This window comes from Dasypus novemcinctus, chromosome 6 (assembly GCF_030445035.2).
Source record: "Dasypus novemcinctus isolate mDasNov1 chromosome 6, mDasNov1.1.hap2, whole genome shotgun sequence".
NCBI classification, from domain to species: Eukaryota; Metazoa; Chordata; class Mammalia; order Cingulata; family Dasypodidae; genus Dasypus; species Dasypus novemcinctus.
In genome coordinates, this window is record NC_080678.1 from 88,520,125 (window position 1) to 88,590,507 (window position 70,383).

At 55.3% G+C, this 70,383-nt stretch overlaps 1 protein-coding gene and 1 long non-coding RNA gene across 2 annotated transcripts; one reads left to right on the forward strand and one right to left on the reverse strand.

Moving 5' to 3' along the window:
* Nucleotides 1-23,977: 23,977 nt before the first annotated feature.
* Nucleotides 23,978-28,381, reverse strand: LOC131278757 (uncharacterized). The gene is made up of 2 exons (XR_009186190.1): nucleotides 27,824-28,381; nucleotides 23,978-26,264 (listed from the first exon to the last, which is right to left on the reverse strand). It is a non-coding gene; the product is annotated as an uncharacterized lncRNA (long non-coding RNA).
* C6H10orf71 (chromosome 6 C10orf71 homolog) lies at nucleotides 27,917-52,630 on the forward strand. The gene is given in 4 exon segments (XM_004453591.4): nucleotides 27,917-28,210; nucleotides 44,142-44,242; nucleotides 45,884-47,401; nucleotides 47,403-52,630. Coding segments are annotated over 2 exon segments (4,098 nt in total). The 5' UTR covers nucleotides 27,917-28,210; nucleotides 44,142-44,242; nucleotides 45,884-46,027; the 3' UTR covers nucleotides 50,127-52,630.
* The last annotated feature ends 17,753 nt before the right edge of the window (nucleotides 52,631-70,383 follow it).

Here is a 70,383-nt window from a genome sequence, read left to right on the forward strand (position 1 = left end):
GGACAGCTGTGCCCGCCGCGCCCCGGCTGCCTCGAGAGGGGACGCCGCGACGGTGAGTCGACCCCGGGGCTCGCCCCTGCTTGTGGAAGACCACGCCCTCTCGGCAGGGCCAGGCGGGAGGGACCCATGGGTGGCACCTTGGCCCCTGCCGACCCGCAGGGGGTGGACAGCTGCAGGGCAGGGCCTGCTTCGGGGTGGCGCGGGCTCCATTCCCAGCCTGTCCGGAGCTGGGCACGGCTGGTCCAGCCCAGTGTCCCTCCGACTCAGAGGCAGTCCTGGTGCACGGCACCCAGGGAGACCCCCGGCTCCCCTGCAGCAGGGTCCTGGCACCAGCAGGGGCTTTATTCCACAGGGCAGCCAGCCTCTGCCCCGGCTAGGAGGCCTGGACTGGTGCCCACCTCCGAGCTAAGTCAGCAAGCGCGTGGTGAGCCCTGAGCCCTTCTATCAGGGCCGGTCAAGGTCTGACTGGGTGGCGGCCGGCGGGAAGAACACGGGCGGGCTTTTTCCTGCTCAGTTTCAGAAGGACGTGTTTAGGAAGCCTGGAAAGCCAGCTCCAGCTCCTTCTCAGCTGTGTGACCCTGGGCAGATAGCTCAGCCTCTCTGAGTCTCCCTTCCCAGGGGAGCATAAGAGCTGCTTGGCAGAGCTACTGGGGAGGTTCAATGGGACAAATGTGAATGCTGCTCCCGGCCCCACCCAGAAAACCTGGGCTCACTGCCCAGGCCCTTGGAAATCTTCTCTTTGTCTTCGTGTTTCTGAGAATGTCGGCCAGAGCATCCCGGTCACGCGTGGGCTCCCCAGGACAGGACCGGGTGTGCTGGCGGGCTCCGCCTTCTCATGCACGGGGCTCTCTGCGGGCAGGGGCTGGGGGAGTTCTTGGGGAGCTCCAAAGCAGCCATCATGCCCCCGGGCCGTGCAACTTCACCCAAGGGTCTCGAGGCTCGGCCTGCAAAGGGGAGCGTGCCACATTCCACCAGGGGGGCGGCCAGAGGGGGCCTTGCAGGCTTGCAGGCAGCTCTGCCTGCTGTAGCCCACGCGGGACCCACGAGCCAGGCAGCACAGCCCCCCCCCCACCTCCCACCGACTTGGGGTCCAGATGATCTCCGCCGGGGTACCCGGGCTCAGAGCCGGAAACCAAAGCCTGTCCTTGTCCCTCCATCCTCAGGCTCTGCCTTCCCTGCCTGCCAGCCTCTGGTTCTGACCTCGTGGCAGGTAAGCTCAGAGGATCTCCACACGGCAAGAATTCCCTCGGGGAAAGGGCCCACCAGCTCCAGGATGGGCCGCCTGGCTCTGTCCCGCGCTCAGACAAGCCGTCTGCCCTCTTGGTTTCTTCATCTGTGAAATGGGTGTCACCATAGCTACATCTCAGTGCCACCGTGGGTAGTAGTGCTCGTTGAACATTACCCTGCCCGCACAGTGTGACTGAGACCCCAGACCCAGGAGCAAGCTGTCAGTGAGGGCCTCAAGCCCCCCAGAGACCCAAGGGAGCACGGCGGGGCGTGGGGGGGCTACCGTCCTTTCTGGAGTCACCCCAGGGAGGAAGAGGAGGGAAATCACATGGGGGCAGGGGTCTGGGCCAGGGCCTAAGGGAGACGTCGCCACTTGGCCTGAACTTCGCTCCTTCTGCTGTCTACCTCCCCCCCATGCACACACCCCCTAACCCCAACTCTCTGTGGGGTCATGCAGACACCTTCTGCCCCGCGTTTGCTGGGTGGTCAAGACCTTCCATGTGACCTGCTGCCCGCCCCCGATCCGGCTTGTGCCTGCGGCCTCTGCTCAGGCCCTCCACCCACCCCGGCTCCCGCCCCACTCGCCCGAGCGCTGCTCCTCCTCTGCACCCCGGCCACCAGGGTCCTTCAAAGGGCGCTCAGAGCTTCTGCAACAGGGCTGCTGTGCACCTGGCAGGCCTGGGGGGCTGCGGGGGCTCCAAGGAGCTTTCAGGGGGAGGGCGGTATTCACCCCCCCAGGCTGCGACTGAAGCCACACCTGCGTTCACGCTCCAGACCTCATGTCCACACCCAGCCCCCAAGGTGCAGGGCGAGCATGCACTCCCCCACGAGAAGAGTACACACTCCCCAGGACACACTCCCACACACCCACTAATGCACATTCACACCTGAACATACGCTCAGCACCTGTGCACATTCACACACTCACACCCTAACACACTCAACACACACATTCACACTCACCCCTAACATACACTCAGCACCTGTGCACACTCACACTCACACCCTAACACCCAACACCCACACACACTCACACACACCCTAACATACACTCAACACACATGCACACTCACACACTCACACCCTAACACACTCAACACCCATGCACACTCACCCGTAACATACACTCAGCACCCATGCACACTCACACTCACACTAACATACACTCAGCGCCCATGCACACTCACACACTCACACCCTAACACACTCAACACACACACCCCTAACATACACTCAGCACCCACGCACACTCACACCCTAACATACACTCAGCACCCATGCACACTCACACTCACACCCTAACAGTCAACACACACACACTAACATACACTCAGCACCCATGCACACACACACTAACATACTCATACACATGCACTCAAACACCCACTCACAGATGCACATTCACACACACTCAGACACACTCACACTCCAACACACACATACATTCATGTACTCAGACACTGATGCATGCCAACATCTACCCACACTCACAAGGGCTCACACACGTGCACAGCCACACACACTCATGCTCAGACGCACATCCACACCCGCACACTCAGACACACACATTCACACGCACGCATTCACCCGCCCTCTGCAGTGGCTAAAGAGGATGCCCAGGCCCCTGAGCCCAGCTGGAACGAGCCCTCCTCGGGCCTGACGGCCAACGCAGTGTCCCACACAGCACAGGGTGTCCGCCGCCTTCCGCGTCGCCTCCATCACAGGGCACCGCTGGGGAGAAAAGCTTTCCGGGAGGGCACACTCTGGTCCTAAATGAGCAGTGGAGGCGGGGCTGGGGCCTCCTCCCAGCCAGCCCCCGGGTCCCAGCAAAGCAGGAGAAGCTCTCCCAGCCCCCGGCCTGCCAGCAGCCCAGGAGAATGGGGGTGAGCACGTGCGTGTGCCTGCAGGCGGGGGACCCCAGCATTTACCAAGCACCCACGCCGAGCCGGTTCTCGTGCAGGACCTCAGAGGGCCACAGGGCCGCTGGACCTGGAGAGAAAAAGGCAGCGGCAGGCTGGGCCAGGCCAGGCTCTGTGCCAGGACAAGCTCCTGGGACTTGCATGTACGACGAGAGCCCCTCCGAGCCTTGAGGCCACGGGCTGCCCGGCCCCTGACCTTAGCCCTGCTCGCTGTTCACTAGAGGACATGATCCTTAACCGCCAGCCTAAGGACCTTGGCTCCAGTAGGAGGCCTGCGCCACCTTCAAAGGCTTCACAGAGGACCATCTCTGTTCACATGTTCTCCCCGTCCATTTCTCCTTTTCTTGTCCATATTTCTCTTTCCTACCTCCTCACTGCTATTTTTTTTTAAACAACTTTATTTCAAATTCACAAAAACTAAAGAACAGAAAAGGCAGTTCAGTAAATTAAGGAAATATTACTCCTAAAAGGTCTTTTTCAGACACAATTCCAACTGCTAACTCAGTTGTTCCTCTAATGTTGAGAAAGATACACGGATGAATACAGATGGGTTAAATGACGTAGTCAGGGTCTCATTAATGAAAAAAAGACGAAGAAGGGGAAAACTGCTTAATCGTATTCGTATCCCACAAAACCAACCCCCCATTCTTTCTTTATCTTTAGTGTTAATATAGTATCAACTTTACTTTTGCAAGAAAACATTACAATGTTGTTGTTAACTCTAGTCCATAAATTACATCAGTTTTATTTTTCCCATGTGTCACCACATTCTTAACATCTTGTAGTAAAAGAACACACCTGTATTTGTGCCATCAACCACAATCCTCATCTAGTCCCAAAATCATTGCTACGCCTTCCCAATGTTATCCTCTATCTGTCCTCACATGAACATTAGTCTCCCTAGACTACTCATTTCAGCCACAACCACATCCATAAATAACAATGTTACATTGTTACATTCACTATACTAGCGACCATCAAGTCCAACCATGGCCACATAGTTACACTCTCCCTTATTCAACATTCCGCGTACATCTACGCGCATCCTGCGGCTATCCAGGGGCCCTGGCAGGGATGTGGCCAGAGAAGCACAGTCCATCCTGCGGCTGAGTTTGAGCCCCATCTGCCTGGCCTGTTGTAGGAAGTTGCCAAGAGGGTAGAGGCAGGATTTGAACCCAGACCTGGTTGCAGAAGTGCACAGCCCTAAGTCGAAGCAGTTTGAGAATAGCCCAGGGCGGGGACACCAGGGAGAACCCCCAGGCCCACACTCGGGCACTGGGGGATGGGGCAGCCAGACGCTCTCGGAGGCTCTGCGTTCTCAGGCGTTAATCAGACTTGCAGGACGGTGGGCAGGGTGCCCCCACTCTGGGAAAGGAACCTCCGCGCCCCCCGGCCCTCCCGTGAGCGTCTCAGGAGCCCGGGCTCTGCAGGGAGGTCCCGTGCTGGGGGACAGTGTACTCCTGGGACCCCAGCAAGGAGGCAGGGCAGCCCCGGGGAAGGAGGGAAGCCCAACGCAGGCAGGACCATGCTGGGGAGGCGGTCGGGACTCAAGACATCGGATGAGGGGCAGGGAGGCGGGCCGGGGCAGCGGGAACCCTGGGGACTCCCGCCTGCCACTCCGCTAGGGGTGACACCGCGGGAGGAGTGAGGGCGCAGCTCCGGTGCTCGTGGCACGGCAAGGAGATTGCCGAAGGGTGGATGGTGGCCCGGCCAGCCCTGCGTGTCTGTCGGGATGGAGAAGAGAGTGGGGACTTCAGGACAGGCAGGAGAGACCCAGTGCCAGGGACAAATAATTCATTAATGCCAAAGTGTTAAAAGGTGACTCTCCTTCACGTCAAAAGATGTGCAACGCGCCAAACTTCCTCAAGGCTGGTTTGCTGCCCTATGAAGTGGGCTGATAATATTTACTTCTTACAGGTGTCGGGGAGGGTTTGTAAATGTTCGTAAAAGAAAGGACCCACTGAACCAACACCAGGGGGTCAGTATAGATTATGGGCATTGACAGAAAGAAATATTATGCTGCCGTAAAAAAGAAGTCCGTGAACAATATTTAGCAATGGGGCAAATGCTCATATTATGGTATCAAGGGGAAAATCGAATATCATAATATAAAATTGCCGATGGATCTGTGCCAAAAGTATACCCCAAAAGAAGGGGAAAAAATATCAATTCTAGGCAATCTGATTACTGTGTACTCAGTTTTCTTCTGCGCTGTTTTTTCTCTTTTCCAAATTTTTCTCAGGGAGGGTGCATTAGTATTATTAGAAGGAAAACGAGTTGCTCTGAAATTAATTTTTTCTTGCAACTGTCAAACTTGTGCAGATGGTCCTGCAGGCTCACTTTCCAACAATAATCTCGTTAGAGCCCCCTCCTCCAAAAAATACATTGTCCTGCAGCTAGTACATGGGCAGGTAAGGAAGCGGCTCAGCCAGCCAGCTTTCCCATCCACAGAGCCAGCACGAGGGCGAGCTGTCACGGAGAGCCCGTCTGCCTTCTGAGAGGGCGGCAGTGGCTGGCTGGTGCCCCCGCCATCCTGGCCACCTCCCGGCTCTTCTCTGGGCCATGCCCAGGGCTCAGCTGTGTCCTCCAAGTCAGAGGGCCAGGTGAAATTCTCAAGTGGCCTGCAGGCAGACCTCGACGGCAAAGCCCTGGAGTGCCGGGTTCCTGTTTTTAGGCAGAAGGAAGGATAAATCATTTCTGCTAACTGTTTTGTACCTGGCTGCAGGAAATGATGCATCGCCATCTTTTAAAAGAAAATTAAGCCTTTAATTCCATGGCACGTGTAATAAAATGGCACTTCAGCTCGCTGTGCTGAATATATGGCCCTTCGTGCCCTGATTTACTATTTCGATGCTTGCTCAAGTTATTAATGGGGCAATATATTCCAGCAGAAAGTCAGGGAAGTGCTCGCTGAACACAATGGGTGGCCACACGGGGGCCAAAGAGCGTGGCGGCCTGGACGAGAGGCAGGACACCGGAGGGGGAGTCCAGGGGTCGCTGGGGGCACGCGCAGCCCTGCATGGGGTGGTGGAGAGAGGGACACCTAATTCCCGGGGGTCCTGAGGATGGAATGACTATGCTGGCGGCATGCAGGGGTCAGAGCAGCCCCGGGAACCCCATTCTCCTCCCTTTACCCCCAACACAGGGCGCACCCTCGGGTCATTTGATTTACCAAAAATGCCTCAAATGCCATCCTCTCTGTTTGGATCCTTCTGCCGTCTGCAAGGAGAGCTGCAAATGCTTGCATGCATTTGTAGACGCTTGGATGCGTGTGGCCCCCACGGGGCCCCAGAGACCGCGTGTCTCCCTGTATTCTGAAGAATAGGCCTCTATCAAATGACCAGGGAGGTCTCCCGATGATCACCCAAAGACTTGCCAGGGAGAAGTGTCAAGGTCAGGTAAGGGAGAGGGCCTGGAGGATTGTCTACCGCAGTCCCCTCCTCCCCGGCCTGCTTGCAGCGCCAGCACTGGGACAACCACTGCGCCAGTACCTCCGGCTGGGACTTTTAAGGGAAAGCCATCCTGTTTTGCAGAAACTTCCAAACAGGCTCAGTGATACTGCTGGGGTCTCCAGGGCCAGGGTCCCCAGCACTGCAAGGCCCCCCTGCCAGGTGGTACTTCCTGCAGGGGAAGGCCCATCTCCTGCTTAAGCGACAGCTGGGAGGGACGGTCCGTGTCGCTTCCGGTAAACTCCGAAGGGGAGCTGCAAACCTGGGTTTGCAGGGGAAGGTCTACGGCAAATACTTGAACATGCATCTGCTCTCAGAGCAATGGGCCCAGAGCAAAGTTCCCTCTGATTTCTGGAGCTTGTGGCCCCAGGGGAAGGTGAAAGCCCCTGCGGACACGAGTTTTATGAGAGAAGCAGGATGCTTGCGCTCAAACCCCAGCACCCGCTCTGGGAGCTGAGTGACCACCAACAAACTCCTTAGGTAAGGATCGCAGCTCTCGCAGGTGAGGGTGGTGATTATCAGAATGAACCCCTGCCCAGAGCATAGAGGCAGCCAGTGCATATTAGCTTTGGAAGTTCGCTGCGTCTCACCGTGCTGCCCCCACCCCCCACACGTACCCAGAGTGTGGGTGGCTTCCCCCAAATTCCGCGGTGAATAGGGGTCTTGCCTGCCTCTTCTTTCCCTCATCCTTCACAGCCATTACTCAAGAGCCACATGCTATCCTGCCTGACCCCTCTTTTACCCCCAAGCCCAGGTACCCCCAGACACCCCTTCCTTTAGCTGACAACTGCCAGGGCCTTCGTGGCGGTTCCATTTTCCATTCAGCATCCAGAGAAGTCTCTTTAAAAATGTTCCTCAAATTCTCCAAGCCCCCTAATTAAATCCACTGTTGGCTTCCACAAATTCCACGCCGCGGCCTTCAAGGCTCAATGTGGGCTGGCCCCGTCTGCTCTCTGCACTCTGCCCCATCTGGAAGACCCCACCCCAGGCCCCAAATGTAAGTTCCATGAAAGCAGGAGCCCCTTCTATCTTGTTCACTGCTGTGACCCCAGGGACTGGCCCATGGCGGTTGCAAAACAGATGCTTTCAGAACAAATGAATGATCTGAATCCCCACTACCTATACTGCACTGCTCTGCTGGGTGGGGGAGAAGGTAACAAAACATAAACCACGTGCACTGAGCTTATTTCATGGCCCTTCCTAACCTCGGAGCCCGGGGGCGTCTAGAAGAAGGGCTAGGAAGCAGCTTCTGTGCACACCGCAGCTGTGTCTCCAAGGCGCGTTCAGCTGCACAGACCACGGGCGCACAACTCCAGGGGCAGCGTTCACATGCCAGGCTGCCGCTGGAGCTGTCTGAGTGGGGGTGCAGCAGCCGTGGCCCCCAGCCTGCTCCATCCGAGGCGAGCCCCCTCCTAGCCCTGCCCGGATCCCGCTGTGCCCCACTGCCCTCCACTGCCTTCCTCAGTGGGAACCCTCGGGCCAATACATCAGAAAAACACAAAGATCATCAGCTGTGAGGGCGGAATTCAGATGGGGAACAGGAGATGTGGGCACCGTCGAACGAGGCTCTTGGCCCGTCTGCTGCCCGCCAGCTGGGCCGGCGACCCTGGGCTCTGGGTTAGTCTGAGCCTGGATGCTCCAGCGCGTGGAGTGGCTCGAAGCATCCCGGCTGGACCAAGCGAGTGGGCATGCCTGGGGATGCGGCGGGCTCGTCCCTAGCCCACCACAGTAAGGTGAGCCGCATGGCTTTTTCTGTTTCCCAGTGCGCGTACAAGTCGTGTTTACACCATTCTGCAGTCTCCTCGGTGTGCAGTGTACACACCTTCGTGAAAACAGGATGTAGGGGTGCGCAGTCAGCCGATGGAGAAAAGACACCAGGAGACTTGCTCAGCAGAGGCCGCAGACGTCAACGTGTGACAAACACCGCGTCTGTAAAGCGCAGTGAAGGACAGCGCGACACAAGGAGATCGGGTGGACAGAGAGGAGACTCAGTGCCCGTGAATTTGCTCCAGCGAGGGACCTCACAGCCGCTCTCGTTTATTCACCAAAGCCGTGAACCAAAGCCGCGAGGAGACGCCAGCCCTGCTCTGCCCGCCTTACTTGGTCCGTTTGGTCCAGTGTTGTCCCTGGAGACCTGGCGGCAGCACAGCCAGGATCTCGGATTGTCGAGATTCAGCTCCGTCCGTGCACAATTGCCAGGTGCTGACCGCGCTGCAAGGCCAGCCCTCACCCAGCAATCCCACCCCCACCCCCATTCCCCACCTGCCTGCAGCCTCTGGGTGGTCTGCCAGGTGCAGTCTTCTTGCCTAGACTCAGAGGGGGCAGAGGGTGGGGTTCCTCCTCAAAGCCAAATCCCCACCTTGCCCCCGGGCCAGGCTGGCACCGACTTCCAGCCCAGGACGCCGATGACAGCCCGGCGCGGAGAGAGGCTATATTTAGCCACATTCTTGACCTAAGATGTTATCGGGAGCAGAAGAGCAGGGCTGGGGAGCAGGGGAAGGTGGAGAGGAGAGAGGAGAGCCCACCCCGACCCTGCCAGGGCCGGATGCGAACCTGGAGGACCTGCTCTGGGAAAGCTTCTGCTCTCAGCACACGTTTTTGCTTCCCACGTGAGGAGGGGTTGGTGATTTACCGAGTGCTTCTTGCCGGAGAGGAGGAGTCAACCTGACAACCTCGGGGAAGGGCAAAGCTCAAAGTCCTCAGTCCCATTTTTCAGCAGGGGTCACAAACCCAGGATCACAAACCCAGCTCGCCCTCGGCGCCCCGTGGAGCCCGCGTGGCAGGGGTCACGCACGGGGCATCGGGCACGGAGCCCTTGTTTGGGAAGTGAACTTGGGCTGTTTCGACCGGGCCGATGCTCGTCCTAGGTGACGGTGCTCTCTCCCTCATCTGGGTTGTAAAAGATCAAACGACATATCATGTGAAAAAGTTCAGTGCAATCGACACCAGGACTTTTCTCCCCTCCCTTCAATCCTTGTCACGTGATGAGGTAGGTTTCAGTCCATTTTTCTCCATTTTACAGATGAAGAAACTGAAAGCCAAACTCCGGAGAAGGCCATTTGCCCAAGGTCTCGACATCATTCTTCCCATCTCTAGGGCTGACCTGTGGTCAAAGGTCCAAAATATCAAGGGAGGTGACTGCTAACGTCTAGAAGCAATCTTACCTCGGCCCCTTGCAGTGCCTCGCAGTCTCAGGCCTGAGCTGGCTCTGTCCGCAGCACTCTTAGCACCTGGTTAAAAGCGACTGCGAGCCGGAGAGGCTGGGGGAAGCAGCCAGAGGCCACCAAAAGCCTTCGGGGATATGCTCCCCTTCCTTTCCCAAAAGGGCTTGGCCTTTTTAACTTCTCAAGGACAAAAAGAAATAGAGACTTGGAAGGTGCCCTCTGGCAGAGAAGGCATTCAAAACTCCAGCTTCCTAAACCTCTAGCCGGGCTAACCAAAACAACAAGGGAGGAGGTGGAGACGGCTGGTGTCGGATCGAGAGAGGGCTGGTCACACGCCACCCGGCCACGGTGAGGAAAATGAAGGGCTAGCACAAGCAACTCGGCGTCCACACACTTGGTGGCTTAGATGAAATGAACTGATTCCTCGAGGAGCACATCTACCAAAGCAAGGAGCGAGCGGTCCCTGAAGAGGCCTGTGTCTGTTCAAGAAGCTGAATCCATAACTAACCAGCTTTCAAAACAGAAAGCGCAGGCCCAGCGGGCTTCCCGGGTGAGCTCTCCCAGACACGTGAAGAAGAAACGGTACTGACGCTTCCAGAAAATGAGGCGGGGGCACACTGCCTGGCTCATTCTGGGGGGCCAGTATTACCCTAATACCCAAACCAGACCACGACAGGACGGGAAGGGAAAACGAGGCTTGTGCCTCTCGGAACATAAATGCAAAGGTGCCCAGCAAACCCAGGCCTCCGGTCCCAGCCAGCGGCTTCCACCACACCCCGTGGCCAGGGGCGCCCCCGTGCCCCCTCGTCAGGGAAGCGCAGGGCCCGCGGCGCTGCATTTGTTCCTCCTGGTTGTGGGGGAAGCACCAGGAATGGGGGCCTGTCCTGGGGGACCCTTCCCCAGTGCACCTGCCAAGTGCACTCTGCGTCACCTCCACATCTGGCCTCAACCGTAAGCAGGGAGGTCCCCCGTTTCCTGCAGCTCACGGCAGCCCAGGGCTGTTCAAAGAAGTTGCTCTGTGCCGCCAAAGCCATGGTAAAGCAGGGAGGCTTCCCCAGCGCTGGTAGTGGTGACGGCGATCCAGCAACACACGTGCGTTCATCGTCACACTTTGACCCAGTGACAAGGCATCTGCAAAGGCACCCGGAGGACACAAGTCTAAATAAGAATCGCTCTCGCTGATAAAAATCTTGGTTGTGGTGTTTTCTAAAAGAGCCCCCAAACATTGAACAATCAGGCCAAGTCAATCCCAAAGCATGGGATATTAAGCCATTAAAATTAATGTTTTTGGTATTCTACCATAGAACTATTATGATTAGTAATGGAAGAAACTGTAGCGTTGGTCTGGAGAAAGTGCCACGATAGTTGCTGAGGGGAGGAGAGGGGAAAAAAAGATGATATGGGGCATTATGGGGACTTGGTGTTGCCCGAATGATATTGCAGGGACAGGTGCTGGACATGATATGTCCTGCCATAATCCACTGAATGTGCTGGGGGAGAGTGTAAACTACAATGTAAACCATTATCCATGTGGTGCAGCAGGGCTCCAAAATGTACTCACCAAATGCAGTGAATGTGCCACGATGATGAGGGAGGTTGTTGATGTGGGAGGAGTGGGGTGAGGGGGTGGGGGGCATGTGGGAACCTCTTATATTTTTTAATGCAACATTTTTTTTTGTGATTTATGCATCTTTAAAAAAAAGACAATTTAATTTAAAAATATGTAAAAAATAATGTTCCTGAAGAATTCATAATAATACTGGAATACTTTTGCTATGAAGATTTAGTGAATAGAGAAAGATAGGAAATTATCCAGATGGTGTGATCACAACTATGTAAAAAAAAAAAAAAAGAAGAAAACAAGAAGTAAAAACTAGCTAGGTAGGTAGGTTGATTGATTGATAGATAAATGACATGCAAGACTGTAGAAGGTTCTTTTTCCTTCTAGTTTTCTTTTTAATTCTCCTAATTTGAGAACAAAACATTTTATTAGGAAGTGAAGAAGGGAAGAAGGGAGGGAGGGCAGGTGGCTGGAGGAGGATAGCGTGAACGCTTTCTCAACACCCCAACCCTCCGAAAGCCGGGCTTCACACCAGCCTGCAGGGAAGCCTCCACGTGCCCTCGCCCACAGGCAGGTGGGGCTTTGGTCTCCGGGCACTTCTCAGCTGCGCAGCTCCCCGGGCTCTGCCTACAGGAGAGCAGGACCTGCAAAGCTGCCACCCACCAGCTGGGTGCTGAGCTGCAGGGGTCCAGCCTGTGTCTGCTGCATCTGGAGGTCTCTGGCACCCAGAGGCAGGGGTCCCAGGGAAGGTTGGCTGAATGAGGGGATGCCCCGCCGGGCCCACTTCCTGTGCTCTTTGCAACTTTATATTGGAAAACGGGCTTCTCTGGGCAGGGATGGGGGCATTTATGTGCCCAGAAGAATGGTTAGCTGGGCCCCACGTTGGCTCTAGGAGCCCTTGCCTCCCAACCCTGCTGCCAAGCCAAGAGGACTGGCTCGTGCTGTCCACACACGCCACGGCCTTGGCTAAGGCTCCTGGTCTCCTGGGGCCTCAGTCTCCCCACGTACAGAAGGAGGAGGTGGGGGACCTCCCAGGCCTTCCCATGATGCTGCTCTGACTGAAGAACGATTGCTTGGCTATATCGAAATCTCAGTGTTGATGTCCTTCCAAAATAGGAGACGTTTTAGAGGGTGCATTTAATTTTTTTGGTTTTGTGTCATATATAATAGCATCTACAAAAAAATTCAGGGGAAGCAGACGTGGCTCGAGCAGTTGGGCTCCCATCTACCATATAGGAGGTCCAGGGTTCAGTGACCAGGGCCTCCTGGTGAAGGCAGGCTGGCCCGGGTGGCGAGCTGGCCCATGTGGAGAGTGGCCTGCACAGAGAGCTAGCCTACACAGAGTACTGCCCCACGCAGGAGTGCTGCCCCGCACAGGAGTGCCAGCCCAAGCAGAGAGCTCAAGCAGCAAGATGATGCAACAAAAAGAGATACAGGGGAGAGGTAATAAGAGACGCAGCAGATCAGGGAGCTGAGGTGGTGCAAGAGAATGCTCTCCTCTCTCCCACTCCAGAAGGTCCCAAGATGGGTTCCCAGAGTCGTCTAATGAGAATACAACAGACACAGAAGAACACAACGGCAAGTTCTGTGCGCTTCAGCAGCTCCAGGTCAAGGTACCCCAGCCTTCTCGGGAGGAAGCCTTGGCACAGAGCGAAGGCGTTCTGCCCAGAGCTCGCTCCGGCCAGGGAGCCCCCAGCCCCGCTTTCCACTCTGTCAACATCTGCCTGGGCCTCCAGAGGCAGGGTCCGTACAAGGAAGCTTCTTTCAGGGACCGCACGCAGCTGCTCCACCCCAAGCTGCCGCACCGCCGCTCCCGGAGAGCCCTCCGCGCAGCTAAGACCTTTAGAGACGCTGCCTTACCGAATCGGCAGGACTGCCGCCAGGTCGGCGCTCTCATGCCCACTTGATGGATAAGAAAACCGAGGCCGAGAGCAGATAAACAGCTGACCACGCTACGCAGCTGGGCTGGAGCTGGGAGCCAGATGCCAGCGCTTTCCTCTTCTCTGCCTCTCCAGCCCCTTCCGCGCAGTGGGCCACCTTCCTGAGAGGTGCAAACCTTCCTGCAGGACCCTGCCTTGAAGTCTTCTCCTTCACGTCCAGCCCCTCTAGGGGTCTCCTCTCCACCCTCGACTGAGCTGGCATCTCCATGGCAATTTCTTTAAAATAGTCCCTGAGAAGCGTGGCCTGCCCTGATGGTTTCCTCCAGTTCCCAATGTAAAATGTGGCCAGTGGCGGTGCTGTCTTCTCCCGCCCCTGGTGCTCACAGCCGCCCCCGGGGTGATGTCATTTTCATGTCGGATGTGCCTGTTATGCAATGCTTTGGTTTAAAGTGGTCTTCCTTTTTATTTTAACTTAGAATCCCAGGCCCTAATTTGGCCAAGAGTGGGATTTTCTTTTGAATTTTTGGGGGGTGGAGTGTCCTTTAGGTAAGGGGTTGTTTATATGCTTATTAGCCAAATACGCTCTGTTTTGCTTTTTTTTAAAACCTATAAAAACAGATCATTTTATTTGGAGCTACAAAAAGACTGACAGAGCGGCAGGTACTTGAAAATAACCATGATCGCACTCGCCACATCACGGCATAATTACCCATTTACCCCTGTTTCTGCCCCCACATGGCTGGGTGCCTCTTACGTAAAAAAAAAAATTTTTTTAATTAATTTTATTTTAAAATTTCCAAAATTTACAAACACTGTAATCAAAGATTCCTTCACCCAACCCCCATGTCCTGGTATCCTCTAATCTACTTTCCACCTTGACAGGTTTGCTCTTTCTAGGGATTTCCGGTAAGTGGAACCCTGCAGCCTGTGTCCCTTTGTGCCCGGCGTATCTCTCAACCCCATGTGTGCAAGGTCCGGCCGCGTTGTGAGTGCACCAGCGCTTCATTCCCTCTCAGGCCGAATAATATTCCGTTGATCGTATGCACCCCATTTTGCTCATCGTTCATTGTTGACAGACCCTTGGGCTGTTTCCACTTTCGGCTCTTGCGACTCAGGCGATCACTGGTGTACAAGCGTCTGCTCGTGTCCCTGCTTTCAAGTTCCTTTCCCTTCTGTGAAAGGCACATACGCGGCCTCTGTTTCATCCCTTCCCTCCTGGGGCTGCACACCCTTGCAGTGAAGTCAGGCGTGCAATACGAACGCCTTTGGCGCCTCCGACACCCGGCCGGTGTCTTCTGTGCTCTCCGGGGAAGAAGGCCCTGGGGTTCTGGGTCCCAAGTCCAGAACCCTGGGCGTGAGTTCCAGTTCTGCCCCATCCCAAGGTAACCGATCTTCAGGAGCACCCAGATGAGTCATCGGCAGAGAAATGTGGGAACACTGCAGCCTAACGACTCGCTCCGCTTCCAGTATTTTATGCAAAGCACGGTTCATGTCCCCTTCGATTTAACTTGGAGGAGCCATGAATAATCAGTGACAGGGTCTTTTCCATGAGGAAGAGCCATCCCCAAACTTAGTAATTAGATCTCGTGAGGCCTGGGAGCAGGATCCCTGGGGAGACTTTTCTAGTGGCCTCAAGGCAGGTGTTAAAAAAGCAGGAAGACCTGAGATGGACTTCCCAGGTGTGCCCTCCTCACCCAGCACAGAGGAACCTCCGTGAAGCCAAGGAGCTCGGGCCCCTCTGACCCAAAGGGACCCCTGCACGCAGGAAACAGGAGCGAGGACAGTTCCCAGCCTGGTGCACCTCGGTCCACCGGGAAGCTTAGTGACAATGCAGTGACTGAGCATCACCCCAGACCAATGGAATCAGCAATGCAAAAGAGGGACCCAGGCACCCACATTCTTTAACACCCTGCAGGTGACGGCAACGCACAGTCGAGGCTGAGAATCTAGTCACCTTTAGATGCTTCTCTAAAAACTGGCATTCCAAAACTTTAAAAACAATGGAAGAGCAGGCTAAGAAAAGCATAGCATCGCGTGTGGGTTCTCAAAACAGCATCCACTGAGGGCACCGGAGAAACTGGGGGACAGCTGTCTCTCTTCCAAAGCACAGATATAATCTGGTGGGGAAAACTGTAAGCGAAGAAAGTTGGTCTCAAAAGTTGACCATCTCTGCCCGGGACATATCTGTGGTCTACAGCCGAGCTGCAGTCACTTCCTCCTCCGCGCTTGCTTTCTCTCCTCTGTGTATTCTTTCCTTCTCCAAAGGGCTGCCAGGAGCTGGGGCAGGAGGCCTCAGAGGGTGCAGGGTAGGGGCCTACCCCGGCCTGCTCACGGGTGGCGGGTCCTTTCCACCGAGACTCAGCCCAGTGTGCGGAAGGACCGAGAAGTCGGAAGGGAGAAGCGGGAGGAGCTGAGGTTCCTGCAGGGCGGCGCGGAGCCGGGACCGAGGCCCTGCCAGGCTCGTCGGGGCGCTGGTTTACCGAGGTGTGCTGGCTCCCCGCGGAAGCCCCACTCCCGGCACAGCACGGGGAGCCCGCGAACGGAGGCTTTTGACGCACTGAGCAGGGCTCATTTAAGAGAAGGGAGGAGCGGGGGCGGGGGGGGGGGGTGCCAAGGAGCACGGCCACGCAGACCCGGGTGGGTTTAAAGTGCAGACGCAGCTGGCTGCCTCCTGCCCCGGGCGCGCCCTTGCTTCGGGCCTGGGGCGTTTCGTTGGGGCGGCCCCCCGCACCACCATCTCTCTTCTAAGCCCGCGATGGATCGTTTTCATTCCGTTCGGCTGCGCAAGAGTCGCCTCAGCCGGGCCCCCTTGTGCGCAGCGCCATTTCTCAGGCTGGCTTGGGGAAGACGAGATCCATTAAGCTCCCCCGTGAGCGGCCCCCAGCCCCCCGCGGCAGCGGCGGGGGGGAGGGGGTCTTCAGGGTAAAGAGTCATTTTACGTGGGTCAGTGGCTGGCTGATTGTGGGTGCTTAATAAATATTCAATCATAACAATCTTAATTACCGGATTACATCATGTCTGTCTCAGGGTAGGGTATAAATAAATAATGCAAGAATAATCGCGAGGCCCGCACAGAGGGCTGCTCCGTTCAGGTTGCCACCACGACACGGGCGGTTTTTTAATACCTTTGGGCGGATTTCATATTTCACGAAGACGTATCTGCTGCCGGCAGGTAAACGCTCCTGCGGATCAGCCTTGCTGAGTGTTAAAGCCACAGAACCCTTCTTCCCGCCTCGCTCTTTTACGGTCCGGCCAAGAACGACTTGAGCTCCACGTGGCAGCCAGCGCGCCCACGTGTCGCCGGTGTCCGCAGGCGGTGGAGAGGGGGGTGGCAGGGCCAGGCTGGCTGCAGGTGAGACCGGATGACGGGTCAGTTTTGCCATGGGGCAGCAGCCCTCCCCTGCTGACAGAGCTGCACACTCAGAAGTTTGGGGTCCTGGGAGGTTTTGTAAAAGAGCATGGGAGCAGGTGGTGAGCAGAAGGGGCTCACGCCTGCGAGGGCCAGCCCGGCAAAGCTCCAGCACCTGCGGTCCCGCAGAAACGCACACCCTCTGGCCGGGTCTTCCACTTTTTTTTTTTTTTTTAAAGCCAGAAAGATAGCTCTTGCCACAAAACCTCCTGATGTTTTAAGTGTTGCTAAGCAATCCACATTATTTTAGAACAAAAAACCCGCCCGGGGTTGTTGGGCTCTGTCTGGGCAGGGGATACCTCAGCGCAGGGGCGGGGACACAAGCCATCAGGGCCCTGGCGGTGGCTCCTGGAGCGGAGAGCCGGGGGCCTGCTGGTTCCTGCTGGAACGCCAGGGACCAGCAAGGAAGCTCCTGGTGCAGGGTGGGGCACGCAGGGGGTCCCGGCCCAGCTCCACAACCCGCCAGCGCCTGCGCCCCTGCTGGGTGGCAGGGGCTCAGGAGGCTGACGTCCTCCCTCTAAATAGGGGCTCTTGACCAGGGGTATGTGAACCCGAATTGAAATTTAAAAAACAAACAAACACATTATTCTTTTGGGGACATGTTGGTGCAGGTGTGATATAGTTATTAAATAACACACAGTGCAATGTGGACTTAGTTAGGGGTCCATGGTTTTTGCCTGACTGGCAAAGGTGTCCGTGGAGCAAAAAAGGGTTAAGGAGCCCTGCTCTAAAGACTCCGCTGAGAGCCAGTGCCCCGGAAAGGAGTGGGAGGGAGTGGCCCAGGAACGGGACCCTTGGAGATTGCCAGGCCTGGGGCAGGTGCACAGCCCTAGGACTCCGGCCTCTGGGAGCAGGGCTAGCCCTAGGGATTTGGAATCATCGGCCAGACGTGGAACCCAGAGGAGCCGGGGTCCAGCAGAGCCGCTCATCTCAGAGGGCACAGCCTGGCTCAGCAAACGCCCACCGCCCACGCGGCGACTGAGCCCGTCCCGTCCCGCCGTGCGTCTGGCGTGCTCCAAAACAGAGCAGGGACTCGGGGCCTGATGTCCTCTGGGGCAGCTCCAGGTGGAGGGGTGGGAGGGGGCTCCACATGCTCCACCCTCCGCGGGAAGCAGCGGGGAGGCAATGGGTACCCTGACCCGCCTGGGCCCAAGGGGCCCTGTGCAGCACGGGCTGTGCCTGAAGTCGGCCCCTGCTCCCTGGAGCACTTAGAGAAGGCAGACAGCTCAGGACTCCCTAGAGAATCGCCCCCTGCCCACAGGGAGTTCTGCAACCCCCCACCCCCACATTCATTCATTCCAGCCCGGTAAAACTGGGGGGATTAGCCACTCACCTTTACCTGCAGTAAAAGCAACTGGAGGCAGGTGGAGTGAGGGGACTCAGATTGCCTCCCAACTATGATTTCTTTCTTTTTTTTTCCCTTCTTTATTTATTATTTTTAATGCTACATTCAAAAAATATACCCCCCACCTCCCTAACCCCACTCCTCCCACATCAACAACCTCTTTCATCATTGTGGGACATTCACTGCATTTGGTGAATACATTTGGAGCACTGCTGCACCTCATGGATAGTGGTTTACACTGTAGTTTACACTCTCACCCAGTCCACACAGTGGGCCATGGCAGGACCTACAGTGTCCAGCATCTGTCCGTGCAGTACCACCCAGGACAACTCCAAGTCCTGAAAATGCCCCCACATCATATCTCTTCTTCCCTCTCCCTTTTTCCCTTTCAAAGTAAAACCTGGTTTTCTACAGTCTGCCGCAAGTCGCCTTAATGAAAACTGCAGCAAAACAAACAGGCACACGTTCTGCCTAAAACCAACAAAACATGTTAGGTCATTTTAAACCTGAGGTTTGGCGATACATTGTTTGAGGTTTGATTTTTACAAAAATGTGCATTTACGGTTGTTTCTTTACATGCATTTGCACGTTTTTGTATTGATACATAAACTCCATTTTGCTGGGTTACTTCTTCTAGCTTACATGTTTTCTCCTCCTACCTAACGTTTAGGGGTGGTATAGCCTTCCACTGCGTAGACTGACAATAATCCCTTTAACTGAGCCCTGAAGCTGGATGCTTCGTTGCTTCTGATATTTTGCGTTCTTGCCAATGTTTTTAGAGACGGTGGCTCATGAAGTCACTTTAGATCAAATAACCCTCAGTCTGGTCAGCAGTTAGCCTGGAGCCTGCGGGCCGAGCCAGGCAGGCTCTGTCCACCTCCTCGGCCACGTGGTCCGAGAGACAGCCTGAATTCCAGCTCCTGCGCAGCCTGCCTGCCGTTTTCTGACCACTCTTTCACTCTGTCTGCTTCTCTGTATGTCATCCCCTCTTCTTCCCTCCAGCTCTCATCCCCTTCATTCTGACCCTCTCTTTTCTCCTCACCCCATGAAATTTTCCCATTAAAAAAAAAAATTTACATTTCAGCTATATACAACAGTAGAGAAAATAGTAGAATAAACACCCAACTTCAAAAACCATGCTTCATCAGTAAATACCCCAACCCATGCCCTCTTTATACTGCAGTTCTCTGGAGTAAGTCCTAGAGATCATATCATCTCGTTCATACATATTAGGGTAGTTTTCCCTGAACAACAACAAAAAAAAAACTTCTTTTTTCAACACCTAAAAATACTAGCAGTATTTTCTTACTATCATCTAATAACACAGTTACTGGTTAAATTTCCTAAGTTGTCTTATGAATGTTCGTTACAGAATCCAAAGAGGGCCTATCCATGGCATTTGATGGCATGTTTCTTCAGTGTGTTTTTTATCTGTAGTCCCCACCTGCATCATTTTCAACTATTTTTTTTTATTTTTGAAAAATCTGGTCACTTGCCCTGTAGAATTTTCCACACCCTGGATTTTGCTGATAAAATTCTCAATGTCATTTAACAGTTTCCGCTGTCCCGGAAATTCTTGTAATCTGGTAGTTCATTTCAGGTTTAGAGGCTTATTCTGATTTAGGCTTGATTTTATTTTAGCAAGAATACCTCATAGGTTATATGTATTTTCACAGAGGCCTGTTATTGAGCATCATCTTGAGGTTTTATTTCATTAGAGATTTGAAAAATTATAATATTCTAATTCTCACATCCCACCTTCGGTTTTGAGAGAAACTGCATTCATCCACTATTTGGTGGTTTGGGGCTAAGTGGAGCAGTTCAGATGGGAAAGCCAGGTCCAGTACTTGACTCATACTTTTTAGAAGAAAGAAGCTGTCCCTTAGTGTCCTCCAAAGGCTACCACTGAGGTTGGTTGAGTTTTTATTTTCAGTGTCATTATGAGTTCATGGATCTAAACATATCCAATCTGTTTCAACCCGTTGCAGTTTTTATTCCTGTTGATGTACAGCCTGCTCCGTCTTTCACTAGCGAGAGCTCTTCAGGTTGTCTCCTGCAGGCTTTTGCTCGAGCCCAGTGGTTTTGGATGCCCTGCTTGCCTTCCTAGTATGACCAAGTATTCTTACATATTTCCTGCTCCAGACCTGGAGTAAGCCATTTTTCCAGAGCATGCTTATTCTTTTTAATGAGAAGCAGTATTTGGAGACAAAAATCAGGTTGCAAAGGATGTCCATTGCTATGGTGGAGGCCATTGCTTCAGGCCTTTTGAGTAGAAAAAAAAATTTTTTTTAATTTTAAGAGAAAGTATAACTAGGGTATGTACTCATATTCAAATATCAGCTATTCTGAGACTGGAAACAAGGGGTTATTTAACATTTTGATTTTGATTTTGCATCTCTTTTCTCTAACAGTAAAACATCTTGATTTCGAACAACATGAATATAACTACTAATTTGCTTTACCGGTGTCTACACTTCAGATGAGCAATGCCTGTATTATTACCGACAATGATGATTGAGAAGAGTTTGAGATTTTATTTTAGAATTAATTTTGCATTAGGGTATATCCCCATTCTGAATGTTAAGTCAAATTATTGGATTTTAAAATAATTTGAAATGACTCCCCTTCGTGAAATTATGCCGCTTACACCTTAGGCTCATTTGTTTGATTTTGTTCTCAAAATTTAGGAGCCACCTTTTTTTCTTTTTCCATTTTGATTTAATTTAGTCTTATTATTCTGTAAGAGACTTACAAGATTCCAAGTCAAATTCACAAAATAACGTACATTTAGAGAAATCTAACTTCAACACCCATCACCCCCACCCCGTTCCCTCCCTTTTCCTGTAGGTAAACTTTGTGGGTTTTTATTGATTTTTCATTTTTTTCTTTTAATATAAGCAAATGCATGTAAATGCACACACATTTGTGTGCTCTTCTTCTTAAATAAATGGCTACATGCCATACCTTTATCCTGGGCATCACTCCCTACACGCGTAGAGATGGTCCTCGTGACTCTCTACAGCTGGGTAGTACTCACCTGCGAGGAGGCGCTCAGCTTCTTGGCCCCCGCCCATCATGCCGTCATCCCGAGATCCCAGCTTTTCTTGCTCTCCACCCCAACCACGGTACAGCCAATTCCTCCATAATTTTAATCCATTAGCTCCATTTGCCGGTCGTGTCAATCTACACACACTTGTCAGTGCTAAGTACTCATTTAATCCTTGCAACCATCCCATGAGGCGGTACCAAAGCAAAGGTTTGGAAGAAGCCAGGCATGTGCCCAGCTGGCACATAGTAGCTTTGGGAGCGGAAGCCTCGTGCGCCTGAGGCTCACCGCCTTAGCAGCTCGGGTCTACAGGCCCGTGCCTCTCCAGGTCCGTGGGAGCTCTGCTGAGCATCGCGCAGAGGAGACGAGGAAATAGACACGTGCATCTAGCTAGCACCTGAGATCCACGGACAGAGGCTTCTGGGAGGCAGGCTTCCGAGAAGCAACATGGCAGGGTGGAATCCCTGAATGCAAGCCCCAGCCTCACCTTCTGCCAGTTCTGTGACCTTGGACCGTGTAGCTCGCCCTTCGGCCTCAGCTCTCTGCCTGGACTCTGCCTCAGCGACGGGGTGAGAAGGGCAATCGCTGGTGTGCGCTAAGGGCTCAATAGACACGTGTTCAGTTGAGCCCAGTAGCCGCAGCCTCTGCTGCAGCAGCAGGAGGAGGGCGGTGTGGGTGCAGCGCGTCCAGTAGGGGCCCTCGCTCTTCCGAAGCGTGTCGAGGTGTGGGCCCCGTACCAGTAGCATCGGCACCATCTGGGGACTTGCTGGATGGGCCAATTCTCAGGCCCACCCCAGACCTGCCCAATCAGGAACTCGGAGCGGGGGTCCCAGCCATCTGTTTTAACAGGCCTCGCAGGTGATTTGAGAACCACTGCTCTAAGGTTATCCCGACCCCCCAAATCCACAGCGGCAGGGAGAGGACAGGGCAGTAAGGGGCCCCCCTCAACCCCAGTGCCCCCCACTCATTCGCTCGCATGTGTTGGATGAACACCTGCTCTGGGGCAGGCGTAAGGCAGGGGAGAACTAGGCAGATGAAGCATACGTGCTCTTGGGCTTGCATTCTGGAGGCGCTAGAGAGCGAACATCTGAGAATGAATAAGCAAGGTGATTTATGTTAGTGATAAGTGCCGTGAAGTGCATAAACCGGATGGCACAGTGGGATGGGGACAAAGGTCTTCAGATGAAATGGTCAGGGAAGGTCTGTCTGAGGAGGTGACCCTTGAGCTGAGGTTTGAAAGGGGAGGAGGAAGCCACCAGGTAAAGATCAGAGTGGTGTGTGCAAAGGCCCTGCAGCAGAATCGAGCCGTCTGTGCAGCTGGAGCCAGTGCTAGGACTAGAGAGTCTTCCCATGGCCCATTTCCATGGTTAAAGCGGTCCTGCCACCCCTGTGCCGCTGGGTGCTCGTTCAGAAATAGGAGAGTTAAACGGCAGCTGTCTCCTCCCTGCTGCTGCTGGCGGAAGGGAGGAGGTGCTCCACCGGCATGGCAGCACGAGGGGCTCTTGGGCTTTGTACTCCAGTTCTGCCTCGGGAGCCGCCTCTCCCCCGAGCCAGGCTGCTCTGTGTAACCCGCTCTCACTGATCTGCCCTGGAGGGAGAAGCAAGCCTTCAGAAAGGCAGGCCAGGTCCTTCCCCAGGCAATTTAGGGAGAAGGCGCTGCGGGGGACGGGGGGCGCAGGCTGGGGAGACAGGGAGACACGAGTCTGAGACCCGCTCTGCTGCCACGACGTAACTCGGGCAGTCATTTCACCTCTCCGACCTTGCCGCGGATCTGGTAGTGGAGATAGGAATGCTTTCCTCCCCGGGAGGTGGCGAGGGTCAAAGCAGGCCCTGGTGCCTGGACAGTGGCAGCGAGCCTCCTGGATTTTTCATCTGAGACCTGAATTTCTGAAGATCCAGTCTTCTCCAGATGATGGTGGACGTCCACCGAGCAACCCTCTCTGTCAGGTGGGAACACAGCTGTTGAAGTTTCTGCTTAGTGGCTGAACTCGGGGCAGTTGCTGGTGGAGACACTGGGCTGCTTCCTGCGAGAGCATGCCCCCTGTTTTCAGGGAGGGGTTGGTCTGCCGGTCAGGGAGGGAGAGGGCCCGTGACCAGCAGATGGAGCCCAGCACCATGCAACAGGTGTTTTACCCATCGTTCTACATTTTCTAGAAGCTTCAGGAAAGACGTTACGACAGGTGACAGCAATGTTCAGCATGTATTTCATTGAACTCAAAATATCCAAAATAATGACCATGTCAACATGCCCTTAATACAGAAAGTTATTGAGACAGTTTGCATTATCTTTTTTTTCTGTTGCGGAGGGGGCGGTCCCAAGTCTTTGAAATCCGACGTGTCTTTCAGAGCACACCGCAGTTCACGGGTTCACCAGCCACATGTGGCCAGGGGCTCTGGCACTGAGCAGAGTGGCTCTAGGTGAGGGGTCAGCAAACTCTGGTCCCTGGCCAATCCCACCTGCTGCCTGTTTTTGTACAGTCCTGTGAGATAAGGATTTTTTTTTTAAGATTTATTTATTTATTTCTCTCCCCTCCCTCCCCCCGGTTGTCTGCTCTCTCTGTTTATTTTCTGCATCGTCTTCTTTGTCCACTCCTGTTGTTGTCAGCGGCTCAGGAATCTGTGTCTCTTTTTGTTGCATCATCTTGCTGTGTCAGCTCTCCATGTGTGCGACACCATTCCTGGGCAGGCTGCACTTTCTTTCACGCTGGGTGGCTCTCCTTACGGGGCGCACTCCTTGCGCGTGGGGCTCCCCTACTTGGGGGACACCCCTGCGTGGCAGGGCACTCCTTGTGTGCATCAGCACTGCGTGTGGACCAGCTCCACATGGGTCAAGGAGGCCCGGGGTTTGAACCGCAGACCTCCCATGTGGTAGACGGAGGCCAAGTCCGCTGCCCTTTTTTTAAAATGTATTTAAATAGTTAGGGGGAAAGAAACAAAGCAAGACTATTTTATACAGGAAAATTATTCAAAATTCAGATTTCTGTGTCCATCAGTAAAGTTTTATTGGGCCAGGGCCATGCCCATTCACTTTCACATTGTCTATGATGGCTTCACATTGCAATGGCCCAGCCCAATGGGTGTGACAAAGGCCATCTGGCCTGCGAACCTGAAAATATTTACTGTCCAGCCCTCCATGGAATAAGTTGGTTGGCATCGCACAGCCCAACAACTGACCATAGTTTCCAGGTCCTTCCCTGTGCAAAGGGGACTTATGGAGACCCCAGTCCCAGGGGATCCTGGACCCCCCACAATTGCCCTGTATTTGTTCACATTGGTTACCATTTTCCTAAACTGCATTTACTTCATTTCACAGAGCAGGATCTGTTTCTTTTCCTCGAAACCTTTAATAGATAAGACCTGAGCAAACAATCCAGAAAAACGAGGCTAAGGGCCGCCGGCCCCAATTGGCTGTGACAGTCGCCATCTGGGACCCCAGACTCGCCGGGCTGGGAGAACAGCGGCCCTGCAGAAGGGGCTCTGGATGTTGGCCTGGTCTGGGGTGGGGGTCTCTTTCCCGGCTGTGAGCTCCAAACAGGACCTCCCCGAGCTGGGCAGGAGGGGCGCCAACCGACGAGATCCCGTCAAATGTGCCAACGCCGTGCTCCCGATAAGGAGGTCCCAGTCCTGAGGGGGCTGCCGAGGCCCGAGGGCCCCCTGCCCGGGGCGGCCCAGCTGGCCAGCCTCAAGCCGCCCTTTCAGCGGGGCCATGCCACCTCTCCACCAGCCCTGCGGGCACACTTCCTGGTGCCACCCTGAGGCAGAGAATCCCCCTGGCGTCCCAAACACATGCATGGCTCCAGGGGGCCCTGGCCAGGCTCTTCCAGGGCAAGGCAGGGAGCACGGGGCGGGAGAGAGCTGTGCTCCTGGAGTGGGGAGAGCAGGGCGTGGGTGACAGAGCAGGGCAGGCTGAGCCCGCAGGTAGGTACCTGCCTCTGCCCCAGAGCCCGTCAGCCGCGTGGCTCCGGGTGCCCCCGGGACCTCTGCCAGCCTCGGCTCCTGCCTCTATGAGGTGGGACCATCGACCGCTTTCCTGCAGGGATGGAGAGAAGAGCTGCAGTGAAGAAAGCATGCTTTGCCAAGGGCCTAGAACACACGGGTGCCCGGGAAATACCAGTTTCCTCCTTATCTTGTCCATTCCCCGCTCCTGGACAAGGAGAGTTTCACGCGGCTCGAACAAAGTGGGGCCAGGTCACAGGTGAGAGTGCTGCAGTGAGCCGGCGGGTTCCCGGAGTAGGGATGGCACAAACCAAGCCTTCTGTGTGTGTTACCTCCACTGTCGCCCGCATCCTCACCACTAAGCCAGGCAAGTCCACCTCCCGGAGGAGGCGGGGGACATAGCTCCTGAGGAAAGCTGAGCCCTCGTGAAGCAGTTCCGTCCCAGCTCTGTGGACAGGACATCACATCCCCCCCAACCCTGGGGTGAAAGGACCGGTCAAGCCGCCTCCTACCATTTGCTGGGAGCCTCAGACACCCAGAAGCAGACACGGAAGGGCCCAGACCACGCGGCCGCCGCCGCCTGCCATTGGCAGTTCGAGTTAACGCAGGCAGGAGGGATGGAGGCCGCCGCAGGTGTCAGCCGTCGTCCCACCGCGGAGCCAGCGCGGGCCGCGGGACACGCGTGTCGGCTAAAGCCACGACGCGCGGCCCGCAGGCCGAGGACAGCATTCTTTTTATGCCCCTGCAGAAGGTACAAGCGGCCTTGTTTTCCTGGACGATAAGGGAGCAGGCCGCTCACATAGCGTCCAGGAGGCTACATTTAGAATCGTGTCTTCATTCACATTCTTTCCACGCGGCTCACGGCTCCTGGCCTGGAAGCCAGCCGTCGCCCGGCCTGGGCCAGTCCCTCCGACTGACGCCAGCTCCCACCCACGCGGGCCCCTGAGTTCCCCGGCCGGGCTCGGTGCCGGAGCCCCCACGGGTGCAGACTTGAGGTGCCCGGCGGGGGCAGGTGGAGGGGGGTCCTCAGGAAGCCGTGAGGCTCTGCGGCAGGTGGGCGGGCGGGCTGGAGCGCAGGCCAAGTGAGGCCTGCCTTCTCCCAGGCCAGGCGCCTGCTGGCTCAGCTGTGCCTTATTGTTCTCTTTCCATCCGCCGCTGACGCCTGTGCCCGAGCTTCCCGCCCCTGCCAGGCCCCCTTGGCCCGCCCTGAGTGTTCCCACATTATCCTCTTGGCTCTCTCTTCCCAGCCAGCCGCTTCAAGTCAACACTGTCGGCTCAGCAGATCTCCCCGTTTCTGGGATCCTGAAAGGCAGGAGCCTCTTCTCCACCTGCAAAGAGTTAAAAGAGATACGATGGAGGGGCATTTTCAGGACTTGGAGTTGTCCTGGGTGGTGCTGCAGGAACAGATGCTGGACATTGTGTGTCCTGCCATGGCCCACTGGGTGGAACAGGGGAGTGTAGACTACAATGTAGACCACTGTCCATGTGGTGCAGCCGTGCTCCAACATGTATTCACCAGGTGCAGTGAAGGTGCCACGAATATGGAAGAGGTTGTTCATGTGGGAGGAGTGGGGTGAGGGGGGTGGGGAGTATATGGGGACCTCATATTTTTAAAATGTAACATTTAAAAGAAAATAAAGAAGACTAAAAAAGTATGTTGGGGAAGAAATGTCTGGCACAGAGGTGGGGAAAGCAGGTTAGGAAACCAGGTCTCAGCCCCAAGGCGAACTTCGCCGGTCAATGACAGTTCATGCAACGTTTTCTAAAAGACGGGGCAAAAGGATTTGGGTCAAACACGGAGGATACCCCAAACTGGTTATAAATTTGTTTCGATGTGTATTAGGGAAAAAGGATAACCAGCACATCAAATCCGTGGTATCCCAGGCATTGGAGTTTACCGTAAAACTCTGTTTAACAAAGGTAAGTGGGCTAAAATTCCCTTTAAAGACAAACAGTGGGGAAACAGCAGCAGCGCTGGCTGAGGATGAGGCATCCGTCATGAAAATCACACAGAAAGTCCTGCTGTGCGTGTGGGGAGCTGGGCCAGGGCCCAGCCGCCCATCGGTGAGTGCTTTGACACCCACAGCCCCGCACATTGGAGGGGATTTGTCCATCTTACAGATGGGTACACTGAGGCTGAGAAGTTAAGTGAGTCGGGAATAACGGGGGACAAATGGGGCGGGCTTCCAAATCCTGTGCGTTCATCATTACTTTTATTTTTAACTCTGTTTCCTTCTAAAGCTGATCCGTTTCGTGGGGCTTGGTTTGCACAAGCAAGGGAGGTGGGTGGAGCTGGGTAAAACTGAGAGGCTCCCCCAAGCCTCCCTTGAGGCCCAAGGGGTGAGCAGGCATCCCGGAGGCTGGTCCTGGAGGCCTTAGAGACGAAGGCAAGTTGGGGGTCTCTGAGAAGGAGAGAATCTAGAACCTTCCCTGCAGCCCTGCAGGCCGACGCCTCTCTCTGGTGGGCCCGGGGAGCCGGCCCTTCCAAGGGGCTTGAGCGGCCGAGGGTTCAGAGTTAGGGTCGTACCAGACTCCGAGTGGAGCTAAGGAGAGGCTACTTGCCTGGAAGAGACCCCGGGATCGAGGGTGGGGGGAGGGAAGGGCTCTGGGAAGAGAGAAAAAGAGCCTCTTGCATGAGATCCCGGCAGCTGAGCAGACTGCCCGGACCCCCATGGGAGGGGAAGGGGGTCACCCCAGGAAGCAGCTGGCGGGTGCCAAGACGGGGAGGCCACCCGAGTCCTGGGGGCAGCGGCCACCAGGAGGCAGGGGTGCGCAGGGGCCTGTCCCCCGGGGCGGGAGCAGGGGTTCTCCTGGGCAGCCCCGGAACTGCCCAGGTTCCCGCAGGCCGCCCGGCCTGCCTCCGCCAGGCAAGAAGGAGCGCGCTTACCTGGCCGGGGCTTTTGCATCCTCCTGTCACCCTCACCCCGAAGGCCCTGCCTGGCCGTCCCCCAGGCCGCAGCTGGGCAAAGGACGGCCGCGGCGTCGGGCTCCTTCCTCGAGGAATGCGGGCCGCGGTCGTCCAGGGCCGATGACGAAATGGGCTATTTCTGATCAGGGACATCAGCAGGCCCGGGCGCCGGCCGCGGGGTCCACCCTGGGAGGCTGGGCCGTCGCCTCCAAACCCCGGCCCCCTCGGCGCCCCGGGCGATGGCTTTTCTCTGTGCGCCTGGAGGAACCGCTCTGGAGCGAGGCCGGGGGTCGCGCTTCGGGTCCAGCTGAGCAGCCAGTGATTCGCACTCCCCCAAGTTATCTGTTACCAGTGGCCGGTCTGGAGGTAAAAATAGCCGCTGGGCTGTTTGTTTAATCTGACTGTTACTTGACACCACGCGGGTGTCAGCCGCGCGCCTGCCTCTTCCACACGCACTCCATTCCGGGCCCCGGCCGGCTCTCTGTTTGGGTCCTCCAGCTTCCCGGGGCCTGGCAGCTCCTGGGCTAAGCGTTTCCCTCAGGCGCTCAGGTTGGCAGAAAACGAGAAGTCCGGGTCTCGAGTTGCCCCTCTCATCCCCAGGGCAGCCCACCCGAAGAAGGGAGAGGAGTTGGCCAGGGGCAGAGCCGGGCTGCGGTGGGGTGTCGTCCAGTTCCGGAAGGCCTGCCCGGCGGAGCGGCCGAGCGTGGAAGGGACGGTGAGCAGGTGGCGGGCCCCTTGGCCCGGGCGGTGCAGGGGGGATGTGGAGTACATGCCACGGTGCCGTGCCAGGCGCGGGTGGGAGGCTGCACGGGGCGGCGTGGCGTGGGACACGTGGCGTGCTCGGGTTCTCGGGGTCTGTGCATGGGCTGCTGGGGCGCGGGGTGGGGGGTTAGCCCCGCAGAGTGCGTGGTAGGGACGCGGGGACTGAGCCCCGGGAGCCGTCTGGAGGGCGCTCTGCTCCCCAAGGCTAGGCAGCCCGTGCCTGTGTGTGCACCCCGGCCCCGGGAAGCCGGATGGGGGTGACGGGACAGGCACGGCTTTCCGGTAGCTGGCAGGTGGAGTTGGAGAGGCCGGCCGTCTGGTCTCCCCAGCACGGGCCTGCACAGGTGTACCCCAGCTTAGAACAAAGAGAAACCTCCTGGGAAATTCTGGCACATGGACTCGGAAAGCAAGTGTGGATTCCGCCCCCCCAGGCTTCTTACACCCCCGGGGTCTCCCAACCGGGCAGGGTGGGCGTGACCAAGATCAGAAGCGTGTCTTTTCCTCACGGAGAAGAGCTAATCTCTGAAAAGAGCAGAGCCGAGTGCTGAGGGAGGCTCGGCCGCCTTGAGAAAGATTACCGTCTAAGAAGTGAAAACACCCCTGACCTCATCGGGATCCCGGAGGGAACGGGGAGTGCGCGTGCCATGCGAGGTCCGCTTTCCCAACACGTGAGTCCCCTTACAGCAGGGGTTGGCCAACGCCGGCCTGTGGGCCAGATGCCTGTTTGTGTAAATAAAGTTTTATTGGCACGCAGCCCCACGTGTTCATTGGTTGCCTACCACCGCTTTCAGACTAGCATGGCAGAGTCAAGGAATTAGGAGAAAGACCCCCCAAACCAGAAATCCTTACTACAAGGCCCTTTACAGAAGAAGTATGTTGTCCCAGAACCCACTTTGAAACGGGTCAATTAGGTACAAAAAAATAATAAAAGCAGTGCGCACGCTGGCTGTTAGAACGGCCTGTGAGCTGGGCCCTTCAGCGCCCGTGGGTGGTCCCAGGGCGTGCTGTCCCCACCCGGGACCCGCTTTCAAGAAGGGCTGGCAGAGGTGGGGCTCTGGGGCTGTTGGGGAGCAGCGACCGGGAGCACGGAGGTGGAGTCAGCGGCCGCCCGGCCCGTCGGCCTGGCCCGGGCAGGGCAGAGGACTGTGCTTTATCGGGATGACTTATAAATAGACCTCTCCTGGCGACCTGAGCCCAGAGCGCGGTAGCTCTGCGTTTCGGGGATGGGAGCGACGGTGATTCTCTGGTGCCAAGGAGGCTTGTGGGCCGAGCGGCCGTGCTTGCGCAGGGAGAAGGGAAGGCCTGGTGGGCGCCGCCAGTCTGGAGGGATCAGAGCTGCGGAGACACAAAGTCCAGGGCTCCCCGAAGAGTGACATCGTCACCTAGGGTCTCTGGGCTTTGCACTTCTCTCTCCTGCCCGAAGGAAGCCTTGGAGACCCTTCCAGAAGAGGAGAAGCCCCCCGTCCTGAAGGAGCCTGAGTCCTCCCATCAGTGCCAGAAAACTCGGTAACCCAAGCCTCGGTGGAAGCCAGGGCCAGCGTCTTCCTTATTAGCTCCTGGACTTCGCTCCTTCTGCCGCGCTGCTGGAGAGAAGGCAGTGCGAGAGGGCAGAGTGGGTCTGGGTCTTATTTCCGTTTGGGGGTTCAGACTGCATTTCAGCAAAGCCAGCCAATCTATCATCCCAGAGCAAAATCTCATTCTTCATTTAGTGAGTTGGAAAAACGCAACCCCCTCCACGTTTTCTATTTGGTCACTTGTGGCAGGAGCTGGCAGGGGTGGAGGGGAGGCGGGGGAAAGGGGGCAGGGCCAGGCGCAGGGGTCAGAACCCCAAAATGGGGTGTGGGCCGCAGGGCTGAGATGTGTCATCACTGATGGAAGGCATCGGTGTCATTCTGGAACCTTCCCCAGAACGGGCTGAGCATGCGACGCACGCCGGTGTGAATAATAGGGGGCCGCGGTGGAGGCAGAGCCGGGCTGGGAGGGGCCGCGAGGCCCGCTGACCTCTGCTCGCAGGTGGGAGCCTGAAGGTCACTTTGTGCAAAGGGCATTCCCTCCTGAGTCTGTCGGGGCAAGTGGAGAGCGGGATTGGATAGCTCGGGAAGCAGGCAGCGAGATCTTAGAAGAACCGAGACACGGCGTAGGGCTTTCTTGGGGTACTTGGAAGACCCCTCGCTTAGTAAGAAGGGCGAGGGGCTTCCTTGCTGGCCATGGCAGGGGAAGGCAGGGGGCGGGTCTGCCTGGGCGCCCTCCAGGTTCTGCTTTGCCCAGCCCCGAGGCCCCAGCCCCGCTGTTCGGACATCTGGGCCCAGCCCCAGGCCAGGCCGTCCAGCTGCTCAGGACCCCCGCTCCCTGCCTCAGTTGGCGCCTTCCTTCCCTGAGAGACCCCACCCGCCCCCCCGCCGAGCTCGACCACAGGGGCCCGGGTTGGAGGGACAGCAGGGCTGAAACACGGGCCAGGTCCCGGCCTCTCGCCGCTCCCACGGCCTTCACCGAAGCCGAAGGAAGGAAACAGGGAGAGGAAAAGCTTTGGTGTGCTTGAACGGCTCCGAAGGGATTTCCAGAGGCTCCCGCTGGTGCAGGAAGCAGGGCCGCCCTCGCCGCCCCCCCAGCAGGTGCTCTGCGTCAGAGGCGGGATTCCCACCTGATCCGGCCAATCCCAGCCTGCAAGGCCCCAGGTCACTGGCGCTGCCCCCAACAGGCCCAGGTCTGGGGCATCCCCGGCCACCTGCATCGCCTCCCTACTCATCCCCCTTCCCTGCTAGGCCCACCCCTGGCTGAGGAAGGGCAGTTCTGAAGGCCACTGCCTCCCTCTACCCAGAGCCCCCACGAGCCTCCCACAGACTCACCGGCGTCCAAATCGTCCCGAGGGACACGGGCGTGCCCGCGGGAGCCACACTGCAGCCCCCCCTTGGGCCTCCAGGAAGCCTCCGCACCTTCTCCCGGGGTGGAGAGGCTGCACAGCCCCCAGGAGGCTGTGAGGGGCCTGGCGGGGTCCCGGGGGTGGGCCGCTCCGGCAGGGCAGGCTGGCTAGCCCCTCCTCAGCAGGCCCCTGGCCTCGGGCTCCTCCTGTCGAGCGGAAGTGAGCTCTGTCCAGCCCACCTTGCGACGTTCTCTTTTCCGCCTTCCACTCTGAACCCTGGGGCTTCGGGGTCCGGCGGGTTCACTTTCCCAGCTGAGCTGCAGAACCAAGCCCTTCCGGGGCAAAACTGACCCCCCGGTGACCCTCGCCCTGTGCCACCTTTCCTCCACGCCCGGAACCATCGTTCGGGGCTTGGAGAAGCCCCTGCCACCCTCAGAGCACCCCAGTTCTGCCCACCCTTCTAACGGCAGAGAAGGAGACTTCAAGCGAGCACATTTGCCTGGCTTCTCATCCTAAGTCTCCAGGGCAGGACGCAGGGTTTAAACGAGCGCACAAGAGTTCCCTGCTCCAGTGCCTGCGCGGGACAAGTGCTTGCCGGGACGTCTGCACCTGCTGGAGGGGCCTGGAAGATGCAGCCGCCCCCCTCGAACCCGGTCCGTTGATGTGCTGCAGGGCCCAGAAGGATGGCTGACAGCTATTCTAAGCAGGGAGGGGAACAAGTGGTTCCCTTGAGCAGAGAACCCGAAACAAAGGCACAGGTGGGACCCTCCCAGGCTGTGGCCAGCCGCTTGTCCTCACTCCCTCTCAAGCTGGGGTAATGCAAAGCGACACCATGGACCGGGCAGCCACCGGCACCCTGACCCTGGCCCTGGTGGGCAGCCATGGCCAGCGAGGACTGGACAGGTACTGGGTGCCAGCCGCTGTCCCACTCCACAGGACGCCCATTTCACGGAAGTGCAAACCAAGGCACAAAGAGGTTTCGGAACTCAGGGCCTCACCCGGCAAGCACGCCTGGATCCCAGCCCGGGGAACCCGACTGTAGAACCTCCAGGGCGAGAAGTGACTGGCACCCGCGTTTCCCGAGCACCTACCACGTGCCGGGCGCTCGGCAGGCATTCGACACGCTCTCTGCTGTCACGGGGACGGGGCGTCCTTGCCCTCGCTCTTGCTGCCCGCACCAGGGTCTTGGCAGTGGAAGCCCCCACTTCCTGAAGCCGAGGGCGCCTCCTCTGCTCTCGCCGTGTTTTTGCCTCTCCTCCTCACGACCGCCCAGCAGGAGCGAACCGAGGCGCAGCGAGGCAACGTGCCAAGGTCACCCGAGGTCACCCAGGCCTGGGAAGGGGGAGCGCTGCTGGCTCTCACTCCGCCCCCAGAGCCCAGGAGCCCGCCGGGGGCCGTGACAGTGCTGCCTTCGAGCCAGTCCTGCCGTGCGCTCTCTCTCTCTCCACTTCCTGGACCCTCGACAGCCCGCACAGGCTCGGCCTGTTCTCCCCTCCCAGGCGACAGCTCCCTGGGGACGGTGGTGTCTCTAATTCACGCCCTGCCCAGAACCAGGAGCTGTGCAAACTGACCTCAGGCCCCTGTACTTGAGCAGCATCAGCCCCCCAGGAGCGGGTTGGAGCTGCTGAGTCAAAGGCTGCATTTAGCATGCCCTCCAGGTGACCCCGGGGGACCCCCACCCGCTGCCCCGGGAAAGGGGGGGGCGCGGTCTGCCACCGTCCTCAGACACCCCAGGAGATTCTCCGAGAAGCTGTTTTTACGTCCACTTGAACCCTGCAGCTTCGTTTTAAATACCCTTGACTGCTGGAGGAGCGCTTCGTTTGGTTTTCGATTTCAGGAGGACAAACGGGGCGGCCACGTCTTCCTCTTGCCTCGGGGGGGATTCTACTGGGACTAGAAGGGAGGAGGACGTGCGGGGTCCTCGAGGACCCCAGGATAGGGAGGCTCTCCCCAGTTGGCGACGCACAGCGTCTCGAGCTTCACCAAAGCGAAGGCTAGGGGGCCGTGACCATGGGGCAGAGGAAAGGCCTGCGCCCCCCGTGCTGGGACCCCCTGTGGTTCCAGGCCTGAGTCTGAGCCCGGCCCTGCACTCCCCAGCTGGGGCACCTTCTGCTGCCCTTAGCGGCCCTGTCCAATGTCCCTCTGGCCCCGGCCTAGGGGGCCGTGGCGGTCGAAGGAGGTGGCGGGCATCAGTGCCGGGCAGGCCAAAGCAGCTCCGTAAACGGGCAGCCACCTGGGATTGCCCAACGCAGGCCAGAGACGCCCTCTTACAGGTGGGGAAGTCGGAGGCCCGCCTGGACCCTCATCCCAGCGCCCAGCTGGCCCATTCTGGGGCTGCTCCACAGGGGCCTGCCACCAGCCGGGTCTCCCTTCCCCATCGCCCAGCCCCCTTCCCCGGGGTGGAGGGAGGGCACTGGCTGAGGGGCACCCCGCTCCTGACAAACCCAAGCGCCTCATCGTCCGGGCACCCCCTCTCCGGGCAAGGCTCAGGGACAGAGGCCGGACATCCCCTGCAGGCTCAGGGAACTTGCGTGGCTTGTCCAGAGGCCACGTGATTCCAAAGCCTTCACCGGGCTGTGGTTTCCAGGGCTGATGGGGCAGGGATCCGTGACCTCCCGCGGCCCGGGGGTCCTCAGCCCGGACTCCCAGGAGAACAGACCAGAGGAACTCGAACCGGCGCCTGGGGGCTGGGGGTGGCCAGGGCAAGGCCGGGCTGGCCCTCCGGGTCACGGCTTCCCAAAAGGGGGCAGTGTGCACTGAGCGCCTGGGGCAGGCATTTCTGAAGCTCCTGGGGGAGGTTTTTAAAATGCAAGTTGGGAAACGGATACGGCTCAAGCAGAGGTCCTGGGTTCAGGTCCGGGTGCCTCCTAAAAAAAAAAAACAAGCAAAACAAATGAAAATACCAACTCAGGAGAGCTCATGTGGCTTGGTGTTTGAGCACCAGCTTCCCACAGGTGAGGTGCCAGGTTCAATCCGGTCCTCAGTACATAAATAAATAAGTAAATAGAAAAAGAAATAAATTAATAAAATACAAATTGCAGGGACCCCTCCCCCACTCCAGCTATGATATCTCAGGGACCCTGCAGCCCCAGGCTGGAGCCCCAGCACCACTTCTTGGAACTTTCATGGTCCTCTCCTGTAAAGAAAGTGAGTCATTCCTGCCTCCCAAGAGGTTGTACCCAAGTAGATAGTAACAATAAATAGGAATCAATACCCCTGGATACTAGAACGTGCCTCTCTTACACCAGGTGCTCACTAAAGGGGCATTTCTTCTATTCCTTCACTCATCACTCATTTAACAACCACGCTGGGCACAGGCATCGTGCCGGGGGCGGGGGGACACTCAGAGGCAGAGGGCGACCCCACGGACCCGCCACCCCAGAGGTCTCCTCCCCACCCCCATGAGAACCTGGTCAGACCCACCAGCCTCCGTGTTCGTTCTTTGTGTCTCCGTCTCCCCTGCCAGGTGACACTTTGGTTCACTGTGGACAGGGCGGCAGCAAATTGGGCTTCCCCAGGGATGCCTGGGGTGCCTGGTCTAGCCCAGTTTAAAAAACACGGCAAGCCACGACTCGCTGGTGGGCCATGGAATCAACGGCTAAATGGCAAAGAGATTATTTGAAAATAAGGAAAGGAATGGGAAGGGAAGGGAGAAAGAGGGGAGGGGAGGGGAGGGGAGGGAAGAGGAGAGGAGAGGAGAGGAGAGGAGAGGAGAGGAGAGGAGAGGAGAGGAGAGGAGAGGAGAGAAGCGATAAATAGAGTAGTAATACAAGAAGAGTGTGTTCTTAAGTTTTGTTTCAGGAAGTTTTTCATTTTTCTCTATGATGCTGTGCCCATTCTGTGCCATGCAGTAACTGTGTTTCCTACCCTGAGCTGAGGGAAAACCAAGTTGAAAAGTTCTGCCCTGGAGAAAGGCACACTTGTAGTTGATCCTGGGCCCCCTGTTGGTCCAGGGATCCCCCCAGCTGGGTTGCACCCAGGACCCGGTGAGACGGACAGCTCTGGGCATCCAGGACACTGCCCCACATCTCCAGCAGAAGGAGGTCTGTGGGATGGGCCCAGCAGGATGATCTTTTATTGTCTCTACCTTACCGGGTTGGAGGCCTGAAACTCTACTTAGAAGCAGGACTTGAACTCAGGTCTCCAGCTCCTTCCGCTGCTCAGGCACCTGTTTGATTCCTCCTCGGGCCAGTTCGCTACCATTTCCAGAATCCAAGGCCAGGCATTCCTGGGGAAAATGGAAGGGCTGAGTAAACGAGTCCATGAATGAATAGACGAATGAACAAGTGAACTTACGATGTGCCAGGTTCTGGGCTAGCCACTGTCTCCTTGAGTCAGGGGACTTTGTCACTGCCAGCTCTAGCAGGTGCACATCTCGCTCCATTTTGCAGATGAGAAAACTGAGGCTCACAGACCTGCTGTGATTCAGCCAAGGTCAGACTCGCGGACACAGAACAGCACCAAGGAGCTGCGCCCCATTTCCCGACGGGACCCTCCTCCCCGGCGGCCCCCACCTCTGAAGGAGCGGGTGCACCCCTCCCCACGCTGGCCCGGGTGTGGGTGCGGCCCTGGGTTCTGGTGGGCTCTGCCAGCCTCCGCCCTTCCTTCCTGGCTTTTCACCTTGCAGCGGCTGCCCTGGATTCTCCTCAGGCCTCAATAGCCCTGCCTTAGCTGGCCAGGGCTGCGGTGCCGGTCCCACCGACTGGCTCAAGCAACAGGAATGTATCATCTCGTGGTTTCGGAGGCTGGACCTCCAGAACCGAGGTGTTTGCAGGGCCACGCTTTGCCGCTGTCCCTGTCATGCTCTCTCTCCTGGGATCTGCTCCTCCGGTTTCTGCTGCATTCTGGCTTCTTCCTCCGCATCCCCGTTTGCTCAGGAGGCCCACCCTGCTTCAGTGGGGACCATCTGATGGGATCTTGGGAGATCCTGTGCACAAGTGAGTCTGCACCTGAACTCCAAGTCCCAGCTTCACCTCGACAAATGGTTCCCACGCTCAGGCCGGGGGTTAAGACTGGAGCGTGTCTTTGTGGGGGATGTGGCTCCACCCCAACAGACATGTCCCCCAGCTCTGAGGGACAGCCAAGTGGCTTGGGGCTGCTTTCCTGCTCCTGCCCCCTCCCATAGCAGCAGAGCTGCTCCGGTAAATGTAAATCAGGGCGCCTGTGCGTACAGGGTGAGTCGCTGCCACCAGCTCCTGCCTCGAGGACCCCTGGTTGCCAGGGCTGGGCCCTCGGGGTCTGAAAGAGCCCCCAACAGAGCCTCCATGTGGATGAAGCATCCAGAGCCACCGCCTGACCTAGTCCAGGCCCCTGGTCACCAGGCCGTCTGAGCCGGGGTTTGCAGCACATAGCAGCAGTGGCCACGGGAGGGGCTGCTGCTCACACACGAGGAGCTCGAGGAGTGGGACTCAGACCCAGAGGCCCACACTGAAGCCCACTCAAGGGCAGCCAACGGCCTGCTGGGATCTGAGCGCTTGTGGAGCCCGCCCGGAGCAGGGGGAGAGCGGATGTGCACCCCTCTTCCCAATCGGTCGTCAGTGACCTCAGGCCGGCTGCTTGCAATCGGCCACGGACATCAGCAAATATAGCGAATCGGAGTTTTTCCCCCCGGAGACCAAGCGGTTCTGTTTCATCGAGGCCAGCCCTGGTCAGAGGCAGTCACCCGGGAAGGTCACCAGGAGGGCAGCGGTGCCCCAGGCCCCCAACTGCCGTCTGTTTCTCGCTCTCCTTCTTACACACCTGGCTTCTTTCCTCTGCCTGACCAGGGAGGCCTGTCCCCTGCCTTTGGCGCCAGGTGCCAGCCACCGTGGCATCCTCAGGACCTTCGACCAGCCAACCTGGCTTCCAGCCGCCAACAGAGCCCCCAGGGCGGGCCCTGCTCAGAAACTCCTGGGGGATCTACCTGTCTAGAGCCAGCAGCTGGCTGCACCGCATGGGCCAGAAATGGGAATCCAGCTGGGGTGGGTGCCGCGGGGAAGGCATTTCACCCTGGGCTGTCTCCCGAGGGGCGCACGTCCATGCAGCTGTGACTCCCCACTCACGGGAGGTGTTTCCAATGGTGACAACTCAGCGCTTCTGTGAGAGTCCCTCCCCAGCATCCACCACATCGGTGTCCCGGGGCTGGACAGAGATGCTGCGTCCTCTCCCAGGTCTTGGCTTGAGGGCCTTGGCTTACCCAGGCCAGCTCCTAGAAAGGGTCAGTCAAGACAGGCCAGCCCAGGTACAGGCTGAGCCCCCCGGTTTACCAGCGAGGCTGAATGACCAAACGGAGTGCGCAAATCGAAGCCGTGCCTTCTGTGCCTGAGAGACCCTGCCCCGTGGATGCAGGTTAAGGCCGTCTGAGGTCTAGACGCGGTTACAAAGCGGGCACCTCACAGCCGCGACTCGTCCCCATTCTGCCCGGACAAGGCCTGCCCATGACAGTGTCAACGAGCAGGGTGGTTGATGGATTGTCAAGCGAATGGACATGTGGAAGAGCGTTCAGCCTGGGTGATGAGTCCCCATGCTTTCTCAAGAAGAACACAATGAACTTAAAATCTGTGATTTCCTATGACTTGGGAATTCCACTTCTCGGTATATACCCCGAAGAATTGGCAGGTCCTCAGATGAATGGATAAACAAAAGGTGGTCTAACTGGAAGATCAAGCAGCCCTCGAAAGGAAAGAAGTTCAGATGCATGAGATATGGATGCATCTTGAAAACATTCAGTGAAATAAACCGGACACCAAAGGATTAGTATTTGAATAATTCCACTTACATGAAATATCTAGAATGAGCAAATTCACCAAGAGAGAAGGTAGATCAGAGGTTCCCAGGGGCTGGGGGAAGGTGGAGGAACAGGGAGTTATTGCTTCATGGATACAGAGTTTCTCTTTGGGGTGATGGAAAAATTTTGGTGATGATATTGAGAGCACAACATGGTGAATGTGATGAATACCAGTGAAAATGGAGAATTTTGTGTTGTATATATGCTACCACAATAAATTCTTTTTTTAATTCTGATCTCCCAAAGTCTAAAGGGGGTATAAGGGCAGAGCAATTGGCACATAGGGGGACAGTAGAACAGGAATCATCATGAAGCCAAAAGAGCCAGGGCACTGGGGTCAAAACCAAGGGTGCAAGTCCAGCTGTAGCCTGACAGTAGCCTCAGTTTCCCCAGCTGTAAAATGGGGCAAGGCCTGCCTGCAGAGTCTTAGTGAGGTGTGTGCAACCATGGAGTGGAACCAGCCCCTCAAGAGATGCCTGCACATGCCTGCTCCTCTCTCCTGGAGACCCCGAAAAAGGACGTTGATTTCACCAGGCCCTCGTTCACCTCGTAAGATTTAGGACATAGACAAAGAAACCACAAATTGGGAGGCTGTTGGCAATTGGCAATTGCACGGACAGGTCAAGCGCTCGACTAAAGCCTGAGCAGCAAGCCATGTTTGCAGAACGCGCTGCCTGGAGCAGGCTGGGTGGGGAGGCGTGTTAGGGTGGCTAGGCGTTCACGGGGCAGAATTTGGCCTCTCACCTGCCCACTCCATGTTCAAATGCAGGAAGCCCTCCTCCAGATCCCCCAATTCAATGTCTCAGAAAAATACCAGATGGGGGAGCCCAGGAATCGATTCCAGCTGGTTGGGGCCTTCTGGGTATGATAACGCCACCCCGCCATCTTCACCGTCTTCCTGCTTCCTCTTTCCTGAGCAGAGAAAACACCCCTCAGTTAAAGTAATTATGTCCACGCGACGTGCTGGGGCTCAAAAACCACACGCAGGCCACTGGTCAAGCCCAACAGCAGAGCAAACCCAATGGCTTCCTGTGGGGAGGGCCAGCAGGGGCAAGCGAGAGCACGAAGCTGCCTCCTTGCCCGGGCCTCCGGCTCCCCGTGTCCGCTGGTGGAAACCACCGTTCCACTCTGCTGGTTGTTGCAAACGCCGAGCTGAGCAGGTGCAGCAGGTGTCTCCACCCGGGCTCCTCATTTCTTCCATGAGCTCCATCCCAGCCAGGAAACAGAGCTGGTTACGCACCCCCTGGCAGAGATGGGTGCAGGAGCCCGTGAACCAGAGTTAGGGGTCCCATTCTAAAGAAAGCCCAGGGTGGCGAAGGGGAGAACCTGAGCAGAACCCCAGCCCCTACGTACGTGCTATGTGACGTGATGCTGAGCAAGCCCTGCACCTCTCTGAGCCGTTGTTTTCCACCTGGAAATGGGTAGCCGTAACACCTACTCGGCCCACCTCCCAGGGGTCATGAGAAGCAAAACTCAAGGATGGTGATCAGGAACTCTGCAACGTATGGGTGATTTTTCGGTAAATCTACACCTTCTGTATTTAAAAAAAAAAGATTGCAGATTTCCAAGTGTGTCATAAACTGCGGTGTGCCTTGCAAACAAAAGCCGATACCATCACAGATGTCATCCCAACACGGACACGCCATATCTGCTGCTCACACATTGTGATCCACTTGGGGCCCTAAAAGTTGGCGAGGCCCTCGGGTTGCCAGGTAAAATATGGGATGCCCCGTGAAATTTGAATTTCAGGTAAACAATGAATAAATTTTTTAAAAAAACTAAGTGGATCCCATGCAATATTTAGAATATACTTACACTAAAAAAATTATTTGAATTTCAGAAAATCAATAATGTAATAATCCAGTCAGCGGGAGAGACAGATACCAAACAACCAATCTCCTGGTTAACTATTTAAATCCAACTGTGATAAGTGCTACAAAAGACATGGAAATTGCATGCTCTGAGCACACAGCTGATGGGGACTTGAAATGGTCTGAGGAAGCTGCTTTGCTCAAAGGACATGTGAACAGGGTTCTGAAGCATAAGTAGGAGTTAACTAAGTAACAGGGAAAAGGTGGAAGTAAACAATTCCAGGCAGGGGAAACAACACGTGCAAAGGCACCAAGGCAGGGAGAAGCTGGAAAAAGGCCAGTGTGGCTGGAAAGCCAAGTGTGAGAGAGAGAAGAGTCCAAGATGAGGACAGGATAAATAGGGTCCTTGTTAGGAAGGTTGAGTTTCCTTCTATAAAACTGGGGCGTTGTTGAAGGGGTCTAAGCAAAAGCTTGACCTGAGCAGATGTGATCTTTAAAACTGCTCTACACTCAGCGTGGTGAAGGCATATGGGCTGTTGCATCACCCGAGGGAGAGGCGATGACAGCTCGGGCCACGCAGTGGCAGTGGAGATGGGCGCCAGCGCCAGAGACCTTTAAAGAGAGAGCTCGCGGGGCTCGGATGGATTGGAGGGGGCGGGAGCGTTGGGAGGAGGAAAAGGAGGCAATCTCAGATGACTCCCAGCTTTCCGGGATCCCTGGAGGGGGACAGGCCTATAGGAGGGTCATGAGTTCAGCTCTGGGCGTGTGAGTCTGAAGTGCCTGGGAAACATGAGCTCGGAGCTGTCTCCTGGGCAGCTGGGCCACAGCCCGGGCTGGACCGTTGTAGAGGTTCATTAAAACCATGATTGTGCACAGCATTTCCCCTGGGGAGATTGCAGAGTGAGGTGAAAAGAGGCCGGAGGCCTGAGAAAGGAGGAAACCAACATTCGATGGTCAAGGAGAGGAAGACAAGAGACGAGACAGAGATGGGGAGAGGTAGAGTGTGGGTCCCTGAAGTCAACATGAGAGACTGTCTCAAGAAAATAACGGCCTGGGGATGTAAAATGGTGCAGCCAGTGTGGCAAGTGGTACAGAGTCACTGGACAACCTGGCCACCCCACTGCTAGGTCTACACCCAAAGAAATTGAAACCAGGGCCACAAACAGATAATGTTCATAGCAGCATTGTTCACAATGGCCAAAAGGTCGAAACAAGCCAAGTGTCCTTCAACACATGAATGGACAGACACAAGGTGGTCTAGACACGCAATGGAACATGACTCAGCCGGAAAAAAGGAATGGAGTTCTGATACATGCTACAGCGTAGATGAAACTTGAAAAAAGCCCATAAGGACAAATACTGTATCACTTCACATATATGAAATACTGAGAAATAATGAATTTGTAGAGACACAAAGTAGATGAGATGTTACAGGAGATGGGCAGAGCAGAGAAGGGTGGGTTGTTGCTCGGTGTATATAGACTGTATGGAAATTTATAAATAAAATTGTAAAAAAGGGGCAGGGGCTGACTGTCTCAACTGCTGTTGAAGTTAAGTCAGATAAGCAGCAAAGGGATTGGAAGACGTATTAGGGAGGCATGGAGGGGACTGAAGGCAGAGTGAGAGGGGTTAGGCAGTGATGGGGGAGAGGAGGCAGTGGGCGCATTTGAGAAAAGAACCTGTCTTGGAAGGTTAGAGAGAGAAATAAGAACTTACCGTGAAATGATTAAGTCCTCGTTTTTGTTTCCGTGGATTTGTTAGAGCAGATTCCAAGACCTTCACTGTAACCTGGCAACCTGCAGTTTATCCTCATTCACATTACCTGAAGGTAACCCTACCCTTATCACTGAAAGTGAGCCAGGCTCCTCATCAATTCAAGTTGGCATCCCCAAAAGGTCCAAAGTAGCAGGCCAGGCAGTTTGGGGACTGGCCTCTGGCAGACATTTCAGTGAGGGCGACAATCAGTCCAGGCAGCAACTGGCGAGGGCAAGAGCCCAAGCACAAAGTGATCGGGTCCCTAAATGCTCGCTGAACAAATGCCACCAACTCCGTCCACACCTAGCCTCTATGTGTGACCACCAGCTTGGTTTCATCCTATGTCCTCCCATGGAACTGCAGGCAGCGGCATAGATTGACAGGTGAGCGACACGAGGGGCAGCCAAATTCTTCAGGCGGCCTTAGGCCCGAGGAGAAGGGTCTTTTCTCCATTGAATTTCTATTCCCTTGCTCCGGTTTTGCTGTGTCTCAGTTTGCCCCTCAGAAAAACCAGGATACAAACATACCTTATTCAATTCTGAGCATGGAGGTCAACGTTGATTGAGGTTCCATGTTGATGTGCTTCATGTACAAAGGTGAATAATCCCTTCTTGGATTAAGGAACTTGCTTTCTAGTTGAGGAAAGAGAGGAGCGATCACCAATCTGAGCCTTACGGGCTAGGATATGGGTAATGCTACAATATGAGCTGCCTGAAAGCTAGCCCAGCGAGTTGCAGGATGCCAAGATCTCCTAAGCCAGTGGGAGCACCCAGGACGAGCGTCCCTGTATGGTGGTAGAAACAAAGCACTACTATGATTCTCCAAAGAAACATACTCCACAAACTTGAATTCCTATGGTTATTAATATTATTAATAAACTACCTCCGGCAAGATTAATATCCAAGAGCTTCGCGCTAGGAGGGCTTTGCAGCAGCCCCACGGTTGGCATCTAAAATTTGCGTGGTGGATCTATTTTAATTAGTTCACCCTTCATTCTTTGCACTCTCAAAATCGTCCTGGGCAGCTTTTTGTTTCTTTTAGCTGTCAAAATAGCTCCTCAAGCCTCCTGGCAACCATTCATCTAATGCTATGCTCGTTTTGTGCTTGCTGAGTGGACTCAAGTTTGGCCTCACCCATTCTCTTTACTGCAGAAACCTGAGTTATTAATTCATGTGGAAAAATGGGTTTTGGTCAGATTGCACTAGCCGAAAGAAAAAAAATAAACATCATTCAAAACTGGACCGATCTTGCTTAAAACTTCTTCCAGAATAGAAATCCCAGAGGCTTGAAATAGGTTCCAGATGATTTCTTGGCCATGGAGACAGTTTTGACCATTGGAAGTGATATAAGTTGACACCATTTGGGTTTTCACCCTGAAGACGCTGTTTGGAATTTGTTGTATTTAAGTGTGGATTAAAGAAACAAATTAACCCAGGGGACCTGAATCTCTGGACTGACCATGTGATAGCCAGGCCCTGAGCCTCAACAGACTTGCAACTCCTACACTCTGGTTTATTGGACTTACCCCACTCAGCTAACATGGAGGTGAAGAAGATCAACCACCACACCAGGGAGCCAAGAGTGCCTACAACTGAAAGCAGGAGAATTGCATCCAGCATCCATGTGGAATCTAAGCCCCCTCTTGATATAGATGTGGAGTGGACACAACCAATCCAAGGTCCACAAGATGGAGTAATAGAGTATGGATTAGAGTGGACTTACTGATATTCTATTCATGAACTATTGTGATTAGTAGTAATCGAAGAAAATGTGGCATTGGTGTGGAGAAAGTGGCCATGGTGGCTGCTGGCGGTAGGGAGTGGGAGGAAAAGATGTGATGTGGGGGCATTTTCAGGACTTGGAGTTGTCCTGGGTGGTGCTGCAGGGACAGTTACTGGACATTGTATGTCCTCCCATGGCCCACTCGGTGGACTGTGGGAGAGTGTGGGCTATGATGTGGACCATTGACCATGAGGTCAATGAGCAGTGGTGCTCAGAGATGTATTCACCAAATGCAATGAATGTCTCATGATGATGGAGGAGGTTGTGGTTATTGGGGGGAGGAGTGTGGTGAGGGGGGTGGGGGGTATACGGGGACCTCGTCTTTTTTTAATGTAACATTAAAAAAACAGAAACAAAAAAAATTTTTTTTAAATAAAAAAAATAAATATAAAGGCTGCCTTAGTGATATTTGTTATTGACCCTTAACACCTCTTTCAGGCACATATTCCTTCCTTCATTTATTCATTCATTCAACAAACATCCACTCCATGCACTGAATACAGCCCTGGGATCTATTGGTCAATTGGGTTCCTCCAAAATTATTTTTCCTTTTCTTTCTAGGTGGGCAGTGATGATACCAAATATGAGACTGAAAAGAAGTTTGCAAACTACAGATCCTAAAACCCGGTGAGGAGGCCCCTGCAGTCCCCATCCTCGGACAGGTATGAAACGAGTTCAAGAGCCAGTGTCCAAAAACACGGCCTCGGGGTACAAGAGCCAGAGGGCAGGGGCTTTGGGGGAAGGGGCCGGCTTGGTGCCTGTCTTATCTACCCTCAGGTAAGCCAAATCGGAATGGGAGAAACAATCTGAAAAAGCTCGTGGAAGAGGGCTCCTTTTTTGCTGAGGCAGGAGTGTGGTTATTTTCTGAAAGTCCTGAATAATCATGAACATTCCCCAGTACTGTTTGAAATCACCAAGCGGATCCAAGGTTGATTAGGGTTCTTCAGGCACGAGCAACAGAGACGGACACTGGACAAATTAAATCAGAATGGATAATTATGAAAAGGAAACTGCAACTCCTGGAGACTCAATGGGACAGCTCCCGGAGCATAGCAAGATTCCTGCACTAGAAAGAATTCCCCAAGCACATCTGTCCGTTCTCGTACCACACCAGCCAGAAGGCAAAGTTCTGCGATCTGGCTGGGTCTCACGTCCGCCCTTGTCCAGAACCCCTGAGCTGCCACCTGGAGTCTCGGCCCCACCAAGACCAAACACCCTGAGGGGAGAGGAAATTCCCCAAAAGGTATCAAACAGTTTTACTCCAAGGAAGGGCATGGGAGCTGAGTGCTCAAAAAAATACTTAGACGTTGGCTGTTAGTAAGGGGTCTTTAATTGTCTGGGGGTGATTAACAGACTCTGAGAGTCTATGTGTACGTCTCCAACTGTCCTATTTTCATTTTAATGTGGACCTGGAGAAGCCCCCAGGACTTCTGAGTTCAGTCTTTGCCAAGATCACAATCACAGGGGTCAGGACAGTGCAGGCAAGCCTGGGGCCTCAGCAGGATCCCTGACCAGCACAGGCCACCCTTCCAGAGGGCGCGGGCCCCCCACCCACCAACGTCTCCATTAGCTGCGCCCGCTCCGGGGTCCAGGGCTGCTGTTCTGTCTGCTTCCTGGGCGGGCTGTCGGAGGGCTCCCAGTGGTAAGGGGGTCCCCCGGGAAGCAGGCTCCCGAGACAGGATGCAGAAGAGAATGCTGTGAAGGGGCCATAGCAGAATTGGGGGGACGGGAGGCACACCCGGGAGCAGGCGCCACCCCCACCGCTGCCTCGCGGCTGAGGGGAGCAGAGCGGCTGGAGCCTGGGAGGGGGCCCCTCGTCTCAGAGGACAGCCGAGTGGCCAGGACCCCGCACCCCAGAGAGGAAGGAGGGGACGGGGCAGAGGTGCCGGGCCACTCGTGCCGTCCCTCCAAACGCCTGCCCACACCTTCCCCGGGCCGAACCCAGCGGAAGCCGGAAAGCTGGGGGTTCCAGGTGACCCAGGCTACCGAGGACCTGCCCTCCTGGGGTGGACCTGGGAGGAAGGGCAGTCGAATAACCACCCCGTGGCCCTAAGCTCCTTGTGGTCTCACGAGGACACGGGCTACAGAGGAGTCCATTTTATTTTCAATTGCGCTCGGTACCCTACAGAAACTGAACGGGCTCTGTGAGAGGGGCGCGGGAGAAGGCACGCATGACACGTGGTGGCAGGGAGGCCGCGCCCACAAAGGCAAGCACGGTCACCCACCCGGGCCCCCGTGTCGTTCCCGCGTGGAGCTTCCGAGCTGCATCCCCTCTTCATACCCCCTACTCATTTATTTTGCAGAGAGAAAAAAAAAAAGCAGCAAGTTCCCACGGTGCAGCCCCCTCCCTCCGGCCCACAGCAAGCTCTCCCTCGAAAGGCGGCCCCTGCCACCGGCCAGACGCCCCCCCCTGCCGCGCTCGCCGGGCTTCCCGGAGCGGAGGGACGATGCAGGGCAACAAGAAGTGCGGGGACGGCGGGTTCAGCGACACGTCCAGCATCGGGAGCATGCTGGACGACGCGGACAGGGAGGTGAGCAGCCTCACGGACAGGGCCTTCCGCAGCCTGTGCGTCTCGGAGGACGCGTTCTTCCACGAGCCTGAGCTGGCCGGGTCCCCCGACATCACCCACCGGGTGTCCGGGAGCCTGCCCCAGGCAGCGGCGAGCCACGCCCACCGGAAGAGCGGCCTCTGGGGCCAGCTGTCGTCGCAGGGTACGGAGCACGCCGGCTGGGCGGCCACATTCCAGCAGTTTCCCAAGTACGTCCAGGGAGAGGGGAAGTACCCCAAGGGCAGCCCCCCGCCCACACCCGCCCAGAGGAAGCTGGAGGCGCGCGCGCCTGGCCCGAGGAGCGGCCCCAAGCCCGCGTCCAAAGTGTCCTCGCTGATCAGGTCCTTTGACCGGCCCGAGGGCCAGAGCTGCGACAGCGGGCCGCCCCCCGGCAAGCCCCCCGCTCTGAAGATCGCCCCCAAGTTCGCGCCTCTTCCAGAAAGCGGGGTCAACTTCTGCTTCGACTCGGCCTTCTTAACTGTCAGGAGGGTGCCGGCCGAGGTCTCCAATCCCCACGCGGCGGGCAGGACGCGCGGGGAGCGGGGGTCCCCCATGAGCCCCGACGCGGTGCGCCGCCTCTCCGGCGGCTTCACCCAGGCGCCCGAGAGGCCGCCCGGCTCCTTCGAGGCCGCCTTCCATGCCCCGGCCCCCAGGCCGGCCCCGGGCGAGCTGGGCAGAGCCCCAGAGCGGGTCCACAAAGGGACCTTCCTCCACAGCGAGAACAGCGCCTTCGAGTCGTGGACAGCGCACCAGCCGCGGCGGCCGGGAAGAAAGGACGCCGGGGAGCCGGGTGCGGGCGGCAGGGCTCCGGGGACCTACGAGGACAAGCCATCGGTCGCAGAAGCCCGCCCCGCCGAGGGTGAGGCCTCCCCGGGCCGGGCGGGGGCCGGCTGCAGCCAGGGGGAGGGCAGGCCGGCCACGGGGGCGCTGTCCACCCCCGGGCCCTGGGAGCCGAGGGACCCGGGCGCTTTGCGCTCCCAGCCGGACCCTCAGGCAAAGCCGACCCAGGCGCCGTGGAGGAAGGCGAGGGCCGGCAAAGGACGGAGGGACCCTGTCCCCGAGGCCTTGGAAGAAAAGGCGCAGGCTCAGAGGGGGGGCCTGCCTTCGTCTCGGCAGGGCCAGTGCCCGGAGGACGCCGCCCCAGCCCTGTCGGCGGGCCCCGAAGAGCAGCCTGAAGCCCCTTTTGACATCAGCAAGCTCCTGACGCCCGTCATCCGCTGCAAGGCCGGGCCCGACCTGGTGGACGGCCCACCAGCCCCCGCCACCCCCGCCGCCCCCGGGCCAGCCAAACGGCCTCCGGGAGGAGCCCGGCGGGGGCTGTGCACCGGACAGCTACAAGGCCAGGGCGCCCAGACTGCTCTTCAACCTCAAGGACGTGCGCAGGTGCGTGAAGAGCACGTACAGCCCCTCGGCCCTCTCCAAAGGCCTCGACGGGAACGCCAGAGGCAAGGTGGACGGCAGGCAGGAGCCGGCCAGCAACGGGGCCCCCCTTCCCAACGGGCTCGAGGAGAGCCCTCCCAGCGAGCCCTCTGACGAGGGGGCGGCTGGCGCCCCTGCCGGGGCCCATGCGGGCATCCAGGAGCACCCCGAAGCCGGCGCCAGCTCGGCCTCCGTGGGCCACCCAGCCGCTCCTAGCTCTCCTCCCGCCGTGGCCACCGCCCCCTTCTGCGCCAACGGGGAGGCCACGGAGACCAACGGCGATGCGAGGGACGATGCCGATGGAGACGCGGGGGTCGGCCCCGCCAGCCCCGGCTGCTGTCCCGACTCCAGCGGCCACTGTCTCCGGAAGCGTCTCTCCCTGCGCCTCTGCAGCAGGGACCCCCAGGCCGGAAAGGCCACGGAGCCTCCGCAGGCCCCGCGGCTGGAGAACGGCTTCTCCAGGTCCGTCTCTCAGGAGACGGACCCCGAGCGGGAGGCAGGGCTCCGGGACCCCAGGGTCTCCCCCGGGCCCCTCTCCCCCGAGGAGGAAGACGTGTTTTACAGCGACAGCCAGTCCGATTTCACGCCGGGCCTCAAAGCAAAGGCCAAGTTCAGCACCAGCTCTTCGGACCAATCCTTTGCTTCGTTCGATGATCAGCAGAAGACGTGGCCCGCCGAAGGCCAGAGGGGCGAGAAGGAGAAGGCGGCGGGGATTGACGGGCCGCCGACCTGCGCCCTAAGTGATGGGCGCGCCTGCGCGGAAGAGCAGGGGGAGCCGCCGCAGGGAGCAGGGGCGGGTCCGCCCGGGGGTGTCCCGAGGGCGGCATCCCCAGAGGAAGCTCGTTTCCGAGGCAGCTGGACTGGAGGAAACAAGGACCCAGGCCTTTCACAGGTTCAAGACCTTCCCACCTCACCGTCTTCCACGTCCAACAAGCGCCTTTTGTTTGCAATTAAAGACAACACCCTCAGGGCCACCCCCGTGATCAAACCCATCCTGCTGCCCCTCCTGAGGACCCTGTCCTCCGAGGACGCGCCTGGCGGAGGCCACAAAGAAGAGGGATCGCCCAGGTCGGGCGAGAACAGCCGCTTCTGTCCCCTGGAGGGCCCCGAAAAGCCCTGCGCGCCGTCCCCGGGTCCCCTGCCGCCTGCTGGCGTGCAGGGTGCACCAGCGAGGCCTGCGGGCCGCGGGGGCGCAGGAGGCACCGCCCGGCTGGAGGTCTCCCAGCCAGCCGCCAAGGGGGCTCCGCCGCCTCCCCCACCGGCAGGCGATGCCTTGGAGGACGGCCAGGGAAGGTGCCCGCGCCATGGGGAGCAGGGCGCTCCCGGGCCCATGCCCGCGATCGCGTTGCCCCAGGACGACCCGCCCGCCGTACTTCAGCCGGGGCGGGGCTGGGAAGAGCAGATGCCGGGTTTCGGGGGTCCCTTTTTGTCCACACCCAGGATGGGGCCACAGGGGAGAAGACCGTTTCCCGGTGACTCGGCGACTTCCCTGGACCCCAGCTCCCTGGAGGACAGCGGCGCCTGCTCCCCCGCCACGGGCGGCAACGTCTGGGACGAGGTCCCCCGGGTGCCTGGCGACGCGGGCTGGCTGCCGCCCCAAGAGCTGCCCCGCGCCAGCCCTTGGACCGGGCCTGCCCAGGCCACCAGGAGGGAGGCGCTCACGCACGCCCCGGTGTGGGCGGCAGGAGACCCTCAGCTCGAGGCGTCGGCGGAGGACCTGCGGGCGCTGTCGCCGGGAGGCGCGTGGCCAGAGGCAGTGACCAGCTCGGAGGGCTTCCCTGAGAGAGCCGAGGCCCCCGCCCAGGTGGAGAGGGCAGCCGGCAAGCCCCCCGCTGTCCCGCCCAAAACCGAAAAGGCCCTGCGGCGGGCCAAGAAGCTGGCGAGCAAGAGGAGGAAGACGGCACAGAGGCAGGGGGCTGCCGGCGAGCCCCCGGGGGACGTGCCGCCCCCCCGGGAGCCCAGGCCTCGCTGCCCCGCGGTCCGCTCCCTGCCCCCTCCCGCGCACCGCCACTCCGTGTCCGGCTTCTTGGAGCACGTCAGGAGGGGGCCTGGGGGTCCCCCGTCAGCCACACCCCCGCCCCCTTACCCTGCCACTCAGAAGGTCCTCCAAGACCCCCAGTCTGGCGAGTACTTCCTCTTCGATCTGCCGCTCCAGGTGAAAATCAAGACCTTCTACGACCCAGACACGGGCAGATACGTGAGGGTCTCCCTCCCGGCCGCGGAGGGGGACGCCCCGGAGCCGCCCGCCCAGGACGCCCTGGCTGCCCCCTACGTGCTATACCCTGGCTTCCAGCCCCTGCCTGTGACCTCTCTGATGCCCCTCAGGTGCTCCTCTCAGCTCTCAGCCCCCACCTACCTAAGGCAGGGCCCTCACACCCCCCTGGCGGCCGGCGAGCTCTGGGACAGCGACACCGCGCAGCGGGCCCCACGGCCCTACCGCGACGCCGCTGGGAACTCTGCAGGCCCGCTACCCAACAGGCCTCCCGGGAGCCCAGAGGAGGAGGGGGGAGAAGCTCCGAGCCTGGAAATCATCTCCACCGACGACCTAGAGGACTTCGCCACTGAAGGCATTTCTTGAAAATTAAAGCAGACCAACCGCCCCCTCGTACACCCAGAGGAGCTTACTTCCCCCGCCTCACATACACACATGCAAGCCCAGCCGCACACGTGTGCACACGTGTGCATGCATTCACAGACATGTGCGCACATGCACAGACACATGCACATGTGTGCACATGTACAAGCAGCCACACGCATGCGTGCACACTCACATGTACCTGTGCACATATGTGCATGCGGACACAGGTGCACCTGCGTCCACATGCATGCTCATACATGTGTATGCACATGTGCAGTGCATGCATGTAATGCAAGTATGCATGCACATGCGTATGCACACACAAACACACATCCATGTATAGACATCACCACATAGCCATTTGAGAACCTTATAGGGGTTTTTGAGAAAACACCCACCCAAAGGGCTCCCTTGGGCCCCACCCCCTACTCGAGAACCCCAAGTTCTCATGAGGTCGGAGGGCAGGGTGCTGCTTGCATGAAATGTCCCTCAGTGCCCCTCCCTGCACCACTCCTCTCCCCCCACTGCCTTCATCTCCTTCTCCCCACTGTCCCATCCCACTCTTCTCCTGGACATCTGCCTCTGCCACCAGCTATGGTGTGGCAGAGGATGCCATCAGACCTGTTGCCTAAAGACCCCACCCCGCTCCTCCTCAAGGTCAGGGCCTGGTAGTAAGCAAGACCCTTGCGGCACCCACAAAGGGCCATGCTGGGGGGTCCTGCTCGGCACATGGCTCACGCAGATGCATGGTGACCGCGGAATTGTCACAGACACCCCCCACCCAAACACACAGAGTCGAGGCATGGCACAGCCAAGACCCCCACCCCCACCCTAACTCACAGTCACTGAGCAACACCCAAGAAGCGCCCAGTTTCCAGGTCACCGCTGGCAAAAACCAGCTCAGAGGGAGGCAGGAGGAGGCCTCGTTGGCAAGTTTATTTGACTAGAATGGGTTTTCCGTACGTGATGAAACTGCCTCCTGAGGCTGCGTTCTGATAAAGAAGAGGCCGCTGTGTAAACAGTGAAACAGGTTTGCAGATGTGGTTCTGTCCTAGGACTCTGTCTTCCTTCCGTGAGCCATTTCAGTTTGCCAGGCTGCCGAAAGGCAAGGCCGGAAACACCAGGACGTGGGCGGCTTGCGCTGTGGCGCGCTGCTAACGTGCAGGCGTGTGGTTGTGAGGCCGTGAAAGTGTCCAGAATTGAAGTGTCCCCTGGCCATACTTTCCCCTGAAGACGAGCCGCCGCGGTCCTGGGCTGCTCAGGCACACAGCTGGGCACGTGGCAGCCCCTGCCGCTCTCCCTTCTCTCTCTCATTGCCTCTGCTTCTTGCTTCCAGCTTCTCTTTGTCTCTCTCTCCATATTCATCCCGTTCATAAAGGACTCCAGAAGATAATTAAGACACCTTTATACCTCTCTGAAATAACCTCATCTGAGGGTCCCACCTGTTCACAGCCCCAGGAACGGGCCAGCTTGAGGAACCTGATTTCCTGGGGCCCTAAAAGTCTCAAACTACCACGGGCCGCGAGGGACCAGATGTCTTCCTGGCACAGCTGACCATCGACAGAAGCTTCTGGCATCCATGGCAGCCCCAACCCCAGCAACCCCTCCTCATGCTGCAGCCCCCGTGGGGGACCTCCTGGGGGTCAGGCCCCCCGCTAGTGCAGGGGAGGTAGCAACAAAGGAAGACCCCAGCCCCGATGGCAAGGACGGCCCAGGGGAGCTGAGTCAGGCCCCCTTGGTGACCAGGACTGGGCCCTGCCCTCCAAAGGAAATGCCACTTTATGACCCTGGCCTTTGGGATTTGGAGGGCAGTGGCTGAGTCCAACCCAGGCAGCCGAAGGCAGGAATGGCCCCTGCCCCTGCGACAGCACCGAGGAGTCGCAGGAGGCAGAGCCGAGGGCAAAGGCCCGTTCCCCGACGGCTTCCACCAGGGCCTGTCACAGACGCCCCTGAATCCTTGCTGCTGGGAACCCCCTGCATGACAGGGTCCCCCTCCAAGTTTAGAGCCCCGGCCACTGAGGGGACGCTGCCCGGGGACCCAGTTCATCCCTGCTGTTTCCAAAGAGGCCGTTTTGAGGCTGGGAAGCCGGGGAGGCGCGCAGCTCTTGCATGCACGGGGCTTCTGGCATATTCCGGAGCACGGTATGGATTGGGGACTTTATGTCTATTCCTCCCGATAAGTGCAGCCACACCTGAATCTCCTCGTGCAAATCCCTCCCTGCCGGGTGCCCTCGGTCAGCCCTCCACCCGCGAGTCGGGCCGGCCGATGCCGGGGAAGCGAGGCTGGAGGTCACCCGGGGACCCGAGGCCCCCGAGGGGCTCGCTGGCGCCCATGAAGGAAACAGAGCTGGCCTCCGAATGCCGCCCAATCGCCAAGTGCCCTCCGCCTCCCTCGCTCTTACAAAAGACGAAAATTAACGTGCGTATTTTAAAATTCCTTAGGACTCCAGAGAGGAACTACCTGGCGAAACAAGTGTCCTTCAGTAAAATAACATTACCTTGGAGCGCTTGTGTTTGGGGAAGCGGCTTGAATTCGGCCTTAATTCTGGGTTAGACACAGTAGACAGGGTCGAGCTGGAAGCGTAAACATCCTCAGGGGTCAAGTTCAGCTCCTCATTCCCTTTGCCCCTGTGGAGGCAAAAGAGGACACCGGAGCGGGGCGTTTCACGTCCACTCCCATCCCAGACACCTGTTTCCCCAGAGAGTCAGCCAGAGGTCTCAGTGCCTTGGGCAAAGGGCTCTGTGTTCCCAAGAAGGAGCTCAGACCCCAGAGGACAAAAGTCGGGAGTCAGCACCCAGCGAAGACCAGCTCCCGAGCAAAATCACATTCCCCTTCCTGCCGTTTGTAACTCCTTCCTGCTTCTCTGCCTTTTCTCTTCCTTTCTCCCTCTCTTTTCTCCTCCCTCCCTCTCTCCCGCCCCCCTTATCTCACCTTCCTTCTTTCCTCTCTCCCTCCCTCTCTTTTTTCTTCTCCCTCCCTTCTCTCTTAGCTCCCTCTCTCCACTCTTTCTCTTTCTTCCTCTCTTCCTTTCCCCTTCCTTCCTCCCCATCACCTTCCTCCTTTCCTCTCTCTGTCCCTCTGTTTCTTCCTCCCACAAACATTTTCAGAGTTCCTGCTCTGTGCCAACCCCTACACAGGGTGCTGAAGATACAGTGATAATAGGCCCTGCTCTCTGCCCCCAAGGACTTAAAATCTAACAGAGCAGAAACACAGTTCCAATGTCGTGCCGTAATTAGCTTAACAGGGCGCTCCGAGGAGCTGACTCGGTGGGGGGAGAGGGAGCTTCCTACAGGACAAGGCAGCCACTTAGGGAAAAACAGAATCTCCCCAGCACACCAAGCTTTCAAAAAAGCCAACGAGCGTCAAACACTAAGGCAACTCCTTTGCCATATAAACGTGCACTGATGTAGCTAAGTGTGAGTTAGCATTTCTAACTGGCACAGAGTAAAGCCCATGCCACCTCCCAAGACAGACCTCTGTGGATACGTCCTTCCACTTCTGAATGGATAGTTCCCGCACTTGAGTTAGCCAGAAAAACCACTAGGTCTGTCACTGTGTGTGCTAGGACAGTGGTGAGAGCTAGGAAAAGGTACTGTTGGAGAGAATTGCAGGCAGAGGCCATGCCGCCCTCCTTTGTTCTGTGCCCTGGGCCTCTATTCTGAGCTACTGGCTCCTCTCGGTGTCTAAATTTAAATCGAACGAATTTAGGAAAGGCTAAAGGTCCAGGAGCTGTTCGGCCCCGAGTGTCCACGAGCTGCTGTGTACCAGCTCCCACGCTGGGAGCGGGGCCTCGCCTCAGTCTTCACAGCACACTGCTGAAAGAGGCACGCCCGTTCGCCCCACGTTTCTGAGAAGGACGCAAGGGCACTGGGTGGTGACGCGATGGCTGTGGCCACACGGCCCCTGAGTGAGAGCCAGGCCAGGAGCTGGGACCCGAGCCCCACTGCCACGGGTGCCGTGTGGCCCAGCTGCCTCCCCACCTGGGAACTGGCTGAAATCCAGATTCTCAGAATCCTTCTGCTCCATTTGAGTGTAACGCGTGGGCCAAGATCTGCATTCTCGCGAGGGGCCTAGGCAAGCGGTTTGCACGGTCAGCTTGGAGAAGCCCCTCTGGCCTCAGTGTGGCCTGGACAGGAGATTTACGGGGATGCATACCGTCTCTACAGGAGTTGCAGGGAGGCTGAGTCACACTCAATTTAATGACGATGACTTTAATGACCAGAGCTGTCGCAACGTGAAGTGAGTGACTTTGAGAAGTAGTGAGCTCCCTGTCACTGGAGGTGTTCAAGTAGAGGCTGGTGGCCACTTACCTAAGATGGAGATGGATCAGAAGTCAGAAGGGGCTTCATCGATTCCTTTGTCAAGTGTAGCTCTGAGACCCTAAGCTGCTCCTGGGGCCACAGTCGAAACAGTGGGCTGCCAGATGAGTGGACCATTTGCACTGTCCAAGAGCAGCTCTCTGACCAGACCCAAATTCACTCCATTTTAGCTCACTAAATGCTGCTAAACCAATATACCAGAAATGAGCTGGCTTTACCCACAGGATGTAGGAGGTTAAAACCTTACGGTTCTGAGGCTGTGTCCAAATCGGGGCGTCATCAGAGATGCCTTCTCTGGGAGCTGCAGCTCGGGGTGAGACTGGTGGCAGTGTCGGCTCGCCCCTGCCTGCTCCCCGGGTTCCTCTGCCTCTGCCGCCTTCGTGCATTGTCTGCGGCTTTTCATCCCTCTGTGTATAAAGGGCTCCAGGGAAGCGGACTTGCCCCAGTGGTTAGGGTGTCCATCTACCACATGGGAGGTCCGCGGTTCAAACCCTGGGCCTCCTTGACCCGTGTGAAGCTGGCCCACGTGCAGTGCTGATGCGTGCAAGGAGTGCCGTGCCACGCAGGGGTGTCCCCCGCGTAGGGGAGCCCCACACACAAGGAGTGCGCCCCGTAAGGAGAGTCGCCCAGCGCGAAAGAAAGTGCAGCCTGCCCAGGGATGGCGCCGCACACACGGAGAGCTGACACAGCAAGATGACGCAACAAAGAGAAACAGATTCCTGTGCCGCTGACAACAACAGAAGCGGACAAAGAACACACAGCGAATGGACACAGAACAGACAACTGGGTGGGGGGGAAGGGAAGGGGAGAGAAATAAATAAAAAATAAATCTTAAAAAAAAAAAGATTAAAAAAAAAAAAAGACCCACCCTGGGTCCCACAATCTAATCCAAGGCCCTTTTCAAATGGCCCCTTGACTGGCTCTAAGGAAAAGGTCCCTTCTACAGTAGGTTTACACGCACAAGAGCGGGCACTAGGCTGGCTTTAAAACAGGCTTTTCTGGGGTCCACAAAAGTCTCAAACTGCCACACTGCCTGGGGGCAGACGGTTAGGCCCAGACGGTGGATACATTAGACTCATCCCTCAAAAACGAAACCTGAGTGTGCAGAGAAAGCTCGGGCTGTGGCACTGCAGGGCCACCAGGGCTGCTTGCCGCCTGGTCAGTGGCTCTCCCTCACCTGCCACCAGCACTGTCCCGGCCTTAGAATCCCCTGGCAGTAAACAGCGCAGTTCTAGACCCCACTCCCCACTCGCTCACAGGGGGACGCTGGTGCAGCTGGATTTAGGCATACTGCTCCAGGGCAGAGCTCACATCCCGACCCAAAGAGCGTGCCACGAGCTGCCCCTGGCTAGGGTTCGGCCAGAGGAAACTTGGGGGGTTTCTCTTCCAGGTTAGGAGGAAGCTGCACGTCTTGGATCCTCTGTGGGCACCAAGATTCAAAGACCCGATCTTCCAAAAGCATGGCCAGCTCCTGAGCCACCCAGCGGGGCCGCCAGACTTGCCCAGAGTCAGGCCCTGCCCGTGGGTTGGACCCACTGGGCGGGCCATTCTGGGCCCTGCTGCCACCCACTTCCTGCCTAGGGTGTGCCGAGGACTTCTTCAGTCCTCCCCAGGGAGGAGGAGGACGGGCAGTGCCAGGGATAGCGGCTCCCAGCCCGAGGAAGCCAGGGCTGGGGCCAGGCGAGGAGGAAGGAGCTACTGCGATCCACACCCCGAGCGGAGGGCCCAAGCTGTCCACAGTCGTCTCTGCATCCAAACACAGTTTCGGGGTCTTTTCACCGTTCCCAGCACTTGGCTCAAGCCTCAGCTTACTCAGCGCTGGCCCCACGGGCCCTCCTCCTGGGTCTCGGCCCCTGCTCCCGTCCCTGCCCCCTGCTTCTCCCTCTCCGTGATAACACTCCTGGGATGACAGTTCTCCAGGAATCCTGTCCTCTTAGGCCTCCCATGGTCATTTTCAGTTTCTCCTCTGAATTTGGAAAGTCATCGACTGGTGTGTTTTTCTTTCACATTCTCAAGCTTTAGATTCTGTGGTCGATTGCATCCATCAGTCCTACGCTCTTCCCAGGCTCCTTCTCCTGACTGATCGTAATCGACTTCCCAACTTCTGAATGATGTAAGTGACCATGAGCCAAGGCGAGAACCAGCCGCAGGTTCTGCTTCCTGCCCTGCTGTCACCACGAAGCCCCGTGGCCGCTCTCCCCTGCACATGTTGCTCATCCCAGGACCTGGGTTGGGACAACAACCAGATGATTTTGGTGACCTGCACTGGGCAGGTGATTTTGGTGGCCGGCTCCATTTAACCTGAACTACACACATTTACATTTCCCCTGTCCCAGTTGCTCATTTCCCAGGAAGTGGACAAATCCTTTGGGAAAAAAACCTTTGGGGCACCCTGGAACACCCCATTCACTCTTCTGAGGCTCCAAGGCTGGCTTTTCATTTTAAAAGGCGCAGCAGCCTCTTTGAGGGGATGAGCACAGGTGAGAGCCCCTGGCCTCTCTTGCTCCACCTTCTCCTGTGGACAGAGGTGGAAGAGGCCAGAGAAGGGCGGGATTCAGAATTCTGAGCTGAACGTGGGTGAGTTAGATGTGATGTTCAGTTTCATGAGGCTGTGCTGCATCACTCTTGAGATGGAGGAGCAGCTACATCTGCCTACATCTGACTCTACAGAGGAGCACGGAGAAAAAGCTCAAGTGGAGGTTTAGTCTCTCACTGAGGGATCTTCCCCCAAGCCAGGTGCTCCTCTTACCCATTATCAATGACCACCCAGCCAGGCATCTTGTCTACCAAGCTAGAGTCCTAGGCATCACTGAACCATTCACCATCTCCTGCCCCCAATTCAGTAAGACTTCAAGACCTGTCAGCTCTACCTCTAGGTGCCCATCAACCCATCGCTCATCAGCACCCCCTCTGTCACACTTACCCAACTATTGCCATTGCCTCCTCACTGCCCACCCCTATCTTGGTTTCCCAACTGCTATGACAGATACCATGCAATGGGCTGGGATTTATTGTCTCATGGTTGGAGAGGCTCAAAAGCCTGCCTGCCCCTGGGGTTGGCAGCATTCTGGCTGGTCAGCAATCCTTGGGTTCCTTGGCTTTCCTGTCACATGGTGATCTCTTCTCCTTGTATCACTGAGTTCTGTTGACTTCCAGCTTTAGGCTCTTTCTCCCTTTGGCCTTCTCTTTATAAGATCTTCAGTAATAGGATTAAGACCCATCCCGATTCACCTGAACCAACTTTAACCAAAAACAGCACCTTCAAAAGCTCCTACTTACAATGAGTTCACACCTACAGGAATGGATTAAAATTAAGAACATTTTTCTGGGATATAGAACTCAACCTGCCATAACCCACTTCTGAGTTCTCTTCCCCCACCCGGCAGCCCAAAGCTCAAACCAGCACTCAGCCCTGATCCTGTTGTCCCTCCTGCTGAAAGAAAGGGCTTCCTGCCTACCTTAGGAGAGATCGGAGTGCAAGGCCTTGCCAGCCTCACTGCCGGACTGTGCTTAGGGCTCACCTGGACTCCAGCTCCACCAGGCCTCCTTCTGTTGGTCAAATGTGACTTTGCAATGCTGTTCTTGTTTTTAACAAGGCTGTGTTAAAAGCTGTCTGCAAAGTCTTCGATTCACTTTCCATCAGGAGGTCGGAGCTGCACCCTTCCCCTCCTCACTTGTAACCAATGGAATGGAGGAGTGTGACAACGTGGGATTCCCAGTGGGAGATCAGAGGAGAGCACACAGCTCCCTGAGCCAGGTGAGCCCATGCTCCTGAACTCCTCAGCTGCCAGGAGAGCATCCAAGCACCCTGGTCGCCAAGCCAGAGAGGAGTCGCACTGCCCATGTGGAGAGGTCGGTGGAGATGCCCAGGACTGCAGAAAGAGGGGAAGAGTCGGCGCCAGCAGTGCTCGCCCCTCTGCCCCAGCCCCAGCCACAGTCTACTGAGACAAACCCACCTCACCAAACCCTTTCCAGAATCCTGACCCACAAAACCAGGGAGAGAATAAAATGGATTATTGTTGTTGCAGGCTACTCCATTTCTGAGTGTTTTGTTTTGCAGCCACAGATAGCCAGAACGCCTCCTCTCTCCCAGCCTTCCTTCCCACCCCACCCACCCTCTCCCTGCCAGCCTTCTCTACTTCCCAAGGTATCCCTATCTCCCACACAGCATACTTCCACCATTGCAGCACGTCACAATTGCCTCCCTCACTGTCTCGCTCTCCCAGGGCATGGTGCCAGTGGAACCTTCCTTGTCCAGGGTACCACTGCATACCAGCCACTAACACAGTGCCTGGAAACCACCGGGAAACATCATTGAATTCAACAGAATCCTTAGGAGTTGGAATCAGTAAAAACAATATTTGAGAGCACACACGTGCCGTTTCAGCCTTGTCTCTTCACTTTCCTTCAGTTGTTCCTTCACTTTCCTGGTTGTTTGGCCTTGCGTGGATGAGCCCTTGACCCCAAGCTCAGCAGGGCCCTCTGTTCTCCCTACACCTATGTACCGGGCAGCTGAGGCTGTGTCCCACCAATGGGGTCTCTGGAACCCGAGGCCTGAGAACAGGTGTTCCACCCAGTCAGCACTCACGTTTAACTAATGTTCTTTGATGAGAAGCCCCATGCCTGCCAACTAAAGGAGTCCAGGGCTTGCCTGACACTTACAAATAGATCCAAAACCCAAATTACAAACAAATTAGTATTTGGTTTTGTGGTGATGAAATGATGAGGACATTAGACAAATTGCATTAGACCAAAGTGGTGAATGTGCCTGACTTTAGTGTTTATCACCAGAGGGAAGTCTCCACATCAGACCACAGGCTTTTGAAATATCTTACCGTGTCTGATTGCCAAGTGGGAAGGCCAGGGTAGTGGATGGGATGTTAACTCTTAAGTCACTTAAGAAAAATCAAGAAGGCTATTCTTCAGGATAAGGAGTATAAATTAGACTACTTATTTTCTCTCCCTTCCCATTTCCCCTCAATCCAATAAACTGTCTAATTTTTTTCTACACATGGAGAAATGAAAATTACAACAGAAAAAAATGGCTTTGTAAGATAATTGCATCACTACCTAAAGTGTCCCCATTTAACTCTGTAAATAAAACTTGGATATTGTCAAGCAAAGAGAAGTTTTAGAAAATTATGTCAAAGACACTGCTTGACATATTTACCTCTCAATTCTTCTGGGAGTCCTTGAAACTGAGCAACTCAGAAGGTTCTTGGGAAGTCAAATCAACCGCTAAGATGTTTCAAATACCCCCCAAAAGTTCCAGTGGCTTTCTTTGAGGATGTTCTTGAGGCCCCAAAACTTGACACCAGCTAAGCACATCCGTTAAAGGAACCAGGACCACATCAGTGCCCCAAAGCACGTTGCCTCCGCTGAAGAGGCTGGCCCACCCAGCCGTGGAAGAGATCTCACCTCTTATGCTCTGCATGGGAGAAGGGACAGGGCAGGAGCCACCAGAAGTCAGGAGGAAGGAAGAAAGAAGCAGAGTGCTGTTCCCTCCAAAAATACCCGGGTCATAGTTGAGTCTAATCTGAGTCCTCCAGGCTGTTAGCAGAAGATGCTGAGGGAAGTGGTTTTGCTAGTGGATTTGGGCCCCAGTGATGGCCCACTCTCCATGACACTTTTCTCTCTGATGCTCAGGCAGGGACTTCAGCAAATCAGCTGAGATGTGTCTATCCAAGATGGCATCAGTTGGCCTATACAGTGAAGCCATTTTGATTTAAAGCAAGAGTCATTGGGACTTTTCATAGGGACTTGGTATCCAAAAAAAGGATCTTCTTAAGAATTTTATCATGTGCTGTGGATAAGTTGCTATCTGAATGTACCAAACACTTAAATTAACCACCACAACTAACTAAACCACACGATGTGCCAGCATCCTTTTTCTACCTTCTGTCTCTGCAGCAAGGGGTCTCTGCATGCAAGAAGAGTTTTCACGCACTGGAAAACATATGACTGGGCAGCATAGGACTGAGATCCTGAAGAGAAAGAACACAAGCAAAGTAAGCCCTCTGACGGCACCAGCATGTGTCTGGAAGCAATTTCCAGGCTGCAGTAAAGGGAGGGAGACCTCGAACAAAGCCAGTGGTCTAGCTGAGTTAAGGACAGAGAGACCAGAGTTTAGGGAGGCCAAAAAAAGCTGAAAATTGCAAGGTAGAACCTGGAGAAGAGGAGGCTTCACAGAAGGAAAGTTTGGGAAATCTTCAGAGGGACACCCTAAAGTCTTTGCTGAGAAATGATACATGTATGTATGAGAGGAAACCACCACAGCCAGGAAAAGAGCCATCAGGTGTGAATAGGCAGGACAGTTCCCAATGCTCACACAAACATGGGAATAGTTCATATCCCCCAAATCAGAGTGGAAATACTTTATAATAAGCAGGGAATGGGCTAGAATTCTCAGAAGGTATCACCTTAAAAGCAGAAGTAAATTAGCCATAAAATAAAGGTTGCTCTGGATCTGCTCTAGGAAAGCTTGAAAGTAAGCCTCTAAAATTGTACTGCTCAATATGATAATTCCTAGCTGTGTGTGGTTATTTAATACTAATTTAGTTCCTCAGTTGCACAACCATATTTAAAGTGATCAAAAGCCACATGTGAGTAATGGCTGCCATTTTGGACAGATTACAGAGCATTTCCATCATCTCAGAGAATTCTAAAGAATCTAACTAATATCAAGTAATTTAACTGCAAACAGTGGCAATTTGAAGTTATTTTATGAATCCCCAAAAGGAAAAGATTATGCTTTTAAACTAATCCATTCCTGTGACTATGATACCCTTTGGTTGCATTAAATTCTGTTGAGGGTCTTTGATTAAATTACTTGATAAGATTGATGTAAGGCTTTTGATTTGGACTACGTCAGTGAAGCACGACTCAGGTTAAGTCTCAGCCCTCTTGCTAGGTCTGATATAAACCCAGAGATGCAGAAAGAAACAGACAGACACAGATAAAGGAAGCTGCCATATTATCCTGCAATGTGAGAGGAAGGATTCCAATTCTGCCCACAGCAGAGCTGCAAAGAGAGAAGCCCCCAAGAGGTTCAAAGATCAGGCTCCAAGAGATAGTGAGCCTAGAGCAGAAGGCTGAGACCACCAGCCAAGATCAGTGGCTATCTTGCTTTGCCTTGTGCCCAGACAACCAGATCAACAGTAGCTGACTTTGGTGAGAAAGCACTTTTTATGGTGCCTCAATTTGGACTTTTCATGCTCCACCCCCCAAAACCCAACACCATTTAAAAGAATACAGCAAAACCCAGCAACCAACAGTGTGCAAATCACAATGTAAAGCATTCAATCAAATATTATCAAGTGTGTAAAGAACCAGAAATATATGACATAGTGAAGAACTAAAAACATTCAATAGAAACAGACTCTGAAATGAAAGAAATGATGAACTAGAAAATAAGAGCATTAAAGCATTGAATGTAAATATGCTCTATATCTTCAATTATGTAGAAGGAAACATGGGGATCATGAAAAAAGAAATGAAAGGTGTAAAAATAACCCAATGGAGCTTCTAGAAATGAAAGATATAATATCTGAATTGAATATTCATTGGGTGGGATTAAAAACAGAATAGACAGTTTAGAAGAAAAATTCCATCAATGAGAAGATACAGCAATAGAAACTACCCAGATGAGATTTGGAGAAAAAGACTTTTAAAAAAATGATTCTGAAGGACATCATCAAGAGGTTTAATACATGTACAATTGGAATGAGAAAAGAAAGGAAAGGGAAATAGAAAAAATATTTGAAGAAATAATGTTGAATTCTCCCAAATTTGATTTTAAAAAAAATAATAAGCCAAGAATCTCAGAATAAATCTAAAGAAAATAAGTTTAAGCAAAACCTAAAACAGTGATAATGCTCTTACTTAAATTGTGCACATCTATAAATAAAGTATTGAAAAACTGGACTTCATCAAAATTTAAAACTCTGGAATCAGCCAAGATGGCAGTGTAAAATACTACAGGTTTCAATCTCTTTGAATAGCTAGCAAAAACTGGCAGAGCCATATTCCTAAAAACTTTAGAAAACAATTTAAAAATTGCAGTAACTAGATAGGTGCTGAATCAAGAAAATCCTGGCCTGTCTCCCACCCTCTTCCCAGGACAGTGTGGAGCTGGCTGTGCTCCCATTGTGGGATTCTGGCTACATTCCAGAGGGAACAGAGTAACCCCCATGCACATAGTGGGGTGCCCATATATCCCAAAGACTGTGAAAGTTGTTTTCTGAATTTGTTCATTTGTTTTTGTTAGCTCCTAGCACTGAAGGAAATTTCTGTCATATCTCTTCTGGATACAGACAGCTCAAGGACTGTATTCCATAGCAAACACATTAAAATATTAAAATGCATGGTGCACAACAAAATATTACCAGACAAACAGACAGAAAGTGATAGCACATCTAAAGATAAAAATCCAGAAACCAACAACAAAGAAGACCAGACTATGGATATACCTGATGAAGACTTTTAAAAAAATGTTCCTCAGTATGCTTCAGGTGATAAAAGAAAACACAGAGGAAGAACTAAAGGATATCAGGAAAAAACGATGAATGAACTACATGAGAATCTCAATAAAGAGTTAGAAATGGGTTTTGTAAAAAGGAATCAAACAGAAATATTTGAGTTAAAGACCACAATAACTGAAATTTTTTAAAAAGTTCCCTGGAGGGTTTCTACAGCATATTTGAGCTGTCAGAAGAAAAACAATCAGTGAATTTGAGGATAAGGCAATCTAAATGATTTAAGCTAAAAAGCAGGATTTTAAAAAGAATGGAAAAAAGTGAAGAGAATCTAAGAGACCCGTGGGACACCATCACATTATTATTTTTATGGGAGTTCCAGAAGGAGAAGAAAGAGAGAAAGGGACAGAAGGAATATTCAAAGAAGTAATGGCAGAAAATGCCCCAAATTTAATGAAAGACATAAATATAAATATTCAAGAAGTCCGATGACCCCCAAAGAGAATAAACCCAAAGAGAACTACACCCAGACATATTGTAGTCAAACTGTCAAATGCCAAGGACAAGGAGTAAAATATATAAATATCTGAATAAATAGGTAGATATGTACATACATAAATAGGTACATAGGTAGGTAGAGAGAAAGATGGATGAAGGATGGAGGATAGATAGATATAAATGATAGATATATAGATGTATAGCTGACAATACTTTGTTTAGAGACTATAGGAGTAAATAAGAGTAGTTGACATTGCTTGTAGAGCTGTAATTGAAACAACTAATTGGGAAGTAATTTAGCATTTTCTAGTAAATTTGAGTTGTTAGCAGCTTCACATTAAATCTAACTTTCAGGCAAATATCAGAGAAAACCTCTTCTACTTATGCACAAAGCTACCTTTATTGAGGGGCTTCCAACATAGTGCTCATGCCCACAGGAAGTGGTCAATGTGCTCCACTCCATTCACTACAGAAACTTCTTTAGCATAGCCAGACTCCTACACATATTCGGTACTGGTTGGTTCTCTCATAATAAAATTTTACTACAAAAACAGAAATTAATAATCACCCATAGAAATAAACTAATGCTAAAATTTTTGCATTCTCTCAATGCAAAAATATTTTAAAAGTTGGTTGTCATTGCAAAAATTAAAACTATACAAATGTTCCATCAACCAGGTAACAGAAATATAAATACGAAACATTTCTACAATTGAATATCGCATGGCATAAAGTATGAGTTAAAAACTACATGTAGGAAGCAGATGTGACTCAGGCAGTTGGGTGTCCACCTTCCACATGGGAGGTCCTAGTTCAGTTCATGGTGCCTCCTAAAGAAGACAAGCAAACAATGAGCAGACAATGAGCAGACAGAGCAAAAACAAAGAGCAGACAACAAGCAAAATCAGGGTCGGGGGGAGATGTCTTAAACTACATATAGAAATACATAGGACTCTGTCTGCCTGTCCACAGGGAAAAAATCAGGTTGACAAAAAATTAATAAAAAAAGAAATAATGCTGGAGTGGCCATATTAATATCCATAAAAGTAGATTATAGTAGAAGGAATATTGTCGGGGCTAAATAAGTACCTTTCTTAATAACAAAGGGGCCAAGTAATCAAGAAGACATAACAATCCTAAACGTGGTACACCTAATACCAGAGCTTCAAAGTACTTGACACAAATTAAAGTCATAATGAAATAACAGTACCGAGCCATCAGATTGGCAAATACTACAATTCTGGCAATCCCAAGTTTTGACAAGGACACAGACCAATGGGAATTTTTATATGCTGCTTGTGAGAGTATAAATCAGTTCAGTTTACACTATCACTGGAGTAGATACCTGTTGCTGAAAAAACCTGGTGTCTTCAGGCACAAATGTATTTTCTCACCATTTCCTATGGGTTAGGAGTTTGTGCGTGGCTGAGCCTGTGCTCTGCCTGACGATTGCTCACGAGGTTGCAGTCTAGATGTCAGCCTGGTGCAGCGCTCCGAGCTGGCACACAGGTCCTGGCGACCACACCTAGAAAACCTGAGAAGCCATATAGCCCAAGAAGTCTGTTCTTAAGTACATAAGCCACAAAAATGTATGGATTCCTATGTATTCATAAAATAACATTGAATCGTAGAGATAGAATGTTGATCCAAAGAAGCAAGGTCGAATATTTGCCATGTATATAAATTTTTTTTTAAAGAGCAGAAAAATCAAGCTATATTACATAGGGATTCATATCGGGTAGTAAAACTAAAAACAAAAAAAAGCCAAGTGAGTAACATAAACGTCAGGATAACAGTTACTCTCAGGGGTAGGAAAAGAAATCAGAAAGCAATACACAGAGGGCTCCCGCAGTTCTGCATAAGCTCTGCCCCCCTTGGGTGGGGTCGCACACGGGTTCATTTAAAATTCATTAAACTGACGTGTTCATGTACTTTGACGTGTTTGCTCAACAACGACAAAAAAGACTAGAATGTATAGAGCAAAAGAAGCAAGACAAAAATAGAGGTAATATTATTTTTAGATTAAGTTAAAAGAGGCAAAACTAAATTAGAGACTCACTTGGTCTAAGTATGAAGGAAAGCAAGTCATTTACCAGGAACAGCAGCCGCTGGGGAAGGCGGAGTCCGCGCAGGAGCGTGCAGGGGCCCCCTGGGGCCGGCTGTGTGATATTTTTTGGCACTTTGGGGAGCATTTCATGGGTGTTTGCTTTATTATTTTTATACGTATTTCCTTTAGGTACTTTTCTGTATGGGTTATATATTTTTTAAATTCTAACCTAAAAAAAATTAAATAAAATGGCTTTTTAAGGGCAGTCTTCCCGTTACTTGGAGTGGGAGAAGAGATGTCATGATGGAACCACTTTCTAAACGGAATTTCAATTTAGCCTGACCTTTATCCCCACCTAGAGAGGGGGTCTAAAGGACCCTAAAGTGCTGTGTCATCTGGGTTCCAGCTTGCTTCACCACTTCCCCCACGGCTGGTGGTCCCTTCTAAATCAGTTATTGCTTATCTCATACAGAATCTTATTTCCATTGCCTCCTCTCCTGTTTTCTCTGTCCTTGTGCATTTTATTCCTCACGACCCTGTGCATGTGTGCTCTGTGTGCACGTGTGTCACGTGTGTGTGTGTGCGTGTGTTAGACCTTTTCATTTGGTCTCAGTGGAGTCTGGGGTGCGAATGAGGTTAATATACGCCTCAACCTGCCGTCTTTAGTTAGAAGTCCCCTGGATTGCTAACAGCTTTTTACTTTCTATATGCATATCCATGCTATATCATTTGTCAAATAAGATACTGGAAACTTTCATCTTCATTTTCATTTGTTCCTTTTATCATTTAAAAAGTAGACCCCTTTGTCCATTTAATGTTTTGCTTTTACCTTAAATTGATCTTTATCTGATATTTGCATTGTATTTTTGTTGCACTCCTGCCTTCTTTTTGATTTGTCTTGGCGTAAATTAATTTGCCATACCTCCTACTGAAAACTTTCCTGTGCTTCTTAAAGACAGAGTTTCTTTCAGGTGTTTTTAAACTCAGAATTAATGAGTTTATCCACCTTTACTTTCGGATTTAACAGGTATGTTTAGTCATGTCTGCATATATGTGCCTGTACATCTGTATGCAGGGACATACTTTTTTTCTGACAATTTGGACACACAACCTTGTTACTTTTAAATCTTAAACTCTTAATTAGACACATAGGGCTCAACTTACCCAGAGTGAAACAGAATGCATTGACACCGCTCCCCCATAAACAATCCCCGACCCCCCAGTTCCCGCTGCTCTCTCCCTCACACCCTGCCTCCAGCAGGCACACCCTTCCGCGCCTCAGCTGTGGCCGTCAGCTCCAGGGCTCTCCCACCCCACCAGCTGCACACGTCCGGGATTCACCTCCCTGCTCTCTGAGAGGTTCGGGCACACCTCTGCCCCCATGAGAGAAAGCAGGGCCTCCTCTGCAGTGCTCCTGATTCAGCAATCCTGAAGAAGGGCCGTCACGCTCAGGCCAAGCTAACAGCCCGGCCTCACTGCCCACCGCTCTCCGTCCCTTTGGAGATCAGAGGTTCCTGTTTGCCAGGAGACTTGGTTTTTGCTTGTTTTCCTGGAATAATTACTAGTAGTTCACTTGCCCTCTCGAGACTGACCCGGATTGGTATGTAAATTACATGATGGTCTGACCCGGCACACAACTCAGGCCCCGAACTGGCCACACCCCCGTCCTTCTACAAGCTCCATGCACTTTCATTTGCATGCTGTTCCTCACACTGTTCCCTCCACTCCCTCCACCCTCCTCCCAGGGCTTTATGCAAGGTCACATCCCTCCATCTGGCTCACTCAAGACCCCCTTTAGATGACCCCGGCCAAAAGCAAGCCATCTCTCTTGTGCACGAAGGTGGCACTTCCCTCGTGTTTAACACAGCCAGGTTTCCCGGTCATGATTGCAAGCATTCAGTCAGGCCTTTGACAGTTGCCAGGTGCCTGCAAGCAAAGAATCTTGTTTTTAAGGAGTTCCAAGGGCACAGGGGAGGCCGCCCTAGAGAGATGCTGTGGCCAGCGCACTAGAGGGGGGCGGGGCAGGGCGGGGAGGGGTCTGAGCTGGAGCTGGAGGAACAACGAGGGGTGGGTAAGAATCTTAGCCTGTAACTCTGTAGGGCAAGAAATGGACTTTTAATTTTGTTTCTATTATTTCACTTCCATATCCAAAGCCTTTCTTCCAGGGAAAGGAAGCTGGATCTTGAGCAAGGCAGGGGCTCCTCACCATCTCCCCGAGCTGACGTCCTGTGTGGGGGTGCGCATGGGGGGGGCTGGGGTGCGCCCTGGCCTTCCCCTCTGGAGTCTGCTCGTTGTCCACGTCCCCATCCAGTCTTTGAAGACCTGTCGCCTCGGGTCAGTGCTGGCCCGTCCTTCCTTGGGAGCCCTTCATGGCCCCCGCTGGGGCTTTCCCGTGCGCTGGAAGCCCCCTGGGGGCTGCGGCCTCGGAACGCCGGGAAGGTGCTGGGTGCTGGGTTCTGTGCTGTGCACGGGACAGTCCCCAAGGCTCTCAGTGCGCGGCCGGCCCGTGGCTGCTTCCGCCCTCGCCGGCCCCCAGGGCCTGCTGGCACCCAGGCTCCGTCCACCTGCCCGCCCCACCCTGTCTGCCTCCCTGGAACTGGGCGAATCTTTGTCTGGTCTCGAGGAACGAGGCCACTTCGTCCTGACCCGCCTCGCCTCCTCCACGCTTCCTTTTGTAGCCCAAACCTGGAACACGCAGGATTCCGTCTCCTCTCTCAACCGTGTTCTTCCAGGTCTTTCTGCCCCAGGCTACAAGGACAGCATTCCTCACTCATGAAAAGGGGAAGCAGATAACCACCCCGTGCTGGCCGTGCCCCCCAAACGTCCTCCCCACACACAGGTCCACCCTGGGGCCGGGAAGGGCCAGCGTTCTGGGAGGCGGAACAGTGCATGCGAAGGCACAGAGGACAGGAGCAGGCCGGGAGAGCGCAGGCGGGGCGGAGCAGCGGGGCAGGAGCTGGGTGGGGCGGGGAAGGGGACCCGGCCCCAGGTCGGGGTGCTACCCCAGGCCCACCAAGCCGCCGGGAAGCCGGGGCACCGCCCGCCCGTGCCAAGGGCTCTGCCCCGGTTCAAGCGGAGGGGCCAGGTCAGCTCTGCCTCCTGGGACGCTGGCTCGGGTTCAGCGGGGACTGGGGGTCACAGAGGTGGAGGCTGGAGACCCCTGCTCACCCGCCGCTGCCCTCCGCAGTGGAGAGAGCCGGAGCCTGCGCCAGGAGCTGGCTGGTGCTGCGGGAGAGGTCGCTCCTGCCCCACCCAGGGGTCAAGGGCCCCGAAAGCAGAGACAGACCCTTCCGCCCCTACCCGCTCACGACACCTAGCACCGCACCCCGACCTGGGGTAGCTCAGGGACGGTCTTTGGATTCACCCCCTCCTGCTCATGCATCATGAATGGACAGTAAATTGCACAAAGACCAAGCAGAGTAAAGCCCCAGGATCCCGCACATGGCATTCCAGGCTCGCGACAGCGGGGCCCGCCCCCCTGGCCTCCCACCGACACCCCAACTCCAGCTAGGAGCCCACCCCCCCCACCCCCCGGCCGCCCACCAACACCCAGACTCCAAGTAGGAAGCCGCACCGCCGGCCCCGCCTCCTGCAGGAACGCTCCCCTCCCGCCAGGGTTCAGGAAAGAAGGAGTACACACACCTTGTGGCCTCACGTCTCCACCCACCCCTGAAGATGGCCGAGGCTCCGGGGTGCCTGGCGGCAGGCCTCCCCTGCAGCTGGCCCAGCCCTAGGTCTCCACCCACCACGGGTGTTCAGGCCTGACCTGCGGCAGCCCCCTCCATGCCTGCCCCCGTGGCCTCCCACTGGGAAAGCTGCATGGGGCTTTCTGAGCAAGGCCCCTGAGAGCCATGTCTGCACCCCAAGAGCCATGCCTTCACCCATGAGAGCCATGTCTGCACCCCAAGAGCCATGCCTTCACCCATGAGAGCCATGTCTGCACCCTGGGAACCATGCCTGCATCCTGGGAGCCATGCCTGCACCCCTGGGAACCATGCCTGCACCCCAGGAGCCATGCCTGCACCCTGGGAGCATGCCTGCACCCCAGGAGCCATGCCTGCACCCCAGGAGCCATGCCTGCACCCCGGGAGCCATGCCTGCACCCCGGGAGCCATGCCTGCACCCCTGGGAACCATGCCTGCACCCCAGGAGCCATGCCTGCACAGGGTCCTGTTTCCTGCAGACACCTTGGGGCCTTCCACACGGTAAGAGCAAAGAGTGTGGGGCCCCAGCCTGCTGGGACGGCTGTGGAGCTCCACACAGAGCTTGGGGCTCTTCCTCGGAAGCGCAGAAGGGGGCACTAGAGGCTGAGCTCCAGCCACGCTCGTGCACCGCGGAGCTCGGGGTTCCAGGGAGGGAAGGTGGGAAAGGCAGAGCCCAGAGCGTTGGAGCAGCCTCCTGCGGGCTGCGTGTTGGCCTCCTCCCCAGACCCGTTTCCTCCTCTGCAGACCCTCTCCCCTTGCACACCCATGGGAAGGGGGGTTGCCCACTGCTCCCCAGGCCCAGCCTGGGGCGCTCCCTCCCCCACGTCCACACAGAATCCCGAGGTCCCCGCCCCAGGACAAGTTCCTGTGCCCCCAGGTCCTTGCTCAAATTCCAATGTCGCCCTATCCAGGAAGACTTTCCAGCCCCCCATGCTCCTGTTCGAAGTCCCAGGCAGACCCCACTCCCGCTGCAGAGATGCACCCCATGAGCCTGACCTCTGCGCAGAGCGCTTAGCACCCTCTAGCTTTCCATGGTCCCCTCTGGCCCGGCAGCCTCCGGCACTGCTCTCGTCCCAGGGCCCAGAAGGCTGCCTGGCTCCGAGCGGGTGGAACTCAGCACTGCCCAGCCGAGGGGTCTGAGAGAGGGTAGAGGCCCCCAGGGAACCTGCCCCAGACCCTGCCAGGGCAGGAAGCCACCACCCCAGCCTCACAGA